Genomic DNA, 72,089 nt, shown 5'->3' on the forward strand with positions numbered 1-72,089 from the left:
GAGTTTATATTTGGAGGTAAGAGGACAACTTTTAGGAGTCTGTTCTTTTCTACTACTACATGGATCCTAAGATCCAAACTCAGCTTGGTAGATTTTGCTGCAAGCTTCTGTACATAGTGAACCATCTCATTAGACCTTGAAATGTGCTGTTTCTAGCAGGCTCTGGAGCTGTTTCTTCCTTTGCGTTTTCCAGTTTCCAGAGGCTTCCACAACTCTTCACTCATGGTCTCTTCTTCCAAATTCAGAGGCACTGACTATAGGTTAGTTCCTTTACAGGCAACTATTTTTCTCAATGTTTCTCAAACTCAGTTTCCCTAAAACCTTTTAAAGGTCTGAGGATCACATGGAGTTTTCCCAGTTAGTGCAAGTTACAATGCAATGACAGCTAATTACAACATTTTATCTACCTTACAACTTTCTTAGGCTTTGCAAGATTAATTTCACTCTTTTGCTTTAACTCAATACTGCAGGTTGAATGATTATTAATGAATAAAATCCACTCAGTTTATAACTGTGGAATTTGGGAAGTTGAGGTCCAAGAGCCAAATTTAATTAGGGTCTTCCCATAGGGTGTGGAAACTGTGTTCTGGAGCATGGGAGACAGGCATAACATTGTATGAAAGAGTTATATAGGGGGCAGGTGCGAACTGGTTTTTATGACAATCTACTTTTAAGATATCTCATTAACCCACTAATATAAAAATGCAATAATATTCTTTTGTTTACCCCGTTCATGATTTAAATAGATTTTAAGACAATTTTTGGTTGAGTATTTATTATATGCTTACATTAGTTCAGTGCTTATAATGTTTTGATTTATTTTCATGGAGTATTACCATAGTTAGCTCCATTTTACAGATGAGGAATTTGTCACATAGAATGGCAAATAATTTGTTTGAAACCACATAGACTATGCCTATATTTCAACCTAAGAAAAGTCACTGCAGTGTTCAGTGGGCAAATATCTTCACCACTGTGTTCCTTTCCTTTCCTTTTGTATTTTTAAAAATTCTCTGCTACCTTTCCCCCTCAATAATTTATTTCTACTCGCTTTATATCACCATCTCCCAAGAGAAAGGGAGCTCCCTTGGATACCACTCTACCCTGGACATCTAGACTCAGCAGAACTAGTCGCATCCTCTCCTATTGAGGCCCATTCACACAGTCCAGGTAGGGTGAAGGAGTTCCAATGGCAGGGAACAGAGACTGACAGACCCTTCTCCACTTGTTAGAAAACCGACATGAAGACCAAGTTGGACATTTGTGACAAATGTGGAAGGAGTCTAGGTCTAGCTCCTGCATGTTCCCAGGTTAATGGCCTGGACTTTGCGAGTCACCATGGTCCCAGGTTAGTTGACTCTGTAGGTCTGGTTGTGGTGTACTTGATCCCTTTGGCTTACTCATTTCTACCCCAACTCCATTCTTCCAGAAGACTCCCAGAACTTCATCTGACATTTTGCTAAGGAGTTGGCATCTGCCTCCATTCACTGCTGGATAAAGCCTCTCCTGAGATAGTTATTTTGGTTTCCTGTCTATGAGCATAGCACAGTATCATTACTAGTGTCGGTGATTGGTTGCCTCTCTTACATGGGATGAGTCTCAAGTTGGGGCAGTCATTGGTTGGCTGTTCCTTCAGTCTCTGCTCCATCTTTATTCCTCCACATCTTATAGACAAGTTAAATTTGGGGTTGAAGGTTTTGTGGGTGGAATTATTGACGTTCCCTTCCCTCCTTGGGAAGACCCGACAGGAGGGAGTCACTTCAGTTTCTATATTACTTAGTAGGAATCTCAGCTATAGTATCCCCATAGATTTCCTGTACCCTCTCTTGTCACAGATTACCAGATAGTCACCACAGATTCCTCCTGGCAATTTCCATTCTCACTCACAGCCCTCCCACTCCCCATCCCACTCCATCTCCCCACAACTGATAGCTATCCCTGTTCTCCTCTTCACTCTTCCCTTCCCAGCTCCCTCTCTCTAGCCTCCTCTGATGAATCTTTAGTTTCCTCTTCTGCTGAGATTCACATGTTCTTGTTACCTCCTTCTTATGCAGATATTTGGGTATATGTACTGAAGCATAGTGGTCCTGTGATTTATGGCTAATGTCCACTTATAAGGAAGTAACATTCTGGGCCTGGACTACCTCACTCAGGGTGATATTCCAAAATCCTATCCATTTGCTTGCAAAATTAATGATGTATTTGTGTTTAATAGTGGAGTAGTATTCTATTATGTAGATGTAACATATTTTCTTTATCCATTCGTGAGTTGAAGAACATCCAGGTTGATTCCAGTTTCATGTTATTATGAATAAAGCTGCTATGAACAACTGAGGTTTGTTTATTAATGTTTCACAGTAGAAATCATTTTCCTGAATCCTTTTTGATGGGGGAAAGTCAAGCTTGTAGCATCAATGTAAACATATTCAAAGGCTATGGGATTTAAGATGTGAGCATCTCTTAGAACCATTATTTTTCTAGCTATTGAAGTATGTGGAATGAATAAACACTCAGAAAAGGAAATGTTAATTATAAGTATAGTTAACCCAAGAATAAAACTCAACTCTATACAAACTTATAAACTTCCCCTGTACATTCTCTTAGCAGAAATTTGCTCATTTTTCACATAGGCAGAAATTTAGATAATCCAGCTAAAGGTTAAATACAACTAAATAGAAGACAGGAAATAATCAAACTCAGAGCTGAAATCAACCAAGTAGAAATGAAAAGTACTATACAAAGAATCAACAAAGGAGGAGCTGGTTCTTCAACAAGATAGATAAACCCTTAGCCAGACTAACCAGAGGTCACAGAGAGTGTATCCAAATTAAGAAAATCAGAAAGGAAAAGGGAGACATAAAAACAGAATATGAAGAAATTAACAAAATCATCAAATCCTACTACAAAATCCTATATTCAACAAAACTGGAAAATCTGGAGGAAATGGACAATTTTCTAGACAGATACCAGGTAACAAAGTTACATCAGGAACAAATAAATCATCTAAACAACCCCATAACTCCTAAAGAACTAGAAGCAGTTATTAAAAGTCTGCCAACCAAAAAGAGCCCAGGTCCAGATGGATTCAGTGCAGAATTCTATCAGACCTTCATAGAAGACCTCATACCAATACTGTCCAAACTGTTCCACAAAATTGAATCAGGTGGAGCACTACCAAATTCCTTCTATGAAGCCACAATTATCCTTATACCAAAACCACACAAAGACCCAACAAAGAAAGAGAACTTCAGACCAATTTCCCTTATGAATATTGACACAAAAATACTCAATAAAATACTTGCAAACCAAATCCAAGAACGCATCAAAACGATCATCCATCATGATCAAGTAGGCTTCATCTCAGGGATTCAGGGATGGTTTAATATATGAAAATCCACCAACATAATCCACTATATAAACAAACTCAAAGATAACAACCATATGGTCATTTCATTAGATGCTGAGAAAGCATTTGACAAAATTCAACACCCCTTCATGATAAAAGTCTTGGAAAGATCAGAATTCAAGGCCTATATCTAAACATAGTAAAATCAATTTACAGCAAACCAGTAGCTAACATCAAACTAAATGGAGAGAAACTTGAAGCAATCCCACCAAAATCAGGGACTACAGGGCTGCCCACTCTCTCCCTAATAATTCAATATAGTACTCGAAGTCCTAGAAAGAGCAATCAGAGAGCAAAAGGAGATCAAAGGGATACAAATTGGAAGGGAAGAAATCAAAATATCACTATTTGCCAATGATATGACAGTGTAATTAAGCAACCCCAAAAGTTCCACCAGAGAACTATTTAACCTGATAAACACCTTCAGCAAAGTGACTGGGTATAAAATTAACTCAAACAAATCAGTAGCCTTCCTCTACTCAAAGGATAAACAGGCTGAGAAAGAAATTAAGGAAATGATGCCCTTCACGATAGTCCCAAATAACATAAAATATGTTGATGTGACTTTTACCAAGCAAGTAAAAGATCTGTATGACAAGAACTTCAAATCTCTGAAGAAAGAAATTGAGGAAGATCTCAGTAGATGGAAAGATCTCCCATGGATTGGCAGGATTAATATAGTAAAGATGGAAATTTTGCCAATAGCAACCTACAGATTCAATGCAATCCCCATCAAAATAAATTCTTTATAGAGATAGATAGAGCAATTTGCAAATTCATTTGGAATAACAAAAAAAACAGGATAGTGAAAACTATACTCAACAATAAAAGAATTTCTGGGGGGAATCACCATCCCTGACTTCAAAAAGTATTACAGAGCAATAATCATAAAAACTGTATGGTATTGGTACAGAGACAGGCAAGTAGATCAGTGGAACAGAATTGAAGACCCAGAAATGAACCCACACACCTAGAGCCACTTGAACTTTGACAAAGGAGCTAAAAACCATTCAATGGAAGAGAAATAGCATTTTCAACAAATGGTGCTGGTTCAACTGGAGGTCAGCATGTAGAAGAATGCCAATCAATCCATTCTTATCACCATGTACAAAGCTTAAGTCCACATGGATCAAGGACCTCCACATCAAACCAGATACACTCAAACTAATAGAAGAAAAAGTGGGGAAGAGTCTTGAACACATAGGCACTGGGGAAAATTTCCTGAACAAAACACCAATGACTTATGCTCTAAGATCAAGAATCGACAAATGGGATCTCATAAAACTGCAAAGCTTTTGTAAAGCAAAAGACACTGTCATTAGGACAAACAGCGACTAACAAATTGGGAAAAGGTGTTTACCAATCCTACATCTGATAGAGGGCTAATATCCAAAATATACAAAGATCTCACGAAGTTAGGCTCCAGAAAGCCAAATCACCCTATTAAAATTGGGGTACAGAGCTAAACAAAACATTCTCAGCTGAGGATTATTGAATGGTCAAAAAGTACCTAAAGAAATGTTCAACATCCTTAGTCATCAGGGAAATGCAAATCAAAACAACCTTGAGATTCCACCTCACACCAGTCAGAATGGCTAAGATAAAATCTCAAGTGACAGCAGATGCTGGCGAGGATGTGGAGAAAGAGGAACACTCCTCCATTGTTGGTGGGATTGCAAACTGGTACAACCACTCTTGAAATCAGTCTGGAGGATCCTCAGAAAATTGGACATTACACGACCTGAGGACCCAGCTATACCTCTCTTAGGCATATACCCAAAAGATGCTCCAATATACAACAAAGACCAATGCTCCACTATGTTCTTAGCAGCCTTATTTATAATAGCCAGAAGCTGGATAGGACCCAGATGCCTTTCAGCAGAGGAACAGATTCAAATTACGTGGTATATCTACACAATGGAATAATTCTCGGCTGTCAAAAACAATGACTTTATGAAATTCATAAGCAAATGGACTGAACTTGAAATATCATCCTGAGTGAGGTTACTCAACCACAGAAAAACATACTTGGTATGCACTCCTTGATAAGTGGATATTAGCCAAAAAGCTCAAATTACCCAAGATGCAATCTACAGACCACAGGAAGGTCAAGAAGGAGGATGACCAAAATGCAGATGCTCCCACTCCTTCTTAAAAGGGGGAAAATATTCATAGGAGGTGATATGGAAGCAAAGTTTAGAGCAGTGACTCAAGGAATGGCCATTCAGAGCCTGACCCACATGTGGTCCATAAATATATAGCCGCGAAAACTAGATAAGATTGATGAAGCTAAAAAATGCATAGTGAAAGGGACTGGATATAGATCTCTCCTGAGAGACACATCCATAGCATGTCCAATACAGAGGTCAATGCTAGCAGCAAACCATTGAACTAAAAATAGGAACCCCTTGGGAGGAATGAGAGGAAGTATTGAAAGAGTTGAAGGAGCTTACAACCCCATAAAAACAGCAAGGCCAACAAACCAGACTCACATGGACTCACCCAGGGATCCAACAGCATATGTAACTGTTGGCGCACCAGTGAAAGTGAAAGCCCTTGGTCTTGCCAAGGTTGGACTCCCAGTGCAGGGGAATATAGAGGGGGCAATGAGGGGGATGTGTAGGGGGAATACCCTTATGGGGGAGGAGGAGGGGAGGGAATGGGGGCTGATGGACAAGGAAACCGGAAAGCAGAATAACCTTTGAAATGTAAGTAAATAAATATATAATAAAAAATTTTAAAAAATTGCAAAATCAGAAAAATAAAATTATAATCACCCTTTGGACAGTTGCTGATTTTTATATGGGGGAATTCTTTTACAAAGAACAATATTTTTAGATTCATCTAATATTTGATATATTAAAGTTCACAATATCTGACTTAATTCTTCTGCATGAGTTCTTATTAGTTACACACTGTGAGAAATAGCAAGGGCAACTAGTACTCTATTTAAAATATATAATACAATCAGCTTATGAAAATAAGTTAGCAGGAAAAAAGTACTTACCCTACATGAGCTTTACAATATTATACATACATATATATATATATATATATATATATATATATATATCTGAGTTTCAAAGCTAATTTGACTGACTTCTTTCTTGTTGGGGAAGTGATATGGATCAATGTCATTTATATAGAATGACCTATGTTACTATAAAAATAGTTATTGAGTACATACTGGATCTTTTGAACACTATATTCTATAGAATTGTTCTCAGTTTTGGCTCCCCCATTAGTTGTTCAACAGTCTTAACTCTTGTAAACTTTAGCTTCTCCATTTATAAAGCAAGATGATCAGAATGTCATCTCTTACTGATGATGAGTACATTATAGTTCCTTGTGTACCTCCAGAAACAATGCAAGTATGAAATCCCTATTGTCAGAGCTTAGCCATTTATTTAGACATAAAATAAACCAGGTTGATTGTAGTCATTACTTTTCCAGCAGCAAAAGCTCTCCTCCAAACTAACATTCTGTAATGGATCATATTCAGCACCTCTTCTTATACAATTCCTTTCTACAGTTAACAAAGGATATGAAAAGAAAATATCAGAGGATGATTATTTTTCATCTTATTTGATGTATCTTGACTTTTCAAGCATAAATCATAAATCCAAGTGAATAACATTTACAAATATTAGATAATGGGAGTTGATTTGTCCTGCTTTAGTGTGGGTGGTAAAGATTGTATTCTGGATGTAGCTTTCACTTTATAACCTATAGCATCCCCTAAGTTGATGGCAATTCCTCAAAGCACATAAAATGATCACATGATTACTGATTATATTTAGTTCTTGGATAGTAAAGAGCACAATGTTCTGGGTAGGATTACTAAATGTTCTGTGAGCATTTGTGGGGATTTCCATATCTATTTAAAGTAATGTTAGTTGCTTTGGGGTATTCAAATTGCGTGCAGATGTATTATGGATTGTCCAAAATATTGTCTAGATAGTAACTTTCTTCACAGCATCACTTCATCAATTGCTTACCTTCTTTCACTGGACTTAGGACACCTGCAGCCAGTACAAACCTGGCTTAGCCTTAGCTATCTTTCTCTCTTAGTTATCAAGGGGAAAAGGAGACAAAAATATTAAAGTAGTTTAAGAGAATGATGGAGAAGAACATATTCCTCTGTCGCTTTTATGTTGTTTGAAAAGGTCCCAAGTGGTAGAACCAAGCTATCTTGTCACTTGTCTGGGACAGACTCTGCTCTTATGAGAACATCTGAGGAACATTTAGTGTTTCATAAAATAGAGGAGGTAAGTCCTCCCACATAAGATGATGAATGATAACAGGAAGGTACACTATACCTGTTCAATCATCTTAAAGAGATGATAGTGGTCTCTATTTCTCTGTCCTCTGTTCTTGTTTCTCAATTAACCTTGAACATGGGAACTACATAGGTATGCGATCAAATATACCACTTTCCATTCATCCATTGGAACAAGTTTTCAATCCTGTTAGTCTTTGTTCAGAAGTATAGAAAGAACTTTCATTATTCTTGGCAGATGTATTTATTCTTAGAAATTTTCACCTTCCTTATGCTTTGTTTCTCCTATAGAGATGTCCCAGTTTTCATGGAAAAAAATCAAAATTTAATTATAAATCATAGTTATTGTTGATTATTTATTAACCATCACCTTCCTGCCTCCCCACCCTGACATTCCTCTACACAAGGGGGTCCATCTTGGTAGGGTCAAGGGCTTCTCCTCCCATTGGTGCCCAACAAGGCCATCTACTGCTACATATGCAGCTGGAGCCATATAGGTCTTTCCATGTTCAGTCTTTGGGTAGTGGTTTAGTCCCTAGAAGTCTGGTTGTTTGATATTGTTGTTCTTATGGGGTTTCAAGCTCCTTCAGTTCCTTCAATCATTTCTCTAACTCCTCCAATGGGGACCCCGTTAGAAATACTTATAAATCCAGGTCAAGTAAGAATACTTACCTGCTTCTCTGTGTGTATTTGTTTGTGTGTGTACACTGATACAGATATAATATAAATATATATGCAAGCATAACTTAATATAATATTATGATATTTTGAATCTATAGCAAGGGAGCAAAGAAATCACCCATTGCCATCCTTTTTTCTTTCTTCCCTATCACTGCAAGGGTTTTCTTGCTTCTATTCAAAAGAAAATATTCATGAAACAGAAGTTATTTTTACTGAATACTGTCAATTTTAGAATTTTTGCACACCTTCCCATAGTCTGCTAGTATTCATATAAAATTAAAAAAAAACATATTAGCAAAAGTACATCCTTTTTACTCTTTGTAATAGCAACTGCATAAAGAAACCAATAGTGACTGCAGCTCTTTTGTAGTTACAATTATTTCTTTTAGTGAAAAATACAATTTTATTGTGTTGGCCTGACAATCCATTCTGTACAGATCTTGACCAGAAAATAATGCTATGTTTATTTACATCTGGAGGTTTCTTAAATAGGCAAGGGAGAAAAAACTCCAGTATGACGGTCATTTTGGAATGTTATTCTCCTGGATACAGTGATCATAAGGAGGTACTTGTTCATCAGTATACAAGCTGACATTTTTCTTTGTTCTTTATTTGTACTGCTTTTCCAAAAGAAAAATGTTCCATATTCCATACCTAACTTGGAGTTATCATTATCTTTCTTTAGACTTCGTTACAGTGGTTTCCTATTTCAAACCAGTTTGTACTTGTTCTTGTGGATATATTTGCAGTTTTTCCAACCTGCATCTCAATTTTAGTCCCAGAAGAGACTGAGAGACAAATCCAGCTACTGAAACATGCAGCTGAGCTGACACCTACTTAACCAAGCAAAGCACCTTTTAAGCCACATATGCAATATAAGAATTTATTATTTCCATAAAAAGACTATTCTTTATACATCTTTGAGTTGGTCTGAAATTTTTAATGCATTGTAATTTTAAATTTAATTTTATTAATATATAATTATATTATTTCCCCTCATCTCTCTTTCTCCCTTCACCCTTTACCATGCCTTCTCTTCATCTCCAAGAATGCCTTCTTTTTCTTTGATTATTAAAGCTGCATACATGTGCACACATGCCCACATGTACACATCTAATATATACACAAAACTTGCTCAGCCAGTTAAATGTGTTTTGTGTTTATGTGACTGCAGGGCTAAAAAAACTTTGTAATGAATATACTGTGAGATGGTTTGTCCCTGGGAAACTCTAATCTCCTCAGTGTTTAGGCAGCCATGTTGTTGAGATATGACTATAACTTCATTGTTATTTCTGGTAGATACCATCTCATAAGATACTTCTTTTGTTCTTAGAATCTATCTGCTCCCTACCATTTTTATAATATACCCTTAGTGTTATTTACAATAGTTGTAGTCAAAGGCTCAGTCCTGCCAAAATGCCCATTTCAGCTGTCAGTTCCATGGCCCAGATTATGATAATGCTACTTCTGACCTACAACCTTGCAAAAAGATAATCCTGGAACACTCTTCTTGTATCTAAATATGCAAGCAAAACTCATGGGTCTGCAAGAAATACATGCTGGTGTATTATGTTGAATATGAGTAAGCATACAGAGAAGCACAAGACCAAAGTGTTGACAGAGGTGAAGGATGTAGGGTGTTTCATACAATATCCAGGACTTCCCTGGGTAGTCTCCATGAAACTTTACATATATCATTACCTAGAAACTTTCAGAACTCACTCAGTATTTCCATGGCAACCTTTTGTACAATCAAATCACTGGTCATAGGTGACCAATCAATACAATATAATGATAAAGTCAATGTGAACCCCTCCCAAAAGTTGAAAGTCTAATCATGTCTTGAATTTTATTGAGGATTAGTCTTAATCTTAAAGGTACATGGTAGATTTCAGTGACCATTTGGCTCATTGATTGTCCATACTATTGGTTTAAAGGATTTTAGGACCTGTGTACTATGATACAAGGGAAGAAATCAAATTGCACTTCTTGGTATGTCACTGCATCCTTGTACTCCATGAAGCACCATTGCAAGTCCTTCTGTTCCTACTTAATATCCTTGCCTATACAATTTGAAACTGTAGTTCTTTGTTTCTGTAAATAGGTGAACTCTTAAAAATAAAATATATGTAGAGTTATATTTACTAGGTTGACTTAAAAATAGTTTTTCCATTTTCTCATTCAGAAAATGCATTAGAGACTGCAGATATTTAAATTTTTTAGCTTGTGAAGTTTTACCTGATGCAATAAATTAATGTATTACTTTCACAGAGGGATTTTAATTCTATTCACTGTTTACCTTGGGATAAATATTTAAATTTAATATAAATATATAAATGAATATGCAATCTTTTTATAACATTACTGATAGTAAACCATATAAGAGACTTTATTATTTATATAATTTTGTTTTTGTAGAATGGATTTAATTTGAAATCCTTTCACAGACCTTACTTCACTCCCTGCGCTGTATAGCCCTGTGGAATGGGGCTAAGATAAATGTTTTTAATTCAGTTTCCAGAACTACTGATTCTGACGGCATTGTAATTTTTATATGACAGGTATCAGATCAAAATTTACCATGCCTATTCCACTTTGTATGACCTCAAGCCATAGGGTTACTATATTTTAATTTGACTGATGCGTGATAAGCTTTTATAATCTCTTTTTTAAGGATGAAAACAAATACTTGCAAATTCTAGTCTGTAAGCATCTCAAATCTTAAAGGTTAAAAGGAACACTCATTTTTTTTAAAAAAATTATTATTCTTTTCTAATTAGTATGGACAGAGGCAGTTCCAAACAATAGATAAGCCACATTATGACAATGGCAATATCAGATTTTAAAACATCAATATTCATGTTTCCTCAGGATGAGAGGACTATTTTCATGTCTTTAGTTGATTTACAGATGACATGTACTGACTAATGTATTAAACATCTTAATAAGGAAAAGGGATTTTATCATGAAAACAGTGCCAAAGTCCTAAGTCCAATAAATATCACAAGGGTATTAAAGTCTTATGTCTTGCACTGTCCTCTAAGTTAAGAAAGCTGTTTAGACTCAATTTCTAGCAGTGTCTGAATGTGATTTTACTGGATATTGAGTGATTAAATACCTTGTTGCTATGTATTTCTGGGCAGATTAACTATACTTAACTGAATTCTTTCTCAATATTTGTTTCATATAATTCCCCAGACTATCTTGGCTTATGTTCAAATAACTCAAAAACGATTTCATGTGGAAAATCAGGAAATTTAACTTCAAATTTCAGTGTTATTAAGCTTTTCTTCTTGAGCAATCTAATGATAGGGTGTCAGTGTGAGATGTTACCAACAATTCGAAGAACACTTAATGAGTGTATGAATATGCACAATGGAAGTACAAGAATCTTTATAACAACCCTGAGCCTCTCACAAATCTACTTTTCCTTAATATAATTCCAGCAACAATATCTACAATGCCATTTTGTAAGATACTCTTATCAAGGATGATATCCAAACATCTCAATGTACTGGATGTGTTTCATTACACAATTGCTCATCTCATCTCATTTGCCCTGTAAAGTGCGGAGAACTAGCCAAGATAGATAAAAGGAAAAGAAACAAATGAGAAATCTGCCTCTTTTTATTGTATATTTTATTTATTTACATTTCAAATGCTATGTCCTTTCTCAGGTTCTTCTCTGCAAACCCCTTTCCCAAGCTGCTTAACCTGGTTCTATAGGGTGCTCCCCACCCACCCACCAAATCCTGCCTTATCACCCTGGCATTTCCCTACACCTGGGCTCTTTTTTTTTTTTTTTTAATTGAGTCAGTCCAGGTTCCATCTTCCCGTGGTTGGACATTTCAGCTAAGTCACCTACATGAGTCCTGGGTACCTCTCACATTCCAGGCCTCTGAAACTTTCTAGACATTTCTTCCACTACCTTCCCCCAGCAGCTGCAGGTTTCCATTCACTCTCCTGGTCTCTTGGGCTTATCCTGTTTCTCCCCTTCACCTGATCTTCTCCCTTTCTCCCTCCCTCTCCTTTCTCTCATCCATGTTTCTCCTTCCCTCACCCTCCCATTTTTATTTAGTTTTCCCTTCTAAGTGGAATTGCAGCATCCTCACTTGGACCTTTCTATTTGTTATACTTCTTATGTTCTACAGGTTGTACCCTGGGTAGTCTACATTTTTGGGCTGATATCCACTTACCAGTGCTTATCAGTGAGTACATACCATGCATTGTGTTTTTGTGTCTTGGTTACCTCATTCTAGAGGAAAGTTACTAGTTTGTCTGTAAAATTCACAATGTCCTCATTCTTAATAGCTGAATAGTATTCCGTTGTGGAAAGGGTACCAGAAAAAAGAGGAGGGGGCACAATATATGGCATGTAAATAAATAAGATAATTATTTTTTTAAGAAAAATGAGTGAACTGAAAGATTTGCAATTTTGTTAACATTGTTCCTATTATTTTTACATTTCTAATGACAATTTGTTTTTTAATTGATATGATTTTAATTCTACAAAAATATGCATAGCATGTAATTACCTGTTTCGGTTTGATCAAATGGACTCAAAAAACATCCTTATTGTTCTACAACTTTTATTATCATGTACACATATCTTCAATTTCTCAGAGTGAAATAACATGCCTCCTTGAGAATAATCCCCTGCGTTCTTAACCCCAGAGCAGGATAATCTGTACTTTACATTGTCTTTATGACTCTACTTACTCTAAAATTGTGTTTAAAATAAGAGAAATTTGCCATAATCATCTACTTTGACTGTTTATGTAACAGCAAATGTATTCAAAACTCAAACATGTTTTAGATTGCCAAAATATATATTTTATTTAAGAGGAACAATAATGAGTTATGTCCACTTGCTACATTTTGATCCATTCATTCACTAATGTGTCTCCAGATTGCTTTTGCCTTTTTATTATTACTGTGTATAATTATTGCTTAGACATAGTATACAGAGTTATGTTCTTGCTTTCAACTTTGTCTATATACCCAGAAGTAGGACTGCTGGGCAATATGCTAACATTGTGGTTGTGCCCACACTCTCATTGCTTGTACATTGTTGCTCTATGTTTTCTTAATAATAGTAGTGTAGTCATATGTGTGTATGTGCATGTTTGAGTGTGTGTGTGTGTGTGTGTGTGTGTGTGTGTTTGAGAGTGTGTGCATGCACGCAAGTGTCTGCTAATATTTCGTATGAAATTGTGCTGGTCTTACACAAAAGGAAAACCTTTTATGGGAAGCAATACTTGGTAAATCTGTATCCTATATAAAAGAAATGGCTATTTTAGTCATTGTCTAGTGTCTGTTGTTAAGAAAACAATTGCAAGATTCTGGATGACACTTAACAGGTCTTCTGATTCTCAGACAATTTCATTCATTCAACAAGTCTCAAAAAGTAGATTTTTACCTCTTCCTTAGCATTATAGAGATGATTGGTACAAGGTACTTACAGAGCTTGACAACATGAAAAGTAACTTAAGGTATCATTGTGCAGAAAGTCCTTGTGCTTATAGAATATGCAGGTAGACCAGTACACTTTATCTGGGAAAGCTTTGCAAACCTGTATTTTTAATCATTTAATTTTTAAAGATTGCAATACATAATTATCCTCTTTCCTTTTCTACCTCTAACCCTGTTATATATAATTCCTTACTCTCTTTCAAATCCATGACTGATGTTTTCACACATCCTGTGTGTGTGTGTGTGTGTGTGTGTGTGTGTGTGTGTGTGTGTGCATGTCTGTAACTAAGTACATATATACAGTCTATACTCTAAGCAGTATTACTTGTATATTTATTTTCAGGGCTGACTACTCAGTATTGGATAACCAGTTCATGTTCTCCTCCCTGAGGACAACTATTTCTCCCACTCTCAGCATTTTTGTTTGCCTGAAGTTCTTTGTATAGAGTTGAGGACTTTCTTTTACCCACATTATCATGTTCATTGTTGTTGTGCTGGTTTATCTCACTTGAGATAGTCTTGTTAGTGACACTTTATGGCTTTGGCTTCTCACATCGCCAAGAGGTCTCTCTCTCTCTCTCTCTCTCTCTCTCTCTCTCTCTCTCTCTCTCTCTCTCTCTCTCTCTCCTGGCTCCTACTATCTTCCATTCCTCTTCTGTAATGATCCTTGAGCCTTAAGGTGTGGGAGTTAATTATAGATGTATCCTTTGTAACTGGGCTTCACAACACTAAATTGTAATTGGTAGTGCTTTTCTGTAATGGTATTTGACTGTTGGAATGAGAGGTTTACTTGATAAGGGGTAAAGACTACTAATTAGAAAGTCTTATGTGGTATGAGGAAAATATTTAGAATGTAGTTAGGGATTATTGTGTTTTAGTAAAATGGTAGTTGCGTGGTTCTTTCCCAACATTCATGACTTCACTAGCCCTGGAGATTTGGCTAGGTTTCCAGTACTAGATGTGGTTTCTCTCATGTTCAGGAGATCTTAAGTATAATTAGAGGATTGTAAGTTATGTGAATGTCACTCAGGTATGACAGTGCCACTTCACTGTTATGGTAATAGTGTCCTGCTGTTTGTTGCTGTGGCTCATAAGTGGCATAGTTGGTTAGGACTGTTGTGTGCTTACCGCCTTTATTGTACCATATACATGTCAGATAAAGTAACATGCAAGCTGGTTCTCAAGGAGACTTTCAAGTGAGTTCTAGCTCAGAGAACTGACCCAAGCATACTGAGTGCACACATTATCTCTTCAGCAATTAGGACTTACTTTCTACCCCTGGGGTACCACCAATGGTATTAGCAATAGCCTTTAATCTCTTAGACAACCCTTTCCAAAAACTTAAAGAAAGGCTCCTCATTCTGGGTGTTAGGGATTAGGTTAGATGATCTTCGGCTCTTTGAGGGAGCATTGTTAGTTCACATGGCAAATTTTCATGCAAACTCTGTATGTCTGTTTATGTGATTTATGGGTAGTTTAAGTATTTTAGTTAGATCATTAAAATAGTAATTACTTATGACTTCTCTTATAATTATTTTGTCTTCTTCCCTGTTTCTATGCTTATATCTCCTCTCCTGCCTAGCTAGAGAACACTGATCAAAACTGTAATTTTCTGTACTGAATATATTGTAGGATTTCAAGGTTTACTGGTTAACTGGGACAATACACCGAGTAGTAAGCTAAGTACTACTGAAACTAATGTTTACAAATAAAGGATATTCAGATAAATGTTCCTTTGATTCATTTACGGTGTAGAGTTGTTTTGGGAGACACAGGGTTTCATTCATCCCAGACAAGTGCCAAATTGCTATGTAGCTGCAGGATTTCTTTAAATATTGATCCTGTGGCCTATACCTCCCAAATGTTAAAATTGCAGGTATAAAACCCCATATCTTGTTTATTCAATGCTAGGAATTGAACACAGGGCATTATGTTTGCTAAGTAAGCAATCTACCAAGTGAAATACCTTCCAAGCCCTGCCTCATTGATTTTTTACATCTATATGCAATTCAATAATTTTGTTTTTTTAAGGATAATATGCTCATATACAGAATCTTTGTTTTCATCTTTTCTTTTTCACGTGAATGGACACTGTTTTCAGTGAAAATTTTCTCCCAGAAAATGTTTTAGGAGAAATAGTATCCTTGTTAACATGTAAAATTGAAACCAGAACCCACTGTCATGTAAGAACACTTAAAAAAACTCTCATATTAAACTTGGTCCATGACTTATGGTACTTTTGGAGAAAATTCTAGCCAAAAAGAGGTACAGTACAAACATACCTGGCTTACAGAGACAGTACCAGATATGTCTTCATAATAAAGACAGATCCTTATACTAGGGTTTGTGAGCAGCTTTCTACTACTGTAATATCTGGAAATAAGTAACTTAAAAGAGCAGTTAATTCTGATTTATGGTCTCAGAGGTTTTAGTCTGCAGTCACTTGGATCTGTTGCTTGTGGCCTGTGATAACAAGTCCATCAAGACAGGGATGGAGACAGAAAGAGAAGGGGGTTGGAATAGGTTGTATCTCAACATACTATTGAATATCTTTCTCCTTTCTGATAATGAGAATTAATTTTCTTGTACTAGAAGCTGTCTCCCACATGTTCCAGAATTATACAGACGCATAGTAATCCAAGTGTAGGTACTTACAGGACCCTGCTAACCTAGAGCACTTAAGTTTCATTTTTTTCATGGTATTTATCTCTCCATTGCTTGGTCAAAGAGAAGACCAATTTGACCTAAAAAAGGAAGTTTATGGTGACTCAGTGTTTTCAAAAGTTCAATCCATAGTTGTTTACCTTTGCTATTTTGGGGCTTGTGGGCAAAAGTGGGTAAGGTATAAGTATATGACCAATAAAATTGTTCATTTGTCCATAGCCAGAAAGCAGAGAGAGGATGGGGTGGAGTTGGGAACAGAGACAAGGAGACAGTAAGAAATACGGAGCATAGAAGAAAAAAGAGGAGGAAAAAACAGAGAAAGATGGGATTCATGGCAGAGAAAAGAGAGAATGCTAGAGACCAAATAGCTCCCCAAATATGCATGCCTCAAATTTCCTATCATATGTCTATGAGGCTCTACTTTCTAAATGTTGAACATTTCCTAGCAATGTCATAAGCTACTAACCAGGCTATTTACAGAGAGACTTTTGGGGGACATTTATGATAATAAGCACAGCAGCATCCCTAAAAGATAAATGCCAGATATAAGACAAGACACAGAAGAAGCAGTGTGTCACAGGTGCTTCAAAACATGAAGGAGACACTGAGGAACTGCTTGAGGAAAACCCTAGAAATAAAAGGTAATCTTACACGTGAAAGAGTTCAGAGGAATCTATATTAGGATTGCAAAACAAAAAGGAGCATGACATCTGTCTTCCCTCAGCAGCCACCAGTTATGGAGCTCAAGGGGATTACCCCTTCATTTCAGCCTTTGGGATCATGGAGAGTAGTTCATGAAACCAAGCTGTGTTTCTGCCTTAAAGAAATTATGAATGAACAACCATATTTTAAGCCTTTCTTCTATATTGTCATTTATTATACAACATGAAAAAACTATACAGTACTTAATGTAGGAAATAAATGAGGCATGGGGTAACTAGTCAAAAGAATTAATGTACTAGAATGTCTTAGAAATTGATCAATAACAGTATTCAATAAGACCATCCAATGTTTATAAAAGATTCTGCTCTGTGTTGAAGAAATCACTGTAGGTCACATACCTATCTTAAGATATTTACCCTCTTGTAGCTTCCATTTTAGGTCCTTGTTCTAAACTGGAAGAGAAATTGTAGACAAAGTTCTCAAAGAAGATGCCTGTTAGGATGTGGACGACCTACCTATAGGATGGAGTTGGCTTAATGTTCTCTAAAAACAACAGAAAAGGAGATGGAGGCATCTGTATTGATTAAGCTCCTCCACTCATGTTGCATTCTGTAAAATAAGGCATTTGATTCCTACAAAGAAATTCTTTCATTTTTTGTAAAGCTAAAGAAAAGAGTAAGGAATGCTGATGGAAATTCCCTGCTGTCAAGCACCATTCAACAGTGGAAGCAGAATGTAAGGCTCACTGGAATAGACTTATTCTTTCTAGATAAAGTGGTACACTTAATCGGTGATCAGAACTCCTACACAGAAAGATCAATAATTAAAAAGGAATTATGATTATTGTATTACTATTTCCATTCCATTAATGACTTTCTTATCTTAAGAGGTAATGTATATTGCATCAAAGGTTAAGTCATTCTCTTGAAGTCCACTCAACTAAAGAACACTTCCCTGTCATAGGCAGCCAACAATTTCTTCCTAGAGACACATCTGGGAGCCATTGAATAAATGGATTTGCTTTGTGTGAGGAAGGTAATAACATATTCAATTTGATAGGAAATGCGAACCCTCTGATTCTTCCTTTGTAGTTAGAAGGCAATGTGGGCAGGTTTCTGATATTTGAGTACATAGTTTGTTGCATTCGTTTTTCTCCTTCGTGACTATCAAGTGCTTTATATTTTATTAACAGTGTGTAATAGTTAAGAAGAATCATGTGTCTTGATCCATTAGTTTCATCTGGCCTAAGGACTTTTGAAATTCATTCAGGTTTTCTTTCTTTTGTCTATAACTCTAGTGTGTTATCCATTGGACCATCCAGCAAGATTCAGGTTTCTAAATTCATGGATATTATAATTTTTAACATGTTTTTCACAACTGAAACTATTATCATTTTGAAGGGTATTTTGAAAAACTAAGATCATCTTACTATATAGAGTTATTTAGGCTTGTATTTAAACAGAAAAAAACTCTAAGAGATAATAACTAAGTATGACAAAACTAAATATAGTAAGATTAAAAAAAATCAGATTGAGGATTCAAAACACAACACAAAAGAAGGAAAACGGCCTTAAAAGCAGGAAGACACTAATTAATCCTCTTATTCAAACTAGTATAGTTATGTGTATAAAAATAAAATAAATAAATAAACTCTAAGAATTAGCTTTATGATGTCTCCATATGTTCACATAAAGTAACTACTTCTTTTTTTTTTATTTATTTATTTTTTATTAACTTGAATATTTCTTATATACATTTCGAGTGTTATTCCCTTTCCCGGTTTCTGGGCAAACATCCCCTTCCTCCCCTTCCTTCATGGTGTTCCCCTCCCCACCTCCCCCCATTGCTGCCCTCCCCGACAGTCTAGTTCACTGGGGTTTCATTCTTAGGGACAGGGCTTCCCCTTCCACTGGTGCTCTTACTAGGATATTCATTGCTACCTATGAGGTCAGGGTCCAGGGTCAGTCCATGTATAGTCTTTAGGTAGTGGCTTAGTCCCTGGAAGCTCTGGTGGCTTGGCATTGTTGTACATATAGGGTCTCGAGCCCCTTCAAGCTCTTCCAGTTCTTTCTCTGATTCCTTCAACGGGGGTCCTATTCTCAGTTCAGAGGTTTGCTGCTGACATTAGCCTCTGTATTTGCTGTATTCTGGCTGTGTCTCTCAGGAGCGATCTACACTTCTGCACTTCTTTGCTTCATCCATCTTGTCTAATTGGGTGGCTGTATATATATGGGCCACATGTGGGGCAGGCTCTGAATGGATGTTCCTTCAGTCTCTGTTTTAATCTTTGCCTCTCTTCCTGCCAAGGGTATTCTTGTTCCCCTTTTAAAGAAGGAGTGAAGCATTCACATTTTTGATCATCCGTCTTGAGTTTCATTTGTTCTAGGCATCTAGGGTAATTCAGGCATTTGGGCTAATAGCCACTTATCAATGAGTGCATACCATGTATGTCTTTCTGTGATTGGGTTAGCTCACTCAGGATGATATTTTCCAGTTCCAACCATTTGCCTACAAATTTCATAAACTCGTTGTTTTTGATAGCTGAGTAATATTCCATTGTGTAGATATACCACATTTTCTGTATCCATTCCTCTGTTGAAGGGCATCTGGGTTCTTTCCAGCTTCTGGCTATTATAAATAAGGCTGCGATGAACACAGTAACTACTTCTTTAAAAACATAGCCTATATTAATTTATAGCTTTCTTTGGCAGACAATTAGAAAACATGTATTCAGTATTTTGTATAGCTTTTGATGAAATATGCAAGTAAGAACATATTCCTTTTATAAAATTGTCCTTTTTAAGGATACAACAGAAGTTACATTTTGCATAGCTCATCTGTTCAGGTGATCAGAAATTGTTTCTAAATGCAAACCTGAGACTTGTCCTGAGTTCAAGGCCTTATTTTTTTTATTATTATTTAACTTGAGTATTTCTTATTTATGTTTGAGTGTTATTCCTTTCCCGGTTTCGGGCAAACATCCCCTAATCCATCCCCCTCCCTTCTTTATAGGTGTTTCCTCCCATCCTCCCCCCTTGCTGGCCTCCCCCAACAATCTAGTTCACTGGGGTTCAGTCTTAGCAGGACCCAGGGCTTCCCTTCCACTGGTGCTCTTACTAGGATATTCATTGCTACCTATGAGGTCAGAGTCCAGGGTCAGTCCATGTATAGTCTTCAGGTAGTGGCTTAGTCCCTGGAAGCTCTGGTTGCTTGGCATTGTTGTACATATGGGGTCTCGAGCCCCTTCAAGCTCTTCTAGTTCTTTCTCTGATTCCTTCAACGGGGGTCCTATTCTCAGTTCAGTGGTTTGCTGCTGGCATTCGCCTCTGTGTTTGCTGTATTCTGGCTGTGTCTCTCAGGAGAGATCTACATCCGGCTGCTGTCGGCCTGCACTTCTTTGCTTCATCCATAGGAGAAGGAACTTAAGGACAATAAATACCTGAGCAATGCCCAAGAAAACAGAAGCATAAGGCTGTTGGAAAGGACAAAGTCAATTTAGGACTTGAGAACACAATTCTATAAAGAGATAGAAAGAATGAAAAGAAGTCAAACTGAAATGAAGATCGAATTGAAACATCCAATAACAATTAAAAAATATCAAATGAAAACCTTACAAGTAGCATTAATCAACAGAAGATAGAATACTAGGATTTGAAGATAAAGTAGAAGATCTAGACCAAATGATACATTAAAGATACATGAATTCTACTAGACTTTCAAAGACATACAGGCAAGCCTTCTTGAACAATTTAAAAATTAGAAACATAAGGTGCGCCGGTTGTGGTGGCGCACAGCGGTAGGATTTGCTGAAGGAGGCAGAGGCAGGAGGATCACGAGTTCGAGGCCAGCCTGGGCTACACAAAAAAAAAAAAAAAAAAAGAAAAAAAAAAAAAAGAAACATAAGGTGCACACAAAGTTTCCTCCCATGAAGCCAGTATCACTCTAATAGCAAAACCAGATAAAGACACAACAAAAATAAAACCATAGGCCAATATCCTTGATGAAAGATGTTCAATAACACTTGATAGACATACATCAAAAGAATTATACACCATAAGCAAGTTGATTTTATCCCTAAAATGCAGCAGTGGTTCAACATGTGAAAGTCAATAAAGGTAATAATGTAAGTAGACCTTTTAAAAACAAAATAAAGTATAATGAGATTTAAAAAATCATAACGTTGTACTTAATCAAGTCAAACCAACAAAAGGAAAAGAACCCCAAGAGAAGGTATAAGAAACAGAGACCCACTCATTCACACATTCAGGGGTCCCATAAAAATACTAAACTGAAAGCTATGATATATAAGCAAAGGACCTGATGCAGACCGGTGCAGGCCCTGTACATGCTGCTTCAGCCTCTAGGGGTTCATATGAACTTTGCTCTGTTGATTTAGAGGCCCTCATTCTTTCTATCCTCCATTCCCTCTGGCTCCCACACCCTCCCACTTCCTTTTCTGTGGAGTTTCCTGAGCTCGGAGGGGAGGAATTTGATGGAGACATCCCATTTAGTGTGTTCTGAGTTCTCTTTCTTTGCTCTTAATCTCTGTCCCTCCCCCCCCACCTCTCCGGTGTGTGTGTGTGTGTGTGTGTGTGTGTGTGTGTGTGTGTGTGTGTGTGTGTGTGTGTATGGGTTTGTGTGATGTTGGGCTATGAGACTCTGTATTTCTTCCCATCTGATGCAGGAGGAAACCTCTGATGATGGCTGAATAAGGCACCCATCTATAAATATAGCAGAATATCGGTAGGAATAATTTTACTGTTACTGTTTTCTTTTAGACCAGTAGTATTTGGATTTGCTCTAAGTCTCTGGGATGTCTAGTGGCCCTGGTTCTTGGTCATACAAGAGGTGTTGGGTATGAGTTCCATCTCATGGAGTAGGCCTTAAGACAGATTAGACTGGTTGGTTACTCCCACATGTTCTGTGCCACCGTTGCCCTCTCATGTTTTTAGGCAAGATGGATTGTAGATCAGAGGTTTTGTGGCTGGCTTATTGTTTATGTTTCTCTTTTTGTAACTAAAGAAGAATACCTTTTCACATAATATTGAAAATGGCTTTGAGATACATAAAAAAATGTTATCTTTATTTATGATTAGAAAACTGCAAATGAAGTCTTCACTCCTCTACCTTATCTAAAGAAATTAGAAATTCTTGATACTAAATTCTTTGGCAAGGTTTGTGGGGATTCTTGGTGAGGTTTAGGAGGTGTATACAGCCTTGCTGGAGTGTTTCTTAGGGATGGCCTTATGTGGCTAAAATCCTATCACCATTTTTAGCTCACTGTCTCTGCTTCATGCTTGCATTTGGAGACGTGAGCTCTCAGCTTTTGTTCGTGCAGTTATGCCTATAGCTGCCATGTTGGACCTCTTTTCCCTCTGGAACCAAATACCCAAATAAGATGCTTTAGCTACAGTATTTTACTCCAGCCACAGAAAATAATACATCTATTAGACGTGTGCCTATCTGTGTTTCTCTTCAAAACTCCCTGCATAACATTATGCCTACAAACTCTAAGATAGAAAAACTATTTTTTATACAAATATCAGTATTTCAATTTGCAAGCTGCTGCCATTCAGGGTCCCCCCCTTCCCCACCCTGTTTGACTGGCCTGCCATTGAGGAACATTCAGTTGAGTCCACTTTAGCCTCCAAAGCCTAACAATGGCCTGTATTTTTCCATCACAATGCAAGTGACCTTGTGCTACCATTCCTGCTGTTAAGGACTAGCTTCCAGGCAAGTCATTTGATTCCCTGCCAAGCAGGTAGATGGGGCTTGTGTTACCTGTGGGGAGACCCTCGGTTTCCAGATTTTCCTTTGTCATCTTGTGAGAGAAAGAGGAGGCCAACTGCATGAGTGTTTGCTTGGAATTAGAATACTTCTAAGAATTCTGCCCAGAATCTGTCTGTAATCTAGATTTCTACCTCTGTTTTCTGCTCTGAATTTAAGCATATTACCTATCCACCCACTCTGCCATTACTTTCATGGTATTTCTCCCCCACAGATATTACAGGAAACACAATTTAGACAGGGTGCCAACTCAAGTAGGGGATTTTTATTATGGTAAAATCCCTTAGGGGCAAATGATCAGAGGCAGCTAGCTGTTTATATCAGAGTACAATCAGAAATAATAATCCCCCATGAAAAGAATCCCACACATGAACAAGTTGATCCAATCTATTTCCACCCTTCATCATCTGTCCTGGACTGACATTTATATATCAGTGCATGCTCATGTTAAGAAAAGGGTCATTAACGAAGGAAGGGAAAAATCGTTCAGACTTCATTTAGGATCCTGGAAACCCCCTATGAATGAACAAGGCAGTGACTACTGTGGTTTAGCCCACTATTACAGAAGCATTTCAACAAAAGTTAAGATGAGGAGCAATAAGTTTTTAATAAGGTACAAGAAATACAACAAATGCCTACTAAAGATCCTTCTTGTCTATTGGAAATGTGTCAGGCTTCTCTGAGATACACAGACTCAGACCACAAGACGCAGGTGCAATTGGCAATGGAGAACAGGCTCATTGATTGTTCTTTAGGACCTCCATGCTATTCATTTTATTTAAACACCAAACTGAGAGAAAAGACACCTATCATCACCTTAGTTATGGAAGCGTCAGAAAAACTCAAAGACAGATTGTGTTTCCCCAGTTGCTTAAATATGAGTTAAGAATATGATTTTAACACACAGTTTTCTGTAGGCACTAGGGTATCGATAACTCCTCCTTTGACTGGGCCTATTTTACAAATTAAATGTCCAGCTAAAAGTAATTCCTCTCGCTACAATTAGAAATGCAACTTATTCTACAATATTCTTTGAAGCTACAGATGCCCCTCTAGGAAATAAAACGAGACATTTCATAGCAGCTTCCTCCCAACAAAGGGTGAGGTGGGAAGACTGTGAAAGGCAGAGCAACAGGAAGTTTGCTGTGGGATTTCATCTAGACGTGTCAGAGAAGCTACACCATGAAGTTTCCTCAGCACGGATACCTAAACAAGACCAGAAAAAAAAGACCAGCCCAATAGATAATGCTGACATTGAAAAGAGAAATCTCATGGGACCTCAACCCTAGACAAAGAATTGCAGGCATACAATTAATGCTGAGAGTGGGAAAAAATAGTCTTCCTTAGGAAGAGCTCCCAAATTGATCATCCAATACCAAGTGGTTGGCACTGAAAATTATATGCATACAAGTAACATTTTAAGTGAAGGGACACTAGCCCACTCGAGCATGTGGCTGTAGTAGTCGCCCTTCTCCTTCATTACCTCTAATGACTAAAAATCATTAGGTTTCATTCCTAAAATGAGCCCCTACGGTCTATTCTCTTATTTGGCCACTACTTCCTCCTGAGTTTGGCTAGCAAGGTCCAGGTATCAAAGTATTGAAGCCCAGTAATCAAAAGCCCACTTTGGCTCACCTGATTAACATGCCCAATTAAAAGTAAAATACCTCATCCTAACACAGGGTTCCCCCTTTATCTTTATAAACTATCATTTGCCTATGGGCCACATCTGTCCCCTCTTTATCCAGAGGCAGTCCTTTGTCCCACTCTGGGACAAATAGCCCCTCCTCTTGCTCCTCCCCCTCCTTTCACTTTCTCTCTATTCTTCTCTCTTTGTCTTTGTCTCTTATCCCTGCCTTTTGTCCCTTTGAGGCAAATAAATCTCGTTGGTGCTGAGGTCTTGGTCTTGTTGTGTCTTCAGTCAACATTGAGTTCCCTCAGTAGGTACTGAAAAAGTTGTGTTTATATATTTAGAAGTGTGTTTGTGTATGTAATAATTTTTTTAAAAAAAAATAGCAGCTATCAACTTGAGAGAGAACAGGTGGTGCATGGGAAGATTGGGGGAGGAGAAATGGAAAATTATGCAATATTTTTTAAAAAAGCAGAGACTGACAAATTGAATTAAAAATTAAGATTCATGTTTTGTGGCCTCTAAGAAAAAACACTTTACCATCAATGACAGATACCATTATTTTAACATAACATACAGGAAAAGATATTCCAGACAAATAGAGCAAAGAAATAAACAAGCTAAGCTATTCTAATATCTGACAAAATAGATCACAAGCCAAAGCGAATTAGGAGAGATGGTGATGAACATTCATACTTACCAAAATAAAAATTCATTGAGATGATATTCTAATTCTAAACACTTATCCACCAAACAAACAAGTACCCTATTTCATAAAATAAATCTTATTAGGTCTTAAACCAGAGATTGACTCAAACACAATGATAGTGGATGTCTATATAAAATCTAAACAGAAACACTGGAGATAAATAACATCATAATCCAATGGATGTGGCAGACATCAACAGAACTTCCCATCCAAACTCTAAAGAATTTACTTTCTTCTCAGCAGTTCATGGAACTTTCTCCAAATTACCACATACTGGGACGCACTGCAAATCTCAAGAAATTTAGGAAAGTTTAAATAACATCCCAAACGCAAAAGTAATACCAACTGATACCAACCGACAGTAGAATGGACAGACAGTACATGAACGAACTTATGAGAGCTAAATGATACGTTACTGAATGAAAGTTGGTTCAAGGGAAAACTCAAGAAAGAAATGTAGAAGTTCGTTGAATTTAATGAAGATGAGAATAAAACATACCAGAATCTATAGGCTATAATGAAGGCAGTCCCAAGAAGAATGTTCATAGCACTACATGCCTATATTAAAAAACAAACAAACAAACAAACAAACAAACACTGGGGAGAATCCATGTTAATACCTAGTGTTGTGCTTGAGGGTCTTAGATAAGCATGGAAGACAACGCCAAACAAAGAGTAGGTAAGAGGAGATACTAGAAGTCAGGGCTGAGCCTGGCTTGAAGGCATGAACCTTTGATCCCAGCACACAGGAGACGCAGGCGGATCTTTCTGAATCTGAGGCCAGCCTAGTCTACACAGTGAGTTCCAAGACAGCCAGAGCGGTTGAAAGAGACTCTGTCTAAAAAAATAAAACCAAACCAAACCAACCAAACAAACAAACAGAATCCTTAGGGCTAGCTAAAATTAATGAGATAGATAAAAAATATAAGCAATAAATTTTTTGTTGATTCTTTGAGTAGATTAACAAGATTGACAAACATTTAGTCAAACTACCTAAAAGATAATTGAGAAGACCAAAATTAATAAAATCAGAGATGAAAAGAGAAACATTGTTACAGATACTTATTCAGTGAACCCTAAGAAGATAATTATTGTCAATAATGTATTTTATTTTCAGAGACAAACCAGAATTCTTCCAATCCTTTAGAGCACGAGTTCCATTTTATATTATCATAAACATACTTTCATGTTTATACAAATATCTCTCAAATACTCTACAAATTAAGTACTCATGACTAACTTAGAAATTTACAATACTAAAAAATACCTGACAGATAACTTCCAATGAACAGCATTAAAATAAATGTGCAGATTTTATTAAATTAATTATTTAGTATGTAGTAATTACTTATGTGATTACTTTCCTTAACCTAATATGATAAATTATAGTAGAACTTTCTAAGATTAACTATCCTTTCATTTAAAAATAATGCCTAGTTATCTGCTCTCTACTATTTTTTAATATCTTGCTAAATTGTATTGATTTAACTATAGCATTTCTCAGGTTTTTAATATAAAATATCATCAGTGGAATTATTTCTTGGCAGAGGCCTGAGTGACTGTTTTGAATGGAATCCACTGAGTCTTTGCCTATTCTCAAAGCCAGAGCCTCATCAAGTGTGAGGAACTACTCTTGCCACAAACACCATGTTGCTTGTAAGGCCAGGAGGACGGGCTGAGGGGAAGAGGGAGGACTATAGGGAGAGAGGAGAGAAGAGGCAAGGTGAGGCCAATCCTGGGGGAAAAATTATACCTGCCAGAATGAGCAAGAATTGAAGCTAATAAGAAATTTGTCAAATTCGACAAATTGAAGTTTAATAGCTTAAGAGTTATAGTTACTGTGCGGAAATGTGGACACACTTCTAAGATTTGGAAGATGTGTGCCTGAACTGGGCCGGATGCACTGACAGCTTTTTGCCATGGACTGAGTAGGAGTCTGCAATCTTGTATCTCTTTCTTGGCTTTGCTAAACATGTTAAAATATGACCATGCTGGGGTTCCAATGGGCAGGTGTTACTGGTGTAACGCTTGGTGAACTTGACGATTTCATGGTGAGAGGGAATGGGGCTATGCCACAGTCAGGAACAGGTGTCAGTATAGAAAGAGTTGGTCCAGCCTTCGCAGTTAAATTTGGTTAAACACACAGGATGGCCGGCAGTGGCTATTGTTTGCTGTCACAGTCACCTTGGCTTTGGTTGGTGGCCGTCTGGTTTGGACATCAACACTCAGCAGAGCTTTCAAGCCTTGCCAGAGAGAATGTGGCAGTGGTTGTGAATCCCATTCCGCATGTAAAAGGAAAAGTTATTATTGGATGTCTTCATGGTTGATCAATGCCAATATGATGGTCTTAGGAGATGAACCAAAACAAACGACTTCAAACCCGGGTCACTTAAGCCGTCTTGACAGGCATTAATTCGTGGATTAAACAAGTTATTATGCCATCATTGTTAATTACTGGAAAAAGAAACTGAAATAGAAGATGCTGTTAAATTTGCATAAAAATAGTTAGATGGAAAGATTGACCCTTCAGGATTATGAACATGGCAAATAGCCTAGAATTCTAATAAGGGGAAGATCAGGTAACACCCGAAGAGCTGACAACAGAGAATGTTAGCATAAGTAGATGCCAAAAGTCCTTTGGAAAAACATGGATACACCTATGCCTTTAAATGTCCGGAGTTTTGCAGTGATGTCGCATTCTGTTATATTTAAATGAAGCAATACAGAAAGCCAGGTGTGAGACTTTCAGAGTAAATTGCTCAGTTATTCCTAATCCCAAAAAACAAGGGGTCCCTGAAGGAGTAGTGTTTGCAGTACTGGGGTCCCTTTAGTCTCAGTTGTAAAATTACATCTCTTTTTTTGAGAAAAGTCATACAAGAATATGCCAAAGTGAGAAAAGTTTGTTAAGATCCCATTTAGTATTTGAAAAAACAAATCAGTTGCACAAATACATGGTGATTGTTGCTTAAAAAAATACATTGACAATCAAAAAATATCATTGGTGCCTAGTGTACATGTTGTGCATAGTATAGTGCATATATTAGAAATTAATAGATTTGAAATACTTTTCATGAATCAAAACATATAACTGCCATCCAGAGGGAGAATTCAAACAGTATGTGTACTCCGGGAACAGCTGTGTTCCGTTTAAATTATTAGCTTCATCTACCTAGATATCCCACTGTTATCTCAAATCAATAATATTCCATATTCTGTAATATAGTTCTATAATAAAACTTCCCTAAAACAGTCCTTGTCTGTCTATAATGGGTTTATAACTTTCAGTATCATAATAGATTCATTGAATACTGCAATACTCTCACACATATATATATATATATATATCTCCATGCTTTCCTTTGACTGAATCTGCCTCGCTGGTGCCCACAGTACTGACTACTCTGTTATCATTCAAATAACTACTTCCTGCTGATAAACATGAGAGACAGCCTCTGAAACTTCTTCCTCAACTTGCTTAAGTAAAACTTAAACAATGTAGGCTATTTTTTTTCACATCTTTTATTAAATTAACACAAAAGTGTTTTTATTTTGGTATTATTAAAATGGAATTACTTTCTTCATTTCTTTGGATGGTTCACTGAATTACTTAGAAATTGAACAAAATTTTATGTCCTCACATGTATATTGATTAGAAATAAATCAACTTTGATTAATTCATTTGTGAGTTTTGATACAGGAGTCTTCATATAAAAGATTATATCATTTACAAATCAAGATTATTTTACATGTATTTTTCCAATGTAAACAGCATTTTAAATCAAGATGCCCTCGTTTATTTTACTTATTTATATTTTCAATTTACTTCTTTTCATTTATTATTCTCTCTGTGTGTGTAGGAGGTTGTGTGTGGAGGTGTGCATGCAGTAGTGTGCATGTGCAGAGGTCAAAGGGCACCGGAAGTGAATCAGCTCTCTCCATCCATCACGTGGGTTGGGGTGTGTTCTGTTCCTGTGTATTGTAATGCTGAATTCTATACCCAAAGGTCTAGCTAGACCTATGAGTGACTTCTCATGTTTACAAGGTTTTGTTGTGCTAACCTTGGCCCTTGATTTAAAACTATTGGTTAAATAAAATTAGCTACAGCCAATTACTGGAAGGATTAGAGGTGGGTGGATTTAGAGTTACCTGGTTAGAGGAGAGCAAGAGATGAAATAGGAAGAACAAGAGGAAAGAGGCCACCATTAGAGGAGGTGGACAATGAGTGTGGCCAGGAGAAACAGCATCGAGGATGCACCACTGAGAAAGTAGCCAGCCCAGCAGTCAGAAGAGTAGATTCGGGGTTACCCCCCAGTGATTATCAAAGATAAATAACATAACCACAGTCTGAGTCTCATTTACTCTTGAGATAGCTGGAGATCAGCTTGTACTACACAAGTGGGTTCCAGTGATTGAATCTGGGTCGTCAGACTTCGTGTCCTTTTGCTTCTGCCTCTTGAAGACTAAAAGGTTCTACATTAAGCAATGTGTGATAAATTGACCCCTTGTGTGAAAAAGAATGAAATATCTCAACAGGGCATATGATGGTAGTGTGTCATATCCATGGGTACCCTTATCAGATGGATGTATTTCACACCTACTCCTAGATTATTAAGCATAGTAATAAATTTATTGTTCAAAGGTGTCAATTTTTGCCTTTTGCTCTTGTACATCTATTGAAATGATAATGCATATATTTAATTATACTGGTAAAATATCAGTCTTGGAATGGTGTGATAAATGCACCCAAGTCTTGTAGAGCAGTTTGTACGTTGCTGGTTTCTACTTGCTTCTGTTTTTGTGATTTTTTCCTATACAAGTGATACAGATTGTTACTTTTCCTTTTAAACAACATTTTAAGCTTAGCATCAAGAAATTCTGATTTTAGAATAGTTTGATAAATATTCCATCATTTATCTTTAAGGTTTATTACTCTTTTAAGTAATTTAATTTTTGAGAAAATATATCTCTGTAGCTCCTAACCCTCTTTCTCCTCCAATCTTACTATAGCCCCACCCCTCCCTCCTGAATTCATATTTCTCCTTTAATTATTATTGTTACAGACCCTGTATATTTTGTTGTTGTTATTGAAATCAGAGGTGAAGCCAGCTGTATTAGTTACTCTTCCTCTGACAAAATACTATGACAAAGAAAGCATATGGTAAGAAGAAGGGTTTATTTGGGCTTATGGTTCACCAGAGTTGAGAGACATAATGACAGGGACAGTATGGCAGAGGACAAGAGATGCTTCATCTGGAGCCGGAAGCTAAGAGCTGAGAGCTCACATCTCATACAGCATGCACAACGCAGAGAGAACAACCTGCGTTTGGTAGGAGTCTCTTACCTCTCACAGCCCACGTCAGTGACTTTCTTCCTATTTCCTGTGGGGTTTGTGACAAGAACTCTTTTCTCCCACTGCTCAGTACTCTCAGCCACTGCTCCCTTTTCCTGGACAATCTCAGGAAAGTTCGTAAGGCTGTTTCTCATTTCAAACAACTAGCTCTTGGCACTATTGCCTGTACGTACTGTCTTTCTATTCTGTTTCATTAACTTCCATGTGCATCATTACTATCCTTTCTCCCACAAGATTTACACTCACTCTTCTCACGTGTCAGTGCCCAATACATCAGGTCACCTTCTAGATTTCAGAACTTTATTCTACCTTTCTCTGGGCTTGCATACTCTGAATCTCCTGGGAAGTATATTTTAGCTACATGTCGAAAGACATTTAGTTTGGCAGCCATTTCACAGGATTTTGTCATTCAAATTATGATGTGTCCTTTAGCTCATCCATTCTTTAGCAGACAATAAAGCAGTAGTAATGATCACGAATCACTATTTTCCTGAATTTCCATACCTGCTGCACTTAGTACCTGACTGTGAATATATATATATATATATATATATATATATATATATATATATATACTGTGAATATATATATATTCACAGTAGTGACTGTGGAGTGTTACATCCATAGGTTTTTAACATTTCTCTAGAAAAATTCCAATATATATTTAGTTTATAAAACTATTAAGGACATAGAGCCTTATTAAATTCAAACATTGGCTCTCCCTTTTCCTGCTCAATTCTCTAGAATAAACCAAGTATCCACATTCCTTATCTATGTTAGGGTCAATGACTGCACTCATATTTCTAGGTACAGGAGATCCTGCAGTAGAATACCTCCTGCTGAGAGATGATCTATTGAGAAGTACTTGGTAGGCATCTCTTACGACCTATTTTATGGCCTCTGGGGAACGAACAAAATACCTCTGTGTCTTGCCTGCCCCGGGCCACCATTTATCCTTATCAAGTTCCTCACTCAAATATCAAGAAACGAGAGTTCCCTTGAAGACTATAGTTGAAGAAGAGTGAACAAGAGAGCCAGAGGTCTCCAGAGGTCTGTCCCTGAGTCCACCATCTTTCTGCATAAGGTAGATGAGGTGTAGCATTAGGAAGACAGCTACAGTGCAAAGCACTGCTGTCAGTATTGTAGAGAAAGACAGCCCCAGTACCCAGTATCGCCAGAGGGAGACAGCAGCCAGGTGCTGCACTCACGGTATTGTTTCAAAGGAAGATAGATAGGCTCATACACATCCTTGACGTCAGAATTGTCTTAGCTACTCTCTTGGTAATAACGGTTCCAATTGTTCAAAGAAATCCCGGTTCAACTGATCATGTCTACTCTTAGTGCAGCCAGGTTCCTTGTAATGAACTTTTTGGTTGGTTTCTCCTACAGATTTGCTCAAATGAATTTATCCTCGCTATGGTCCAAAGCCGTTTTCATCAATGTGGCCATTGCTTTGTACTCCGGTAAGTTTTCAGTCTTGGGTAGAATTCTTGGTGTCTTTTTGTAGCAAGATGGGAACTGAACTTTCGGTTGTTTTGTGGCCTTCTCAATCCTTAAATCGGTGAAATAAGAAAAAGCAGCTTCTGAACAACCTGTCAAAAGGTACCTTACTTATTTTGTACGGTACAGAAAGAGACACGAAATGGTGCTAAGCCACACGCAGTGGAATTTAAAATGGTGCCCATTGCTAAGTCTAGGCTCTTTTGACTAATTTTCATAGTTGGTAGTTTGAAGATATTTTATGGTCATTAAATCCAAAGTACAGGAAGAAATGCTCTTTTCTAGGTCTGGAACGCTTCAACATTCTGAATTGTTACACACTTTTAGCTCCAGTCCTGAAATCAAAGACATGTGTAAGGAAGAGACTCTTTCTGGACACTGACATTTTTTAATCATTTATACTTCATAGAATTGACAAATGTCCCGGTAGAAGAGCGCAATGTTTTGAAGTAACTTTTGGCTCAGCCCTTTCTTCTATTCTAATTAGGTATCTGTACTCTAAATCTTTTAAAAGGTAGTATCATCACAGAGATTACTGACGAATTCAGTAGAAGTTATTGAAAACGATATATAATTTTTCAAGAGATCATTTGCCTGTTTAGTATTAACTGGTTTTGTTAAATATATAGATATATTGGAGAGTTTTATTTTTGTTACTGGCACAGAATCCTCCTCTTGTTGGAGGCAGTCCTTTGAGTAGATTGCTGAAGTTAAGTTTCTGCCACCATTGTATTTGCGATGTGCTTATTTTTAAAATTGTTTTCATTGCTGTAGAAACTGCCTTCACAAACCTATCAGCACACAAACTTCAAGTAAGTCACTAGTTCGTTTGGAATTTGAAATACAATTTTAAATGCTTGTCAATTTAGAATCTCAGTAAGATTGCCTACAGTATACAAGGATTTAAAAAAATGAAAATATGTGCTTCTGTGAGTATCATTATACCAAGGTCAACCAACACAATCTACTAAGAAAGCCTAAAACCATATTGGTGTGATTTAGGGATGATCTCTGTGGTAATGTACATAGGAAAGATATTGGCAATTATTAGTTATTTTTTTTTACAATACTGAGATACAAAAAACATACTTAAAAGTAAAATTACTCATCCTAACAAAGAGAAAGTAGTATACCACTTATTAATTTTAGGAGAATGAGTAGTAATGAAAAGTGTGTGTGTGTGTGTCATATAATGGTAGAAAATGTAATATAAATAATACATACTATACTATATCATTATGATTGGAAATACACTGTGCCTCTTTATGTCATTTTAAATGTCAGCATGCATAATGGTCACCAAGGTTACATAAAAGCAAATATTATAAAAGCACATATTGAATTCCCCCAGTACAAACTATTCTCAAGATTTCTAAAACTACACGAAATATCTAAATGGAGAGAGAGAGAGAGAGAGAGAGAGAGAGAGAGAGAGAGAGAGAGAGAGAGAGTGTCGTTAATTGGTGGAGATTTGAAGAGGACAGAATAGTGAGCAGTGCATTCTGCTTCAAGCTTTGGTCACTGCGGTGGGAGTGAGGAAGAACTGCCCTGGGAAGGGAAGGCTGTTAGCGTAGGGGAGTGAGAGCTGCATTGTAAAAGCACAGGGAAGAAGCTACACCCCCCAACACTGGTAATGAAAACAAAGAGAGCAAGCACTGAAAACAATTGTCTAGTCAATGTGGGACAGGGAACTGGTTCACGAGGTACCACCTTCAGGAAGGCTCTATATTTAAGTGGAAATTCTACAACAAAGTTGACAACGTAAAGAACATCAGTGGACTTCATGTCTCTGACCTTTACAGAAATGTCCACTTAGACGCTCTATGGTCCAGATAATAAGTGCATGTAGTTCCTCTCAATAACTGTAGTATATGACTATAAGCAAATATAATTCAAGATGAAATACAGAACAACAACGGCTTTATACAGCTCGTTAAATTTATGTGCATTTACCTGACACCAGTTTTTTAAAATTTCTGTTCAACTATTTTTTTTTAGAATTTGAGTAGTCTGTGTTCTTTAAAACCTGATAATACTGCCAAGAAAACACAGCTCCTTGCATGTTGTTTTAAAAGTACTGAGAATGATTCATTACTGCATAGGTGTGTAGGTATTTGATTTTTAATCCTAAATACACATTATGTTATCTCACGTTGAACATATATATATGCCGTATTTTAAGATTACTGTAATCAAATGTTCACTATTAAATAATTTCTATTGCCTTTCTCTGTTTTACAGATAGACTGTAAACCATATCTGAATTTCATCGACAAGTGTACCAAAGAGTATTATCCTATGTGTGCAACTAACGGACAAACTTATTGCAATAAATGTATTTTCTGCAATGCACTGAAGTAAGAATGCGATAGTGAATATTTATTTTTCTAGTCATAAATAAGGCAATATTACACAGTGATATAAAAACTCATATCGATGGTAATCTAGACACATGGACTGTAGCAAAGACAGCTATGATGGTTTATAAAAGCTGAGGGAATATACTTCAGGCTCTTTTTAAGAGTCTTACCGTGAACTGTCAGGTTGCTCTGTGTTAACTGTTCTGCAAAAGTGTGAACTGACTCCTTTAACTCAGTGAATTGTGGGTTGCTATTACAGAGCAGCAGCCCCGAGGATGTGATTCTGAGACTGCAATATTAAACAGCATAACTCCGAAATGCTGCGAGGGTCCGCCTTGCAGCCTTCTAGCTACAGGCAAAACAACTGATTGGGAATCAGACTGAATTTTGAGCTTTAAAATCCACCATGGATCATCGGCCAGTTAATGCTAAAAAGAAATGCGTGGAATGTCACTTTGTCTCTGGAAATTATACTGTCTTTCTAACCTCCCTGAGAGCACAGGCACTCCCAACTGACCTCTTGTCCCTGTCTCTGTCTCTGTCTCTGTCTCTCCTTTAGTCTGAAAGACTTTGGTGTCTGAAGGCTCGCCAGCCTTCTTTAGTCCTCATTTCCTTATGTGGCTTTCTAATCTTATAAAATAGTTGCCCATTGGTTCTGAAATGGTACGTGCTTCTTGGAAGAGCTGCTATTATCTATAGCTCTTTGATGGATCTGACTTGAGTTTTCACTGAGAAAGTTGGAAATGCCAAAGACACCCACAGTGGGGAAAGGGTATACAAGGAGCTAAGAAGCAAGTGGACACGGCTGCTTTAAGACTAAAGCATAATCTCTCCAGCATGTTCAAAGTCAAAATCCTCTCCTTTAAGTATGTAAGCATATAAACTATCCAGAAAGTATGATTAATTTTTAATGGTTTTTTTCTTTTGATTCTACAGGAAAAGTGATGTTTCCTTCTCATTTGCTCATTATGGTAAATGCTGACATTTTCTGGAGCTAAACATTCCAATGGCTGTAGTTACGATATGTTTCTGCGGTGAATTCTACAATTAGAGTCTCTTGATCAAAGTCTCTCATTCATAGAAGAGCAGATGAATCACACTGTGTGACAGAAGATTAAATACTGTGCATTTAAGGTTACTCTCAACAATGAGAAACTATAATTTCAGAATGTCTATTGTCAATGTCCAGAAATAAAATGATAGTTTGAAATCTCAGTATTTGGACAAGGTGTGGTCCTTCTACCTACGATCCTAGCACTTAGGAAGCTGGGGCTAGAGGATTGAGGTGAGTGTGAACTTGGGCTATGGAGCAAGTTGATCACAAACAACAAAACCCTTATCTTAATGTCATGTTCCATAATGTAAGCCCCCACTCATTGTAAAGCTCCGAGTATCTAAATATTTTGCTCAATAAAATATCAAACAGTGTTATTAAATGTATTAGAGTCCTTTTTTTAATTTGAGTAGGTAATGGTTTCAGAAATATTTCAGTCCCTGTGATCTGAGATATTTCCTGAAGTTATCCAAATATCATATTACATGAGAAATTTTTAAATAAATTAGATGTGTTAGGTTCTATTTGCTCTCAAGTTTCCATACATTCAGAGAAGGGTTTTGAGCAGTTGAAAGTCTAAGAGGTTGCTTGGGTTAGTGTTCTCATGGGCTAGGGGAATCATGATGATATCAGACATAATTTCAATCTCAGTCAAGGTAGAAAAGAAAGAAGCAAATAACATGAATTCACAGGCAAAAGATATATTAATTAGTGAGGGAGGGAGGGAGGGAGAGTAGGAGGGAGGAAGGAAGAGAGGGAGGGAGAGAAAGAGAGAGAAAGGGAAAGAAAGAGGGAGGGAAGGAAGTAGAGAAGGAGGAGGGAGGTTTAGAAATAGGTCCTTTATCTGAACGTTTATGTTGGCTGGAATCTGACAGTTTTCCACTTATCAACATAACTTTTTAAATATCAATAAAAGCAAGTCCTTCATATTTTAAGGCAGTTCTTCCTTGAATAAGATAAGGACCAGTGCCTGTTTGTCCTAGAGACACGATGGGGCTATGCCGATCTGCATGGTTTCGTCCCTTGTATCAGAGCGGAGAATAATGAAAGATTTCATAGACTGCAAACAAAGTTGATTAGAGAGCTGTATAGTTAGTGACTGGTAGGTGACAGGAGAGTAGATAAGTGCCTGGAAATTGTCCGTTGTCCTTGTGAGGGTTTCTGTTTAAACCATTGACTTAGGCTTTAAACCTTAGGACATGTCTAAATGTGAAGCAGCCGCATATTCTAAGAGTCTTGGTAGATAAATGTTAACTCCATGTTTTAGAGACAAGAAATTTTAATCATATTTTATTCTTGACATTCTGGTAATAAGAATAGAAAATTTGATCCTTTATTCATTCTGTAAGACTTCTCCAGAGAATTTTTGTATACCCCAAATTAGTGGTTAAGATATAATGTAATGAACAAAACAAAAACAAACGGGAAAGTAGGCAGCGCCAACCATTCAACTGAAGGATGATTACTTTGGAAAGGAGGTCTGTCGTTCTACCAGTGGAGTGCGTAGTTCATCAGGTGATTGAATGTTCGACTTTTAAGGGACTCAGAAAACAGATTTCTGATATAGCCACATCAACCATGGTTCCTATGAGAAACAAAACCGAGAGAACGCATAGATTTATACATCAAGGCTGAAAATCCCGCAATAGCCATGTGCATGCTGAGAAGCCGGGGGCATTAGTGCAAGATACATCAGTGACAGGGAGACCAAGGCTGCAGCGCCAATCCAAGCAGACTGTCTGAGGCTCCTCCATGCTGCTCTCTACGAGAGTAACTAAAGCAGGTCTTCAAAAGCAGTCAGATTCTCCTGGGTGTCAATGACATGTTGGGGGGGGCATCTGCCATAGGGGAGAATGTCGGTAAGTGCTCCTCCTCCTCTTTTTTTCCACTCCATCAAGACCTTTAGCCCAGTGGATGATAGCGTTTACATTCAGAATGAATTTTAACCACTTAGTTCATTGACCTGTAAAAGGTTCTCCCAAAATCTCATCACAGACTTAACTTGAAGTGTGGTTTACTAACTCTCTAGGCATCCCTTTATCCAGTCAAATTGGCAACCAGATCTAGATCTAGTCATCACAGCTGCCGTACCTTCTAACATTCAAACACAGCACAGCCTGGGTTTCTTACACAATCAATACATTTACTGTTTTGGTTGTGGAAATGGATATAGGTTAAAAAGTGTCCAATAGACACTTTGTCTATTCCTGGCTGTAAATTTGTGCTATGGGCTTGCAAATGATCTGGTGTGACTCTGGTATGTACCTTAAAACAAAACACACAATAAAAATAAGATTTCTGGTGAAGTTAGCCAGGCATTAGCATATTAGTTTTATTTTAGTATTCGATCTAATTTTTCTGACTAAACCACAAGGTAAAATTGTTGAGTCACAAGTCACTAAATTTGTTTTTCTTGTTTTTATTCTCTTGTTCTTTCTTACCCAATAGTTTGAAATACTCCTCCCTCTCTCTCTCTGTCTCTCTGTCTCTCTCTGTCTCTGTCTCTCTCTGTCTCTCTGTCTCTGTCTCTGTGTCTCTGTCTCTGTGTCTCTGTCTCTGTCTCTCTCTCTCTCTCTCTCTCTCTCTGTGTGTGTGTGTGTGTGTGTGTGTGTGTGTGTGTGTTTGTGTGTGTGAATTGACTTCTCATTCTCTTTACCTCTGGATAAATCAGGTCAAGCTGTTCCTAACTTTCTACTGAGAGAACCACGAAGAGCAAGTGAGGTGGATCTTGTGAGCTATTTTGCAGCCTCCAGAGGGAACACAGACTTCTGCTCTGATTGATCGGTGCTAGGCTTTTGATCTCGTTTCCTCACAAGGTTCTCAAAGACAGAGCAATCAGAACTGCAGCTGAGGGGAAGTGACTGAGAGGAGAAGGCAAGCCAAACTTTATCAATGTCTAGAGCTTTTGGTGCCTCCGTGTTCCAGAAAAGGGGCACAGAGACATCTGGAGACTGTCCAAGAGCTTAGGGTTGCTATAACAACTTTTCAAGGTCCTTCCTTAAAGAAGAATTATTTCTGAAAAACAGAAATCCCAATATAGGCATTTCGTGAAGTGCAGCGAATCTCTTAGCTTAGCCAGCTGCTGGGAGAATAAATAACTCTTTATAGGTACAGCGAAGGCTCTGGGAGGACTCAGGACTTCTGCTGCCTGCGTCTTATTGATTCTGAAGATTAGCAAAAGAATAGAGGGAAGGTAGTGTTAGCCATAATTAAGCAACTAAGGAAAGGAATACGTGTGGTACCTTCTTGGTCTGTAAGAAATTTTCACTTAGAAATATGTTATAGAAGCTCTTAAATGATTGTTCCACAGACTTGATAAAATGCCTTCTTCTTCATTATGGATCAAAATAATTTTCATTCTGGCCTTGGTGGGTCTGTTTTATTATGGTAAGTAAAGCTTCTGCTATCCCCCTCCCAGGCATATAATGCTGTAAGCACCCATTGAGTTCAGAGCTAGATGAAGCATCAAATGATGACAGGGAAAGCATTACGTTCTTTAGGACTTGGATTAATGATTCGTGTTTTACTCATGTCGTGTTTTGGAGAACTGGAGCATAGAAACTGAATTATATCAATAGTGGAAGCGGGGCACAACACTGTGTACCCAGAAAGCCAGTTACTGAAAATGTAAATCTTAAAAACAGTACTTTGGATTTTTATGTTGTTCTCATTGATCTTTGGTTAGAGATTTACCTTCATCCCATTTTCCAGGATTTCAGTGTTGTTGAACGTAATGTATGAGATACACACATACAGCGTCTTCCAGATCTGGTGCTCCTTGACATTATCATTTGTGATTTGTCAGCGAGGTCTGTCTCAAGCTGAGGTCTGTGCTTGGAGAGAAAATACATTGTTCTTCCACTAACAAATCCCAAATTCAGAATAAGTAAAGGGACTGTGAAAGATTAGACCTAAGATACTAAATCTTAGTTATTCAATGCTAGTGAGTGCTTCTGCACGTCTTTTATACAAGGCAAACTAAGTGACTTTGCTACAAGGCATTGCTCCTTACACCGTTTCACATAGAAAGGAAAACTATGGTATCTTTAAAAGGAGAGTTTTAGAAATTAGCAAACAACAAGGAACATTTCCAGATTTGAAATCACTCTACCAGTGCAATATTCCATTACTTCCTCAACTCCTTACTTAGAAGGTCACGAATAAGCAGTTTTCACAGGCTACCCTCGCGGAGTACTGTGAGCAGTTCACACTGTAGACTGTGTTTCCCCGTTTGAATTCTTAACTTTTCTTCTGTTCCCTGGTTTCAGAAATTACGTTTACATTTTCCAAACAAGTCCGTCATAAGGTGAGTTAACACTGATTAATTTGGCAGCTTCATAGGAGCCAGAGGTGTTGAGGACACCATGAGGACACGGTCGACAGCATCAACTAAGCAGGGCTCACAGGGGCTCACAGAGACTGAGGAGGCCATCGCTGAGCCTGTAAGGGCCTGCGCTAGGTCCTCTGCATGGGTATTATGGTTGTTAGCTTGGCGTTTTGTGGGACTCCTAATGGTGGGAGTGGCGTGTCTCTGACTTTTGTATCTGCCCTTGGGACCTTTTCCTCCTCCTGGGTTTCCTTGCATGGCTTTGCTATGAAGACTTTTATACCCAGCCTTTTTGGTACTTGTTGTGCTGTGTTCAGTTGATGTCCTCAGGGGGTTTCTCTTTTCTGAAGGGGAAATGGGGGAGGAGTGGATCCGGGGAAGAGGAAACTGGGGAACTGAGAGTACATGGAAGGGAAACTGCAAATATAATATTTTAATAAAAGAACAAATAAATGGTAAACTTCTATTTTATAGGTAATTTTTAATGTCAAATACCAACAGGACATCTATCTATAATAGAACAAACCTGGAAAACATTAAGACCAAACAAATGCACACATGTCATTGTCATTACGTGAAGGTCAAGAGTGTCTTGCAGAGGTTGGAGAGATGACTCAGAGGTTAAGAGCATTTACAACCACTCTTGCAGACAAACCACATTTGGTGCCCAGCATCCACGTGACAGCTTAAAACTATCTGTAACTCTAGTTGCATGGTATTAACCACCTTTTCTCACCTCCATGGGCTCTTGCACATCTGAGAGACAACATATATGCCCAGGTACACACACATGCACATACATTCACACTTGCACATAAACAATAATAGCATTATTCAAAATTTTCATTAATGGACTGAGGCCTTTTAATAGATATTAAAAACCATTTAAAATAGAATTGTTTGTTCTAGAAAGGAAGATTGAAAATAATTGATTAATCTCTTTTTTTAATTAATCTCTTTGTTCTTTTTTTTTTTTTTTTTTTTTCCGAGCTGGGGACCGAACCCCAGGACCTTGCGCTTCCTAGGCAAGCGCCTACCACTGAGCTAAATCCCCAACCCTTTTATTAATCTCTTTTTTTTTCTTTTTTTTTTTTTTTCCCCGGGGCTGGGACCGAACCCAGGACCTTGCGCTTCCTAGGCAAGCGCTCTACCACTGAGCTAAATCCCCAACCCCTTTTATTAATCTCTTAAAGGGTGGATTAATCATGATTTTTTAAAAGTATCAACACACTATAATGTTACATAGATGTGAAGAACTGGAGTCTAATACAGCTGAATGGATAACAATTACAGAGAAGTTTAAAAGGCAAATTCATCAGGAAATATACACTATTGTCTATTTCTGTAAGTCGCCAATATTCTCCTTACCTCTATCTGCGTACAACCTTACACATCTATATAAACACTCACATATATGAGTGTTATGTGTCTGTCATGGATGGTTCAGAAAGACAAGAGACTGAAGGGTAAGTAATTAGGCGGCTTTAAAAAAATCAGGTTAATGAAACATGTATCAATAGTGCAACAAATTTGGTCTGGCAAGATTGCTCAGAGGATAAATGGACCTGCCACCGAGCCTGATGACCGGAGTTCAATCTCCAGGGCTGGTATGGTAGAAAGACTCCTGCAAGTTGTTCTCTGACCCCCACATGTGCATGAAAGAACACACACACACACACACACACACAGACACATACACACATGCCTGTGCACACATACACACACATACAGCAAAGTAAATAGGTGTGATTAAATAGATATATCACATTTATGTTTGGGTACCTCGATGTTTATATTTAAACCTTAATATTGAACCATTCTGCTGGATGCCTTTACCCCCCCTGCCCCCAAAGATCAGTATATGATTAAACCTTATATCGTCTCTTTATGTCTGACAGCCAGACTGCGACAAGTACAAAGAATTCCCAAATATGTGTACCAAAGAAATTAATCCAGTCTGTGGGACCAATGGACACACTTACGACAACGAGTGCATTTTCTGCAACGCGTTGATGTAAGTGCGCATGACTCAAGGCTGGCTTTTCCTAGAAGGCCATGAAAACCCTTCTGATAACCCAGACATAGCATACATGGAGAGTAAGTAGTAAATGGTAACTTCGTTACTACTAAAGCCATAGAAACTCACTCGCACCTTTCCTTAATTGCTCATTTGTAAAACCTGCTAAATGTATCTCCCGGTTAATTTAAATGAATCATTATGAGCTGCTGGCAGCACAGTGGTAAACAAGATAATGTAATTCCAACTTTGGATGCTCAATAGTAAGGAACCTGCTGTGTGAGCAGAATACTCAAGTATAGAACTCAGGAATCCAGCACAGTTGAATCCAATACTAAGGAGCGAGGTCTCTCGTGGTCTGCTTTGTCTACTCAGATTGTTGACGGCTTTCTAATATTCCTGCCGGCCAGGGCAGTCTGGGAGCACTTCCACTCCCCCTCTTCCCTGCCCTACCATTCTCATCACATTCTCTCACTGCATGAGGAGTGTGTAAAAAACTGCCTAATGAATGCTAATCAGTGTATACTTGTATTCTTTTTATTTTAATCCAGCTGCATCCCTACCTTATACCACATTTTCTCTCTCTCCAATGTTCCCTTCCATAAACATTTCTGTGTACTTAATCCTCAAAACATACAATGCTTCTAGAGAACCACTAGGATGGTTTCTAGTCCAAAGCGGAGCCAGCACTGGGCTTCTAGGAAAAAGCCATTGTCCCCAGATGAGCGATAGGATTTGTGAAAGGCGGGTAAGTGGGGAGAAGTAGCTGCTTGTGGGTAGAGGGAGACTCTCTGCATCAATATGTGTGAGCCCCTTCTCATGGTAAAGCAATGAGTGCAACGTGATTTACAAATTAGTGCATGTTAACTGGAAATGGTGGCTCAATTCTGTATTTTTTCCTTCTGATTTCTTTCTTTTTTTCTTTCTTTTTTTTAACAGAGCTTCTAAAGGAAAAATTGATTACTGGCATTATGGTCCTTGCTGAGTCTTGCAGGGGTTACACAGTGTTCAGGGTCCTGGGCTTAGCCTTTTTCACGGTAGATCCTGCAATCAAGTAGAATGTTCTCAATCAATGCTCAAACTTCCCACACAGCAAGTGAACCCTTTTGTGAGTCGTAAAGTGGAATACCGGATATTGAAAGAATTTCTTCAACCTGTGATTGAAGGGCTTTACGTTCAATCGTTTTATTATAGTGTTAAAAATTGCTGTCTTAATTTTTTTGTTTGATAAAATTCAGTGTGGTTTTATAACTATAAATGTTTCATTCAATAAAATGTTACATAAATTTTATCTTAAGGTATCCTTTATCTTAGAAGCAGATGGTTAAGTCTTAGAGGCAGATGGTTAAGGTAAGTGTACACTTTTAGTAATTATAATTTGTTGATGCAAAAAAAAAAAAAAAACAGAAAAACAGAGCTCTCACCTTGAAGGGAATAGGAGATATGGGGGGACATTTTGGGTAATTGTGAGCACAGATTTAGATTACCCCGAAGTCTATGTTCCAACACGGGAGCAGCTTTATAAAGTTTTTAGTCTTACAGAATGAAGAAAGTCATAAATCGAGGCAAGTTCGGAATACATTAGTGGGTACATCAGAGAGGGGCCTACAGCAAGATGGGAGACGCTTTTCCATAGCCCTTTGTGGTGGTTTAAGTGCAAAAGGCCTCAGAGGCTCATATGTTTGAATTATTGATTCCTAATTGGTAGAACATTGGAGGAAGGATTGGGAGCTGTGGCCTTCTTAGAGGAGGTGTGTCCCTTAGGGTGGGCTTTAAGATTTCGAAAGCCCACACCCTTCCATTCTCATTAGCTTCCTCCCCACCTCTGTCTTTTCCTCTCTACCTAAATCTTGTATATCAGATTAAGCTCGCAGATACTGCTCCACCACCACGTCTGCCTGCTGCAGGCTCCCCAGCCCCCGTATTGGTCATACACTCTTCCTCTGAAACTATAAGCAAGGCTCCAAGTTAAATGCTTCCTTTTACCTTGGCCATGGTGTTTTGTCACTGCCACAGAAAGGGTAACTAAGAAAGCCTCAGATTCTGTCTAGTGACATTCTTAGTTTTTGTACTGGTGGAGGCTGGTAGTTGGTTAAGTTAGCAGACTTAGAAAGGGGTTCTATCCACTAGTCACAGCGCATTACTTCTGGAACAGAGGTGGGCAAGGAATGGATAGATATTCCGGAGACTAAAGCTGGCCCAATATAAGGTAACTAGCCCATGGACCTATAGGGGTTCAGTCTCTCCACACCACTGTTTCAGTCAGTTAATCAGTATTGTAGAAACAGTTTCCTTCCAGGAAGTGTTGCTCACACATTCAGGAAGCATTTTCACAGATGAATGAATAAAGCACAATGTGAGTATTCATCACAAGGGCAGACCGAGAACTTTCTTTATATCTAATCTGAGCAGCTAGTGAGATGCCTGAAAACTTGAATTCTAGTAATACCACTTGGTGAGTTATAGTGAGAGCCTAGGAGTTGAGTAGATTCCTGATAGACAAACAGACAGGGAAGGGAGGCTGTGCATACCATGCGCTTGGACTATTCTCTTAAACATTTAAGATGGTCATCTTCCTGATTCTCTTCCCTTTCCAAGGCAAAGACTTGGTGAGCTTTATCTCCCACTGGAAGAAACTTTGTAAGCCTTTCTTGAAGGTAGTTTCTGTGGTAAGAACCAATCAGCGTCCCTTTCTTTGTCTGATTACCCAAGCTCCCCAACACACCCTATGGCAACCCAAATCAGCCAATTCTGAGGGATTAAAGGAACCCACTGCGTCACCAGACAAATAATGGAATTTTCAAAAACACTCAAACACCAGGTCCCCTCTCCACCTGGTGGAATATGCGTTTTCATGTGCTGTGCTGTACACTCATATTTCTGCTTTCATTAAAATCTGGCTAGGTGCCGAAACCTTTCTTTTCCTGCCTTTTCAGTCTTTAAATCAATAAAGAAAAAGGCTCTGTTCCTAGGCATCTCACCATGACATGGTCAGTTTGGAGCCCATTCTGGGATGGATACAAGGTCAGTCCTTGCCAAGAGAAACCAAGGTTTTTGGAGAGTGCCCTTGCAAACTTCCAGGGCCTTCCAATATCTTGGAGTGTGGGGAAAGGAGGTGGTGATGGGTGAACGCTAGGTTAATGTTTTTGTTTCTTCTCCCTGTGAAAGGCTAGCATTCCTTCTAGTTCTAATACCTGTGGAGTGCAAAAGAATTCCTTCAGATAGTCCCTGATGGCAGCCCAGTCCTCTGGGCTGAAATTGATGTCTTCATGCAGTCAGTTCCTGAACTCTGGCTTCAAGGAGACGACATAAATTTACCCCAAAGTTGATAGAATTTTACTTATCTAGCCTAGGAAATGTAATCTTTCTGGAGTATTTCAATATCCCTTCTCTATTTTTACCTCAGTAGTTTGAATCAAAATGAAAGGGATCACTAACGAGTGAGCTAAGAAAAGTTCTTTAAGCAAGTTAAAATGTTAGGTGGTGTTCATGTGGTTTAATATCACTACCCAAGACTTGTGAACACAGACCTCTGGATCATGCTGGGGTTCAATCGCACTGGGAAACCTGACCCAGATGATGGCAGGAGGCACACCTCAGATCAAGGGGCAAGGGTTGGAGGGGCCAGAAAAGGCTTGCCTGCACCTAAAGGAGTGTGTGTGTGGGGGGTGGCAGATCCTTTTCTCAGAAGGCTAGTGGGAGGTAACATTGCCTAACAGGACATTCAGTCAACATTCTCTAAGGACTTCTGGGAAGTTACTGTCAACTCTGAAACAGAGAACACTGACAAGTTCACAGAGCATGTGGCTAGGCATCCCTTCACTGGTATTAGGGCCTATACATCTTTGAAATTCCAACATAAACTGAAGACCAAATGAGATATCCAGGCTTGTGCATTGAACTACTGGATTCTCAGACTTTTAGTCAGGAAACAGCCATTGTTAGACTATCCAGACCACAACCTGTGATTCATTGTAATACATCATATCTGTCTGTCTGTCTATCTATCTATCTATCTATCTATCTATCTATCTATCTATCTATCTATCTCTTTCTATATCTATCTCTATATTTATATATTCATTCTATCAGTTCTGTGCCTCTAGAGAATTCTGACTAATAGGACGTAAAAGAAGCAACTAATATATTTGCATTAAAATGTTCATGGTTTCAATCCATTAAGAAGAGAAACACTTTTTTTTTTGTTTAAAACTTGCATTATTGTGTGGTAGGGACAATCTCGATTCGTTCCAAGAGTCATTGTACTTTTAAGGTTTGTGATAATGTAGAAACAGACTTACTTCATGGATAAAGGTTACCATATGGACATGTTAAAATAGTTCTTAAGGTTATGCGTGATGTTAGTAAAATTTTAGATGTAGAAACATAAAATTCCAACTTAACCAACTTAAGCAAAAGAAAATATATCCCTTGTTCCACGAGGTTTCAAAAGAAGCAGGCAAACCGGCAGGCATGGTGCTTTTTAAACTTCAAAGCCTACGTCCCAGTGACACGCTGCCTCCAACAAGAACACACCTCCTAGTCCTTCCTAAATTGTCCACCAGTTGGAAACTAAACGTTCAAATATATGAGCCCACAGGGACTATTATTATTCAAACCACTATATTCCTCTCTCTGACGCCCATAGACTTCTAGCCATATCATAATACAAAATTAATTTAGTCTGACTTCCAAAGTCCCTATAGTCTTTCATAGTCTCAACAGTATTTAAAGTTCAAAGTCTCTTCTGTGACTCATAGCATTTTCTTGAGCCACAATTCCTGTAAAATTCAAAGTGCAGCAACAAACAGCAGCCCAGAATATATGCTAATTTTGCAAAAGGGAGGAAAGGGGCAAGTATCACATAACTCTGACGTCTTCTAAACCGTCTTGGGGTCTCCAACATAATCCAGACTTCACCTCCCCAGCCTCCACTCCAGGACACCCCTGCCACACGCTGGGCCTCACTGCCTATCCTTGACTGTGGAGCGAGATTCCACAACCCCTTCTCTTCTTTGTCCTTCTTTCTTTATTATTGAATATACATTTTTTCCATACAATATATTCCAAATATGCTTCTGAATGAAAAAGGAACTAAAAAGAGGAGGACATGCTACTCCTAAAGCTTGGAGAAGATTTTCATTGTAGGTATAAGGGAGACAGCAGGCAGAGGAAAGAGTCCAGGATGAACATGGCCTGCTGACTAAACGGGACCATGAGAGGAGAGAGCAGGACAGAGAGCAAGAAGTGTAGCCTACCAACAGGCAGTCCTGGCCAAGATGCTCAGAGACCAGCACAGCCCAAGTGGCTGAGTTATATAGGGATCACCCTGAAGTCTGCTCTGTCTGCGCCCCTAGGCTTGAACTTGGCCCATTGGTTTCCTTTTCTTTGACAGGAGAGATACAATTAAGACCTGGAATCTTTCCCATGAAGGAAGATGTTTTGATTCCTACTCAGAACAAGAAAGTGGTTCTGGTTTCTCCTTAAAAAGGGGAGAGGAGGTCATTTGGCCTGTTATTAGCATCTTACAGGCCTCAACCCTGTAAGACAAGGTTCTAGCCAGGACATCATGAGGGCTCAGGAGCTCCATGGCAGCCACCAGAGCAAGAGCTGCAGCTTGAACAGTAGTGCCGTCCCCTCCGTAAACCTTCTGAGACATCAGACATCCCTTCAGTCGCACAGTTGGTTAGACTGGGGATCACTTCAGGCTGGTCTTGGGGTGCTTGGACAGTTTTTCTGTGGGAGAGTCCCCTACTGTGCTGCCTGGGAGGGAGACTGGAGATGGGAGCTCTGCTGGGTCCTAATGCCCTCCTTTTCCTGCGTCTCTAAGCCCTTCCTCTACTATAGGACGTTTCTTGAATTCTTCGGACTCTTTGACTTATGCCTGTGGTCTGCCTTTGTTTCTGCTCTGCCAAGACTGGCCACTTTAGCTTTTTTTCCCCACTTTTCAGTTATAGACACATAGACAAACTCAGAAAAAAAGAGTAACTTATGCCGCCAGTTTCTGACTCTGATCATAATACCTTTTGGGTCTCTTAATATTTTATAGTGGCATAAATACCAGTTTTATCATAGCAACTCGGTTTCTAATGCATCTGACATACTGTATAATAGGGGGGTTGTGCCTGCATATGTGTATAGCACTGTTCTATATGAAGTGTGCAAACAAAATATACAAATCTTCCAGAAACTTTATTGATTTTCTTCCCATTCATTTATTTATTCACTTTACATCTTGATCGATGCCCTCCCCTTCTCCTGGTCTCTACCTCACACAGTCACTCTCCCAACTCCCTGCCCCTTTCTCCTCTTAGAGGATGGAGGCCCCACTCCCCCCATGTCCTCCTCAACCTGGCAGATCAAGTCTCTGCAGGGTTAGGCACATCCTCTCCTTCTGATTCCAGAAAAGGCAGCATAGTTAGGGGAACAGGATCCACAGGCAGGCAACAGATTTAGAGACAGCCCTCACTCCCGTCGGTGGGTGACCTGCATGACGACTGAACTGCATATCTGTTAAATACATGCAGAGGGGTGGGGGTGGTCTGGGTGGATCCCATGTATGCTCGATGGTTGGTGTTTCAGTCTCTGAGAGCTCCCAAGGGATCATGTCAGTCTGATGGTTTCTTTGTGGAGTTCCTATCCCTTCCTGGTCTCTCAATCCTTCCCTTAACTCTTCCATAAGACTCCTGAGCTCAGTCCAATGTTTGACCGGGGGTCTCTGCATCTGTTTCAGTCAGCTGCTGGCTGGAGCCTCCCAGGGAACAGTTATACTAGGTTCCTGTCTGTAAGCATAACAGAGAATCATTAATAGGGCCATGGATTGGTGCTTGCCCATGGGATGGGTCTCAATTTGGAACAGCTATTGGTTGGCTGTTCCCTCAGTTTCTGCTCCCTCTTTTTCCCCTGCATTTCTTGTAGACAGGACAGAAAAATACTGAGAAAGAAACCAGGGAAACAACACCCTTTACAATTGCCACAGATTATGCAAAATATCTTGGGAGTAACCCTAACCAAGCAAGTGAAAGACCCATATGACAACTTCAAGTCTCTGAAGAAAGAAACTGAAGAAGATCTCAGAAGATAGAAAGATCTCCCAAGGTCATGGATTGGTAGGATTAACCTAGTGGAAATGGCCGATACTACTAAAAGGAATCTACAGATTCAATGCAATGCCCATCAAAATCCCAACACGATTCTTTACAGAACTTGAAAGATCAATTCTCAACTTCATATGAAAAACAAACAAAAAACAAGATACGTAAAAACAATCCTGTACAATAAAAGAACTCACCTCAGGCTGTACGATAGAGCAATGGTACTAAAACCTCCATTGTCTTGGTACAGAGACAGGCAGGTTGATCAGTGAAATCCAATTGAAGACTCAGAAATAAACCCACACACCTACAGACACGAGATTATTGTCAAAGAAGCCAAAAACCATGCAATAGGGGGGACAAAGCATCTTCAACAAATGGCGCTGGTCTAACTGGATGTCTGCATGTAGAAGAATGCAAATAGATCTGTATCTATGACCCTGCACAAAACTCAAGTCCTAGAGGATCAAAGACCTCGACCTAAACCAGATACACTAAATCTAATAGAAGAGAAAGTCAGAACTGGCTTTTAAAGCCAAGCACAATGACACACACCTGTAAGCACTCTGTGTACTGAAGACGATGCAAATTTGGGAAGAGTTTGGACTACATTGTCAAACAAACACTGCAGAGCAGTAAAGCATATACATACATATATACACACACACATATGTACACACACATATATATACACACACATTTGTGTATGTATGTATGTATGTATGTATACAAGATTCATGGCCTAAAAGTTATTAGAAGGGCTGAATAAATTGCAGATATAATACAAGTGTTGGAAAAGCATTATGCTACACTTACTGAGATTATATTTGTAGATTAGAAAGCTATATAATTTAGCAGGAGAATTACAAAGTTTCCCCTTGTAGTGTAATTAAACCCAAAAAGATTTTAAGAAAATTTTTTTTGTTTTTTTTTTGTTTGTTTGTTTTTGTTTGCCATAGTTGCTTCCTATGTGGAAATCGAGAGGAATATTCAAAGGAATTTTCCAGGAGGCTTTGAATAACCTCTGTAAGGTCACGGGTGCAAATGGTGGAGCTTATCGAAGAGCGCCATCTGCCGGCAGGACTTTGTTTCACACTCAGTCTCATATCTGATAAGGGATTAAAATTAAACGAAGTCCAAATGACAGAAAAAATCATGGAAGTCAGAAACAGTTGCCTGTTACTTCCCTCTCTTTAAGTCCCTGTCTATTTTTATTCTCTGCTCATACAGCACGTTATGGATGTGGAAACTCTGAATGTAAGGATCGTAGGGATTGTGGGGGCGGGGGAGTGGTACTTGCCACAGGAATGGTTAAGAAGTAACTCCCCATGGTAGGAAGGGCTTTGAAATCTGTATTTAGTATACACATTGCTGTTTAAAGAACTTATATAACACACTACTGCTCCCGCTCCCTCTCTCGCTCTCTTTCCACCCTCGTACATGAGTGAATGCGTGCGTGTAATGATTTAAACCTAAAATTACTTTGAAAGAACATCTGAGAATCCCAGGGAAAGAAATGCTTCATTTCAGTAGTATCCAAAGTTTTTGTTGTGGAAGCTCAGACAGTTAAGTAAAGTTATCTTCCTCTGTATCAAGTTAAATGAAAGCACAGGGCTATTATTATAATTGATTTGTTCAAGTAAAATATTTCTTGAAGTAATGATGTGAAAAGTTGCTAAAACTTTACTTGCCAGTGTAGTGGAGCACATCTTTAATTCCAGCTCTCAGAGGGCAGAGGCAGGTGGATCTCTGTGAGTTCAAGGCCAGCCTGGTCTACAGAGTGAGAGCCTGTTTCTAAAAAACAGCAATAAAAACTCAACCCAATTAGCCTTTTTTACTACAACTTTATATAACTACCTTTATTCTGTGTATAAAATATGGCTGCTTCTTCTTTACCAACTTTACTGAATCTGTGATAAACTATCATTATTTACAAATCATTTGTCTTTAGATAAAAAGAATATTAAACCTCTGATGTTCCAGACTTGGTGTATTTCCTCGTTCTTCATTATAGAACAATGTATTTCGATGAAAATATGGTAAGGAGATGGGCTCTGGACTTCTGGGTTTTGGATGCTCTTGTGGGCATTGTTACTTATTTAATTATTTTTATATCTGAATGGCCACAGTTACGGTTTCTGAGAGTGTGTTTTCATTCCCTAAATAGGTACTGTACTGGCTGGCTTTGTGTGTCAACTTGACACAAGCTGGAGTTATCACAGAGAGAGGAACCTCCCTTGAGAAAATGCCTCTATGAGATCCAGCTGTAAGGCATTTTCTCAATTAGTGATCAAGGAGGGAGGGCCCCTTGGTGGTGGTGCCATCCCTGAGCTGGTAGTCCTGGGTTCTGTAAGAAAGCAAGCTGAGCAAGCCAGGGGAAGCAAGCCAGTAAGTAACATCCCTCCATGGCCTCTGCATCAGCTCCTGCTTCCTGACCTGCTTGAATTCCAGTCCTGCCTTCCTTTGGTGATGAACAGCAATGTGGAAGTGTAAGCTGAATAAACCTTTCCTCCACGATATGCCTCTTGGTCATGATGTTTTTTGCAGGAATAGAAACCCTAAGACAGGTACTTACTAAGGAATATGTATAATTTTTATTTTTATTAATTCTTTTTAGAATTTTAATCTTCTGGATTTAATATTTATAGTTTCGACACTATTTAGCTCTTTAAGTGAAGAAACCTTTCTCTTTAATGCAGTCAGCTGAATGGCTTCTGTTACTGTAAAGCAACACTTGTCTGAGCAGCTTGGAAAGGAAAGGTATGCCTTTCTCTTAGATGCACACATAGAAGATTGTGAGAATAAAAATGATCCAAAGTAGATGGAATCTAGAAGCCTGAGCATTTTATTATCTTTGACCTCAAAGGACAATTTTTCAGTGTAAAGAAAAGTAGTAAAATGTAATTTTCTTAAAGTGGAAGTCTTTTAAAATATAGTAAATTCTCAGCTATCAATGTGTAGAAGGCACCAGTTGTCTGGCATAGGATTCCCCACCACTTATTTGGTGTTACTACTGTTAGCTCTCCTTACTGAGCGGATAGTCACTTTCTGTCTGTCTGACTCCAACTTCCGAACTACACCTGACATCCTTGAGACTCTGATCAATAACAGCCCTAAACACATGCTTGAGTCAATGAAGATATTTTTAGATCTAAGAACTTGGGAAACACCCTGAACTGGAAGAAACTTGTGCAAATTTTGAAGTGTTCTTTTGGAAGATGCCACTAGGAGTATAGGATCTTGCTTTAAATGACTAAGGAGTCTGAAAAATCATAGAGGCAGATAACACCATATATAGATACCAAATAAGATAACACCATATATATGTATATATATATACACACACACACACATATATATGTATACACACACACACACACACACACACACACATATATATATATATATATATATATATATATATATATATATATATATACCAAATATATATATTCCTAAAACACTCTGTGTTGAAGTGATTGTATTTATCTTGCAGGTTATGGTATGTTAGATATCTACCACAGAAGGGTTTTAATTTTTCTCCATGTAAGTCAAGCATCCACATTCATGAAAGAAGACATGGGTTCTTGGGAAAGCTATTTGAATGGGAACATAAAGGAGTAACCAGGTAAAGGCTGGCTTTACTTTCCTGGTGTATTTCCCACCCTCTGATGTCAACAGTTTTGTCATTTGTTTCCGGAGAGAAAAAAGCAAATAAAACCAAAATTATATTAGGATAAAAGACCCCTGGCCTCTTGTTCTCAGGTGAGACAGCTCATCGGAATGAAGAATGTGCTTTGGTTGTAGAGGTCACCTCACTGTGCACTACAAAAGTGTGCATCCTAGGTAGAAAGTGTAGCAAGTATAAGCGAAAAGCAAAATTACTCACAATTACTATATTGGCTGCATCTTGCTGGGGAAAGCTTAGAATTTCTGTTCATTTTGTTTAATCTGGGGCAGGCTAATCATCTCTTTTTCTCTAGCTTCTCTTTTGCCTCCACTGTCTTAAAAGAACTAATAGGAACTCATGTTCTATGTGACTTAAATGCCACACTGACAGACACTGGTTTTCACTGAAATGTTACTAATTCCACGGCGCCTTAGTCCTCCCAGTCATATTTAGTTGAGATTAACTTTAAAATATCTTTAGGTATCCCAATATGCAGTTAGCTATGGTAACGCATGGACCAGTGGTAGGTTGATTTATATCTGTCTGATATAAAAACAAAGGAATCACATCTCATTCTTCTTACGAAGGCAGAGATTGAAGTGCTAATGTGCAGTATCTGTGAAGTGACCCAGTAAGAGTTGTGTCAACCAGCTGAGAGCAGATTCTGAGATTGTCACAGTTTCTTTTAATTGGGCTCAATATCTTTTCCTTTAATTTAATTAATTTATAATTCACCTAAAGCAAAACCATTATTTTTTAGTGGCTACCTCTACAGTCTTGTAGTCAACATTACCATCGGTGTATAGAGTACTTAATTATGGCAAAATTTGTGCCCCAGCAATTTTGCCCATTTAGCCTAGCCATAATCTGATTTTAAGCCTTGCATTATTGTTTTAATGTCTTGAATAACTGATTAAAGGTGGAATGAGCTCAAGGCAGTTTGAAGTTAGAGCTAAGGAAGTCTTTGTATGGATTTGTTAGATGTAACTGGAGAAGGATGAAGCATGAAACAGAGTACCTTGGCTTACATAGCAACCATGTTTCTTCAGATGTGTGTGCTTTGTTACTCTGATCACTGAACAGTTAAACTATTTTATTATTGATTATATTATATATTATATATATTATATATTATATATATTATATTATATAGTATTTATATATATATATATATATATATATATATATATATATATTAAAGCCCTTAAACCCACTTATCCTCTTAGGTATAAGCCAATGAGATGTCTGTAAGAAAAATTTTAAGGAAAATCAACTCTGAAAATGACCTCTCACACACATTCAAGTAAAGCTTTAAAAAAAGATAGTTTATAAATATTTTTGTAAACCTAAAAGTAAAGCACTCACAAACACACATGGTTAAAAATAAATCATTTAGAAAGTAAGAACCCCACTAGTCTTTGCCTGACATCTTAAGACTACTGCCATGTTCTGTCCCTGCCAAGACTGTTGCAGCCTCTGTCTCCTTGTGACATGCTGACCTGAGGAGATCCAGGGGAAGAAGTGCGGTGCCCCAAAATCTGGAAATGGGGTTGGTGTCATTTAAGTTTTAGATGTGGACTTAGGCTGGCAGGAAGGGCAGACGTCAGATGCTGCTGAGAGGGGTCTGTATAGGAGTGTGATGCTGGAGACCTACAAGAGCCTGGAATTCCTGGGACCCTGAATGATCAGACCTGACCTAAACTCAAGATGGAGCATGGGTTTGGGCTGTGGAAGGTGGTAGAATCCTCAGTAGCAGGGAGAACCAGCTAGATGCAGGGAGAACCAGCTAGATGCTCACAAAGGGAGTGCTCTGCTTGGAACCTACCAGAAATATCAAGAAAGATGCCTGTGGCAAGTGGGAGTGAGCACAGCAACCTTTGTATGGAGAGCTGGCAAACAAATTGGTGTGTAAATTTCTTGGGAAGCCAGACCTCAGTCCAATGATCCAAGCAAGGAGTGCCAGAGGCCCATGCAGTCAGAGATCCTGCAGAGAGCACTCCTTCATTGCCATCTTCTTCCCACTGGCCACCCAGATCTCTCAGGTGGTGAGCATGGTCTATGCAGTCATCTGTTACTTTGGTTAGGGCTTGGATAAACTTGCTACCTCCATTGAGAGCCCATGATCGCTTGTTAGAACAATGTTATGCCACCTCCATACACAGCATGACATCGCTGTGCCAGTCCTGGCCTCTGACTGGTCCTCACCAAAGTAAGAAATAGTAAGGCAACCATGACCCTGAAAGTCACCTCTCCCTTTATACCATTTAGCATTAGGTATTTCTTTATACTTTTTATCTCCTTGAGCCCAGGACATAGCTCCATTACACTTCTTGGTGCTCCCTTTCTCCTCAAACTGTATATTTTCTATTTTTCCTTGCATAACTTGCTCCTCTTCGTTACGGACATGCTTAAGAACGGTGACTAATAACCACACAACACAGTTAATGCTAGCCTTTCTTGAAATCTCCTCTGCTGATGCTAATTGATCCAAAAACACTTCAATTTAGCCTAAGGCAGGTTTCGGTTTTTTGGGGGGAAGGGATTTTTTGTTTCTTTGTTTTGTTTTGATTTGGACAAAGGCAGAGAACAACCACATTCTTTGCCAAAATATCACAAAAACAATTTTTCAGGCCACTTACTACTATTTTTCGCCTCTTAAACCTCTTGAACTGGACTGAGCCATCATATTCTACATTGCTTTCAGAACCATGGTCTTCCACATTTGTACTAGTACTGCCCATTAGGTTTTGCTTAAAGTGTTCAACTTTTTTCCTAACTTAAAATCCCAAAGTCCCTATTCCACCAATAAGCAACATGATAAGGTATTTTACAGAAATATCCCACTCCCCGGTACCAACTTCCTGGACAGGGTTCTATTGCTGTGAAGAGATACCATGACCAAAGCAAGTCTTACAAAAGAAAGCATGTAATTGGGGTTTGCCTACAGTTTCAGAGGTTTAGTCCATCATCATCAGGGTGGGGAGCATGGTGGCATGCAGACAGACATGGTGCTAGAGAAGTAGCTGAACATTCTTCATCCAGATCCACAGGCAACAGGAAGAGAGAAACTGGGCTTGGCACGTGATTTTTGATACCTCAAAGCTACCCTCAGTGACACAGTTTTTCCAACAGGGCCAAACCTCCTAAATCCTTTCAAATAGTTCCACTAGACAGTGACCAAGCATTCAAATCTGTGAGCTTCTGAGGGCCATTCTTATTCAAATCACCATACCCAATGAACCATCTGGCCAACTTCTCCCAGTACATTTCAAACAAATAGTATTATGTTTATGACTATTTCACATTCAAAGAAATCTGTAAAGAAACCACATTACAACACTTCAACAATCTTTGTGCCTTTTCTATCATTCCTGGGTACATACATCCTATCAGAATATACAGACAGACTATCAGAATGCATGGGGGGGAGCTTGCCTAACTCTTACAAACTTTACAGAGTTATGACCTCTCTTCATCACAGTCTCTGCTCTTCCTGTCCTCAGTGCATCAGAATGGTCTGACTATAAATCAGACCCAGCAGCTATTCCTCTGATCCACTGTAGTATCTAGTGACTATGAACCCTTAGACCCTCTCTTTGACAGCAGCCTCAGGTAGGATATGCAACTTCTCCAAGTATTGGCTGGAGCCCTGCAGCTTGGAAGAATGCCCTTCTGCACCCTCATCTAAGAGGGGTTTTGTTTCCATATCTGGGGTGTGAATGACTGCAGACACTGTTGGCACGTGAATTTTCATTTCTGTTCCTTTCAACACATACCAATGATGGTCACTGGAAAAATTTGAGGTTTTGAAGAACATGCATACTACTTTCTAAAGTATGTATTAATTTTGCATTCTTAACAGACTGCTTATGCCTTTGTCATCTCCTGTTGGTCACTAACAATCTGTTATTGTTTTGACATAGCTATTCTCACAGCTGTGTTGAGACTGCAGGAGGTCTTCTGTTTTGTTCATCCAATTCCTTGTGTAAATTTAGAATCTAAGCCGTCAAAGTTATGTGGGCTCATATGTGAGTATTGTGGAAGTAAATGATGTCTCTTTTCCACTCATCTTTACAACACTGCTGGGAATTGTAGATGTGTTTTTCTTTCTCCAATTTGTGGAGATGCTTATGCTCAGATCTTGCTAGGCTAGAACTTGAAGTATTTATTGTCTTGTATTCACTCAGATGGCCCATGTTAAAGCAGAAGTATGTGGTGTCGCGCGCCCAATGTCCCGCCAGCAAGAACGACGCGCGGCAACAGGATTCTTCTGCGAACAAGCCTTTACTGTGTTACAGCTCTTCTTAGTGTTACAGCTCTTCTTAGTGTTACAGCTCTCTTGAACAGGGACCACGAGCGGCAAAGTCGCTCGCCTTATATACACAACAGTATGCTAATTATCTCTCAGGGATTGGTGGGGCACGGATCATCCCACTATCACCCCACTACTTGTCCTCCAGGGATTGGCGGAGAATGAATCACCCCACTAGCATGGTACCGCCCCTCATTAGCATATTAACGGCCAACTGACACCAGGTGCAAAACCTGCGCATGCGCAGTACCGTTGTTCACCACTGGAGGGCGCCCTACAATGTGGTATGGGCAAACACTTTCCAAGAAGATTTGGTGGAACTGGTGATTTTAGTAGGATCAGAAGAGAGGATGTTCTCAGCAAGTGTTGACTTCATAGCCAGGTTGCCAACAGGCCACTGTGTTTTGTGCTATTAATTCTCTGGAGCAAGTTGAATAAAACTCAAAGTACCAGCAACTACTACTAGCAAACTAAGTAGAAGTCCCTCCAGGAATCAATGACTTTTTAATTTTAAGCCCTTTTCTGTCCTTATCCTTGTATATTGAGGCAGTTGAAATGCTTATAATAGCATATAAAACTGCAGGTTGGTTCTGATTTCTGGAGACTCTTGCATGGAATGATACAGTTAGACTGCCATCTATGTTTCCTCTCTGCCTCTCCTTCAGGATGCCTTAGTTTCCAGTCATTGCACTATGACAAAACATCCTGATCTTGGAAACTTATAGAAGAAAGAATTTAATTTGGGGTTCATGTTTCCAGTGGGTTAGAGTCCATAACCATCATATCATATTAGGGAGCACGGCAACAGGGAGGAAGACATTGTCCTGGAGCAGTAGCTTGGAGCTTACCTCCTGATTTATATGAGATAGAAAGAGCTAACTGAGAATTGTGTGGGAGACTTTTGAAACCTCAAAGCCCACCTCTAGTGGCACACCACCTTTGACAGGCCATACCCCCAAATTTTTCCTAAACAGTTTCACCAACTGGAGATCGAGGTTTCAAACATTTAAGCCTATAGGAACCATTCTTATTCAAACTAAAACAGAGGTTTAGAATAATTTTCTAGTTATATGGCAAATTGACCCAAACACAGTTTATTGCCAAGTATAATTAAATATTCTGAACTTATATAGGTGACTGCTGAGGTCCAGTGTAGAGAAGTCTTTCTGCTCATTTTTGCTTTTTGAGAGTCTTGGAAAATGTGTATATGATTTTTAAGCTTGTTGTTCATGTGTAGATGAAGGGAGACACGGGAGACTTCTCTATCAGGGAGTCTTAAGTAAGTTCTACTGGTGACCTTCTTGCTTACACTTTTTTCATAGTCAGGTATGTAGGTATATAAAATAGTTGTACCAAAAAATTGCTGATAATAAGTCATGTAGAAATTTGTTTAAAAGTAATTATGTGAGCATACAAATTTCCTATTTGTTAAAGATAAAAGCAACTTCGTATACTAACAGATGAATGTGCTTATTTTTCTAACACAATGCAAGCCAAATATATATCATTTTGATACTTAAATGCTCTGCTGGATAGCTTTATGTCAACTTGACACAAGCTAAAGTTTGTTTGGTAAAGGGAATCAAAACAAAGAAAATGCTCCCACTAGATTTGCCTATGCATAAGAGTGCAATACATTTTCATGTTTTATGATTGATGTGTGAGGGCCCCATCTCACTGTCATTGGTGTCACACCTGGGCTGGTGCTATAAGGAAGCTGGCTGAGCAAGCCACGAGGATCGAGCAGTAAAGAGCGGTCCTTCATGGTCTCCTGCCTCCAGATTCCTGCTATAAGATGAAAGAAATAATTTCCTTGCCAAGGTGCTTTGATCATGATGTTTTATCATAGCAATAGGAACCCAAATTAAGACAGAAGTTGGTATCAGAGATTGGGGTGTTGTTGTAGAAGACTTGACCGTGCTTTGGGGAGGATCGTGACAGAACTTTGGACTTTGGGCTGGAAAACCACTGAATGCTCAGCGCTCCATGGACTTTTCTGTGGAGCTTGGAAGATAATAATGTTGAGAGCAGTGCAGATGATGGCTGTCTTGTTTGTGACGTTTCAGAGGGAAGTTTGAGGGTCTTTTAAAGACTCTATAAGGGCCATTTGTGTGTTGTTTTGTGTTAAGAGTTTATAGTGTCTGGTCAGTTGCAGCCAAAGAATTGGCTGTGATCAATAAGAGACAAGTACCACTGGAGAAGAAAACAACAACTTCGCTTTTCTGGGACAATGAACTTTGGTCAGCTGGGGCTGGAATATCAGCTGTGCTTAAGAAGAGACCAGCTCCATTAAGGCAGAATCTTCTTGGAAGTGTTGAAAGGGTGTGATCTAGAGGTGGCCAAGGGTGTACCTTAAACTGGCAGTCAAACTTGGCAGTGTAAATGTCACCAGCTTGTATTGGCTTTGAAGACATGGCAAAGACATGGGGATCAGCAGAGTTGAAGTCCCTGAAGAGGGGCAATTGGTGAAGGTGAAGCCTCACTTACAGCAAAAGACCCAGGACCGAAGGGGTCATCAGGTGAGGCTGATGCATGGCTCCATGGGACAGAATTATAGTCCCTGAAGAGGGTCCAGAAGAGGCTATTGCTAAAAACATAGCCAAGTTACAATGGAGACTCAAGAATTTGGGAGATAGCAATACCATGTACCAGCACGCACAAGGTCTGTACAGGTGGAGTCCCAGTGCCAAGGGGAAGTAGACTCCATTCCGAATCTACAAGTTATCTACAGTTTATGACTGCTTGCAAAAAGACCCTCTGATGGGAGTCTCACTGGGCATACAAACCACTTGTAGGGGGAGGCCCCACACAATAATAGATCAGGCAAATTCAGTGTTACTGGGTAGGGGGTGGTAGAGTGTTTTGTTTTGTGTTTTTATCCTACAACACTTTGTCTGTCTTTTGTGATAGCCTTGCAGATCTTATTATGGCTTCTGAATGTTTTATGTGTGTTCTGTGTCTGCAAATGTGTGTGCCTCAGTGTTTGTATGCATTTCTTATTCTGTTAGTTTTGTTTTCTTTTTCCCGTTTTTTTTCCTTCTTATTGTCTTGTCCTATTTTGTTTTTTTCTTATCTGAGTTTATTATTAGTAGTATTAGTATTGGTGTTACTACTACTACTACTACTACTATTATTATTATTATTATTATTATTATTATTATTATTATTATCTGCTTGTTTGTACTCCAATGAGCAAGACAGAAAAAGAAGGGGTGACTTGGGTGGGTGAGGATATGGTGTGGGCAAAACTGGGGGAGAAGCAACTGTAATCAGAATATAGTGTATGAGAGAAAAACTATTTTCATTGGAAAATAGTAATTAGGCATATATCATGACATATTAACTGGAATTGACAAAGTACCGGATTTCTCAAGCTCGGTTGAATTATTTTCTCAAAGAGCTCTAGTTAAGCAGTAACCAGCTACTTTTTTATTCGTGTGATCAATGTGTCAGTGTAGATGCACAACACATAGATAAGTCGGACATTTTTAAAGAAAAAAGGATAGGGAGCTATTAATACATAGCTTGAAATACTTTTAAAAGCATCAATATTTTCAGACATAGGGTTCATTTTTAAATCATTAAAGGGAATTGTTTTCTATCTTTAATTGATACTTTCAGCTGTAGGCAAATGAATGAGTTCACCTTTCTTGTGCTAAAATATTTACTCAAATTTGAACAATTCATGTCTCACTCCATGTGTTTGCAAGAATAGACTTGCCAATCACTTTTGCCTTCAGGATAACCCCTCCCCCCTTCAACTTTGGATTTACTTGTTTTCCCTTCCCAATTTAGAATTTATTTTTAAAAAAAGGAATAAGGATTTCATATAAGTTTGAATATTTGACAAAAATAAATCTTTTTACCCCAACTTGAAGGAGATAATTGTATAGTTTTAGTCAGAGCTAAAAACAAACATTTGATATTTTATTAATTAGCATTCACCAAATTTTCTATATTGAAATCCTAAAGTGCTATTTGATACACAAACGGTTTGATACGGATGCAGTTTCTTGTCTATGGCACCAGTAGGCTTCTCGATTGTTCTTCGAAATGCTCTTACTCGACGGAAATAGATCTTGATGAATTTGCATATTTAATAAAGTCAGCCAATTTGACCCACTTCTTTGGTAGACTTAAGTTGAGCCACACGTGCATAAACCAAATGCGCTTTTGTTGAAACATTCACATTAATTTATAAATACCACAAGATTGGAAGCAATTTGGAAGGAAATAAAATATTAGTTGCAACTGATTTTTTAATTTACTTTAAAAATAAACTACAAAAATTTAAGGTCAGGTTACATTTAATGAGCATTTTAAAAATGAGTTTCCATTGCTAAAATATACTTTAGAAATTGATCGTGTAGTTCCTTTGTAAAAATGTTGACCTTGCAACAAAAGTGGCTCACGAGAGGGACGTGGCAATATGTGAAAGAATATTCCACATACCAAGTTAGAGACATCTTGGCATTGGAAATGAGTAATTGCTTTCATATTCTTCTCAAAATCCTGAACTCAAGACTCAGGAAGGATTTCTATGCTGTTGTCTCAGGAAGCAACCCTGATTTTTGCATCGCCTTCCTGTCCCTATGGAACGTGGGTGCCTCTCTACACATTACCTGTGGCTTGTGAAGGAAAGACGGTGGCTTCTCTATGCCCCACCTCTCCAGATTCAACAAGCAGACGTTCTTGGGATGCATTCCTCCAGGAGGCAAGAAACCCTTGACAATTAGCTTGGGTCACATGTTGCTGTTTGCTTATTAGAAAGAATTAATTTTTGCAAGTAGAAGGAGAATATTTAATTTGAAACAGGGGCTTGGGCTGTAGTAGTAGTGAATTCTTTCCTCTTTCCTCCAAACAAAGACCAAGGATGGGCAACTTTGGGATTTTATTTTTTTTAATGTCTTCCAGCTTTGAAACTGTGATGACGAGGACAGCCGAAACTGGAGCGGCAAGCTGAAATACCCATTAAAGTTTGAAAAGAAAGAAGCATTTAAAAGTTGCATTCACATAAGTCCTGGTTCATCACACGGCAGGTAACTGCAGAAGAGCAAACCTTCCTTCCTGTGGTACAGGAGGAAGAAGGTCAGATGCGGAGACTGGCTTCATTCATGTGTAAATGAACTGTCGCAGATTGTGTGCAAACAGATATTTTTACCATATAAATCCACTTCAACTTTGAATGAAAGGTTTTTTTCCTTCTTGGAAAACGAAGTTGCTTTTTTACTTTTTTAGAAGAAGTTGAAAATTTTGGTATTTTAAAAACTCCTTTTTTTTTTTCAGTTTTCTAAGGAGGCTCCAGTAAGCCCTGTTGTAAGCTTGTATTTTCTCTTACCACAATTAGATGATAGATAGATGATAGATGGATGGATAGATAGATAGATAGATAGATAGATAGATAGATAGATAGATAGATAGATAGGCAGGCAGGCAGGCAGGCAGGCAGATAAACTAAAATGAAGACAGGGAGGAAACACAACTCTGACCATAGTTTCACAGCTTCTCACACAGTGGTGCATGTGTAGTAATACAATAATGATGTAGCACTGTTACCAACTTGCTACACCCTTTCAATGGAGCCACTTCTAGTGCTTGAGAACTCACCATTCCTTATGGCCAAGGCTGGTAGGAGAGAGGTATATGCGGTTTTCTAGTTAAGCAGTGGTGAACTCCCTAGTATAAACTGCCTTCCTCTTAGGACATAGAGCATGAAGGAAAAAATATGAACACTTTCCTCATAAATCTTTCCTTTAGTAAAAAGGAAAAAAATTGTGTCGTATATCCTGACATTTTAGCATTTTACAGATGCTTTTATTGTATGTTTGTTTGTTTGTTTGTTTGTTTGTTTTGAGACTAGGTTCTTCTATGTAGATTAAGCTGGCCTTGCACTCACAGAGATCCACCTGCCTCTGCGTGCTGAGGGCTGGAGTTAAAAGTGTGGGGCACCATGCTCAGCAGATACAGTAGCATTTTTAATAACAGCAAAATTGCTTTCCACTCCCAAAAGAACGTGTATGATTAATTTATAATTAGTACATATCACACCAATTTTTCTATGTTAGGCTCAAACTAAGTTTGAAAGCACCTTCTCCTTGAAATAATATGGGGTGTTATGAATCCTCCATTCTTTGACTAAAATCTGTAATAGTTTTGTTAAGCCTAGAAGAACATTTTTTCCTATCATCCCCAGGATTAGAAAACATGTATCTCCCCAAACAACACAGTCCATGGTTCAGCACACACTTAATTAGTAATTAGTTCATTTTAGTAATTCTAGGCTGTGGTCGAGTATTTGACAGTAAGATTAAAATAGGGATTTGACTGAAAATCTTCCCTGCAAAGGACAGTGTCATTTGGACAAAGCAGCATCCTGCAGAATGGAAAAAGATTCTCACTAACTGCATACTCAATAGAGGACTAATGTCTAAACCGTATAAATGACTCTGAAAACTGAGTATCAAGAAAACAAATAGCCAAACCAAAAAAAAGTGGGGAATAGATCTGAACAGTGAGTTCTTAATAGAGGAAACTTGAATGTCTGAGAAACAAAGAAATGTTCATCCTCCTTAGTCATCAGGAAAATGCAAATCAAAATTACTTTAAAATTTCATTTTATATCTGTCAGAATGGCTAAGATCAATAAAATAAGTGGAAGCACATGCTGGCGAGAATTTGGACTAAGGGAACATCCATCCATTGCAAACTTCTACAACCCTATGTAAATCAGTATGGTGATTCCTCAGAAAGTTGGGAGCTGATCTGTCTTAAGACCCAGTTATACTGCTCTTGGGTGCACACCCAAATGCTGCTTCATCTTACCACAAGGCCGTTTGCTCAACCAGGCTCATTGCTGCTTTATTCATAATATCCAGAAGTTGCAAACAATCTAGATGTCCCTCAGCAGAAGAATGGATAGAATGGATAAAGAAAATGTGGTACATTTACAATCTGGAGTATTACTCAACTGTTAAAAAAAAACGAATCATCAAATAAAAAAAAACAAAAACAAACAAACAAAAAAAAACACTACCCTGAGTTAGGTAACACAGACCCAGGAAGATAAATATGGTATGTATTCACTTATATGTGGATATTCACTATTAAATAAATAATAACCAACCTACAACCCATAGACTCAGATTGCTTAGGTGTAGAGGAAGGGACTGGGGGGTAGAGCAATGGATCTCCCTGGGAGAGGAAAATAGAATGGATTTTACTGTGTGGACTAGAGAAAGGTCAGGATGCACAGGGGAGGGGATCAGGTCAGGAGGGGGAGGGGACATAGGGTTGAGAGAGAAAATGCAGGGAGAGGCAGCTAGAATTGAGGGGCATTTTAGAGACATTCTGAAAACCTTGTGCAGTAGAAGATCCCCGAAAATATATGAAGATGATCTTAATGAGGTCTCACTGGCTTCTCCAGCATTATGCCTGCCCACCCGCCTACTGTCTGTCTGCTGTCCTTCCCACCATGATGGTAATGAACTGACCCCCCTGAAACTGTAAGGCAGCCCCCAATTATATGCTTTCTTCTCTAAGAGTTTCCTTAACTACAGTGTCCCTTCACAGCAATAGAACAGTAATTAGGACAGGCCATCTCTGTTTCTAGGGGCATCTGGCTCATTTGGAAGTCAGTAAAATACCCATGCAATCAAGCGGTAAAATACAGTATTTAAAGAGCTTGTAGGGTACAGGTCCCAGTTGCCACTGAGGTCTGAAAAGCACTCCCTAGGAAGAAGAGCTAGGGAAGCACAGAATGGGGAAGGTGGGTGCTCCCCTCTGCCCAAAGTGAGGCATAGAATGGACGAATTATGCAGCCAATTCGAATTACTTGCAACCCCAAAACCTCATTTCTGCGGCTAGAATTGCTTGCTGGAAACTTACATGCGATGTCACTTACTCTACCTGTATGAATGGCTACGGATCCTGCAATATTGGAAGTAGATCTTTTTTATTACCATCTTAGCCCTTCCCATGTGCAGTGTTCTTTATGATCAGGAACAATGAATGCCATTCTTTAAATAAGTTAAGTGAGCCTACCCATGCCCATAGGATACATTTTAAGCATATATATCAGGTTCTCTATTGATTCCCATTTCTTCCTACATTGTTATAAATTTAGTGGATGAAGCTTAGAAAAGATTGCATGCAATTTTTTTTTCAGCATCATTGTCCTGACTAGCCCTGAATTCACAGAGATTCACCAGCCTCTGCCTGATAAGTGCTGGGACTAAATACCGGAGCTGCTAAGTCTTTACAGGGGATAGAACTGGCATCCAAAGCGGCAGATTTCTATTTCTGCCTACAGTATGGTAGGTTTCTGGATTTGTCACAAATGTTCATTCTCTCTGCCTACATATGCACACGGTCCCTTTTCATACTATCCGCATGACAAGTTCACCTGTCACTTTCTGAGTAATACATCTTGGAATGGAATGAGTTGTTTGTTTGTTTGTTTTGTTTTGATTCTTTTCAAAACTGGTCCAGCACTTGTTTTGTAGATCAAGCTGGCCTTATACACTAAGAGATGAGCCTGCCCTGCCCTGCCCTGCCCTCCTCCCTAAGTGCAGGACTAAAGGTTTGCACCTCCATGTCTGCAGAGAGTTTCTTCTTAGTGTCCCCAACCACATATGATTAAGGGCATTGGCTTAAAGGCAAACTTGGATCAAATTTATGAAAATACCTTTTGAGATGATTTGGTGCTTATCTGCTATTATCTTCTGTGCATGGTGAATTTTAAGAAATAGGAAGCATGTAAGCCTGCACTGTAACATGTTATAAAATATGTCATCCATTTATGGGATTCGGGATAAGTGATTTTGTACCAAATTCCACTATGACTTCAGGCACGGCTTCTAGAAGTAAAAAGATCTAGCTGGATATTTGGAGGTCAATGTCCCATTGGGCTCGACAGATGACACTGCCCTGATTTCTCCAATGACACCAGAGCCCTGAGACTTCCTAGCCATATCTTTGGACTTTTGCCAGGCTGAAGGGCAAGCATAGATCTCACTGGGGAGCAAGGGTGTCTGTACCTCTTGGCTAGTGTTGGGTTTCTGTGTGCGAGAGAAGATATGCCCCCATGGTGAGGGTGACCCCGGGTTCATCTCCTCTCTCGGCTTTAGAACAAAGCTACTGTGGCAGAGGACACTGCTCAGGTGCGCTAAATTCTTATTTCCACAAGGTGGCAAGACAGGCCTGCTATGCAAGTCCTCATGTATTCATGAAAACCTTTGCCAAAAGAGGTCGTACAGACACCACTCTTAGTGCCCCCCTCCTGTTATGTGGTGATTATCTTTACGCAAGGCTGTGGTCAGAAAGAAAGATAAAAACTTTAAAACCTCGTGACTAGCAGAAATTAGATGTTGGGATGGTTCCCTGTTCTGTCACATTATGAAACATTGTAAGTTTTAGCAAATATCCCCCGATACAAAGACACGAATAGAGAAAAGGAAGAAGTGACTTGTTTCCATCTACAGGAAGTATGACGTCACTTCTGGAAAGCACGAAGGCATTAATGAAAAGGTCACTGTCAAGGATAAGGAAATGTCAGGAGCTCACTGGACATTATTGTGTATGAATTAGTTCCCGGGTTTTGTTATTGTTGTTTATTTAAGCGAAACCACATCATAACAGATATAGAACTAAAGACTCTATGTATTTCTGTTTTTAAAAATTACTTTTGTTATTGCTGTGTGTATGGTACATGCCCAGGTGCAAGTGCACAAGGTGGCGTGTGAACCTGTCCCCAAAACGTACTGCTACCTGCATGCAGAACTGTGTCCTTCCCAGATGGTATCCCCCGCACCTTGCCATGGAGGCTACTACTACCTCCAAGTGGAGAAGTTGCTTCAGGTTGACAATGTTACATGGAACATGCGGGTTGTCTTTTTATGTTTGTGTCTAATTCTAAAGCACACATATGCGTGTGTGCACACGCACATGCACGGTATATCCTGCAACTTTTCTTTTCCTTACCAAGCCTTTCCCTTCCACCCCTCTCTGCTCCATGGATCATTTTGGACTTTCCTAGAAACTCCTGCCATTATTTCCCGGAACCAAGCAAACCTGCAACTACACACATCCCAACCTCTCTCCACAAATGACAGTGCCCTATGGACACTGCTCTGCTCCTTGCTTTGTCACTGACCCTGTCTCAGAACAGCCCTCTTTGCTGCTTCTGCTTTGACAGTGCATGGGATGCGGGTCTTTGCCACTAGAGGGCAAAGGAGCATCGCTTTCAGAGGAAGGGGTTGGGTGAGCCTCTGTACAGCACTTAGCCTGATGAGACCCGACATGGAGTATTTTTCCTTCAGACAGTAGTAACCAGCAGTACCCCATCCTGTACATCGGTGTGGTTTTAGAGCAAGCCAGAATCATCCCTTGGTTCCATGCCTCCCATTTATCTCTTGGAGCATGTACAGAAATGACAAAGATGATATTCCGGGTAGATGGAAAATCACTGAGAACTCATTCTTTTTAAAGTGGTCAAAGAGGTCATTACTTTAGAGTACTCCAAATCCTCACAAGCAATGACTGTCAGATAGTTTCACAAGGAAGCTGATGGCTTTGGATGTACATGAAATCATTCATGAGAAAAGCTCAGAAGAAAGAAGCTTGGGCACGTAGACCAAAGGAAATAGAATAGAATAGAGGCTAGAATAGAAATATCCAACTACAGATACGTCTAAATGCCACCACCTGATTATTGATAAAAACAAAAAAGGAAAAAAAATACATATTGGAAAAAATACACCGTGTAGGTATGTAGTTGGTAGAACTGTTTGGGGAAGGATTATGAGGCATGGTCTTGTTGACGGAAGTGTGTCACTAGAGATGGACTTTGAGATTTCAAATGCACACACCACTCCAAGTTAGTTATCTCTGCCTCATGCCTGCAAGGCACGCCTCAGTCACGGCTCCAACACTTGGCTTGTCTGTCTGACACCACGTACCTATGGTGATGGCCACGGACTCTAACCCTCTGCAACCATAAGCCCCAAATTAAACATGTTCTTTTATGAGTTGCCTTGGTCATGGTGACTTATCACTACAGGAGGGTAACTAAGACACAGTCTCTTCAACAAGTGGGAAGACTCGATAGTCAATTGTGGAAGAGTGAAATTGAATCCTTGTCTCTCAGGCTGAATGAAAATCAACTCAAAATGCACAGGGGTTAACTTAAGACCAGCTACTCTGAGACTGTTAGAGGCGGGAAAAGGAAAACACTTCATAGTCATTGGCTAGAACCGTCCTCTGGGGTCGCTTCATATTTAACACCTTGTCTACATGGTGGTCTTGGGGGTCTCCTGAAGCAGATGCTATCATGTTAGGAGTGAGCTTATCATTTAACCAGTTACAATTAGCCATGTTAGGACAGATATAGGGAAGGACAATAATGCCTTACAAATGTTCCTAAAGGGCTGGCTTCAAGTGGCCCTCTGGGCTGCTGTGACTGGCCCAGAGATTGGTCCTTGGTCCTGTCTAACTTGGCTATCTCATAATCAGCTAGAAGCCCTATCGTTTGTCTTCTTCAGCACTGCAGATTTTGAGATTTAAACCCTTGATCTTTCTTTAAACTGTGGCCTTGATCTTCACTGTAACATCTGTGAGCTGCTTTTAATTTTCACCCTATACACTTTTCCCTTAATACCTACCGACAGCTCGCTCCTGCTTCAATATAAGCCAAGTACACTGCCCCTGAGTATCTGCCCTAAGGATTTCCAGTCAACATTCGTGTTCATTGCACAACTATTCACAACAGCTAAGTCATGAAAGCAGTCCAGGTATCTCACAACAGGGGAACGGAAAAAGAAAACATGGGTTACATGCACAATGAGATTTTTCTCTAACCATAAAGAAGAATGAACTTATATATTTGCAAGGAAAGTGAATACAACTGGAGATAAAGGAATTAAACCCTTCTCCGAAAAACAAATAGCATGTGTTCGTTTTGGTTCTGTTTTATATGTGCATGGATGTCTTCCTGTATTCAAGTGTACCGGTGCAGAAGGAGGCTAACAGAGGATGTTGGGTGCGCTGGGACTGGAGTTACAGATGGTTGTTAGCCATCATGTTGGTGCTGGGAGTCAAACCTAGGTCATCAGCAAGAATAGCAAGTGCTTAACCACTGAGTCATCTCAGCAACACTAATGTTACATGCTTATCTCATATATGGTTGCTAGATTTTGTAGTGGTGTGTAAAAGCATACGTATGTGTGTGTATGTATATATGTATAAATATATATATGTGAGTGTATGTGTGTGTGTGTGTGTAAAAACATATATATACACACACATGTATGAAACTGTGTAGAGGGAAAAGAAGACTAACAAGAGAGGCAAGAAAATGGAGCATATACATATATAATTTACACACACATTTGAGTGGACACTCACACACACACACACACACACACACATTTATGGGATATGGGCAAGATGACTTAGCAGGTAAAAGAACTTCCTACACAAGTCTGATGACCTGAGTTCAATCCTTGGAACCCAAGGTGAAAAGTAAAGGCTGAAAAACCATGGCGTATTCACCTAACACAGTAATAATTAAAAAATCATCCAATTAATAAGCATTGGGAGGGCACAGGTATCTGGAATTTGAGAAAAACCCCTCCAATTTCCATTTTTCTCCAATAGCCCCAGAACCCAGTCTAGGCAACATGAGCTCCTATTAAAAACAATGACTCCTGCATCGTATTAAAGTGTTTAGATTGGAAATTGAACTTTTTAAAAGTGTGGTCAGGCAGAGGCCACAACAAATATTAAGTTAAATGACATCAAATTATTGGTTCTTTAGTTTAATAATATTTACATATCCTTTCAAAGAAAACCCTATTAATGAGTTTAAAAAGAAAAACAGAACCCTGTAAATATGGAAATTTGGTCCATAAAAATATGAGAAGTTAGTCTGTAATTTAAAATGTATTTCCTCTTGTTCAGGGGGGGATGATGGGGGTGAGTTGCTGGGGAGTTTCCTCCGGAGTCTGTCTTTCCTGACTGTTTGCTTTCTCCCTCTCTGATCCTCTCTGCCTTGGTATGAGCTACTCTGCTCTCTCCTCCTGTGCCCTGCACATCAGGATGGAACAGAATTCCCAAAACCATGAGCTCAAGTTAATTCTTGCTCTCTAGATTCCTCAAGTATTCTGATAACAGAGACAACAAAAGTAACATAGTATATAGTGAACCATTAAGTTGTATATCTTGAATATATAAACTTTAAAGCAATGGAGATCAGGGATGGGCTTGGGAGATAGATCAGTTGGTATTGTGTTTGCTGTGTGAGTACCAAGACCCAAGAAGCCACAGAACTCATGAACAATAACATGATAATGTGCTTTTGGAATCTCTGGGGAATGTAGAGACAGGTAGATCACTTGGAGCAGGCTAGTGAGCTACCCAGCCAAATCTTTAAGCCTAGGCCAAGGATGGCTTTGGACTCAGAAAGGGAAACAGATGGCACTTGGGTAATAGCACCGGGATTTGACCTCTGTCCTCGATATATGTGTACCCATTGGCACCTACTCCCACATGAACACCAACACACATAAATAATCTTGTACATACACAGAAAACATAAAAAAGAAAGTCCAGTCTCTTAATTAAAGCCAATCTTTTATTGCAGAGCATACTTGAAAAACTTCAAAACATTGCCAGAAAAAGAGAAGGCAATGTTCGGAGTCCTGGAAAAGGTGATGTGCATTAATAAATACTCTTATAAAGAGTTCAGAGGTGATGGGGCCCAGTGCTGTGGCTGAGTGGGTAAAGGCTCTGTGTGGGAAGCTCCAAGAACATCTCTGTTTGCTTTCCAAAGCAACCCTAACTGAGCACTAAGGCCCATGCTCACTGGACACCAAAGTACTTGCCTCTCATTCCAACGCTCTAAGACGCTAGAACCGCTTAGACTCCAGGCCAACCAGCAGATTCCAAACACAACTCCCTCTCATTCCTCAGCCAGCCTCCCTGAGATACAGTCTGCCAATTCTGTTCCTTTAGGAACCATGCAAAACGAAGACCTGTGGCGGCTGCAGAGATAGCACAGCCTGTAAGAGCTCTCACCGCTCTGGCTGCAAACCTGAGTTTGGTTTCCAGCACCCATGTCAGATGACTCACAATAGGCTCTGTAATTCAAGCTCCAGTGTGATCCAAAGCCTCGGGCTTCCTTGGGCACCTACACTCACATGCTTATTCACACACACAAACACACACACACACACACACACACACACACACACACACACCACTATCATCACCATACAAAACAGCATCATCACCATCACCATCACCATCATCATCATCATCATCAACATCAACAACAACAACAACTGAAAAGTGACCAAGGAAGAACAGCATCATTGGATTATTAAGGGCATCTATTGTGTTGCCCCTGGGGCAGGCTCTCCACAACGTGGGCATAGTTTGGTGCCATAGAAGAAAACCGTTATCTCTGTTTGCCCCATCAACCTACAAAAGCCAACAAGAAGATGAGCTCAAAAGTCCAATGACCTGGCTTTCTTTTAGGATTCTGACTTATATTGTTTGGAGAGCGTAGTGATGAAGCTGCCATTAGATTATGTAGGTGAATGAGTGAGTATTAAACAGAGAAAAAGGACTTAAAGACAAACACAGAAGGCCACACAAATGCATGCATGCATGCATATACATACATATGCACACACACCCCACTCACACTCACACATACCACATACAGACACACACATCCACATACCACACCTATATATACACATCACATACAGGCTGACAGATACAAATCTTTAGTGATGAATGAACAGATAACTACTTTCCACACATTAAAGGGCTGAGAATGTGGTCAGACCACATCTAAGGTCCATGGCAGTTTTCTCCGTTTCGCTATAACTGCCAATCTAATGTAGCCACCAATATATTTTAGAAGATTTGTGGCTTTCTTTGTCCTGTTATCATAAAACCACCAGAAAACTGCATTCACAGTGGGACATAGAATTCTAGGTACCCTAAATCTGTGGTTTGGGGCTATAGTCTCTCATATTTGGCTCCAGAATGAAGTGTCTGTTGCTGGTTTTAGATGATGGTCATGTTTCTGTGTTGCCAATCTCTTGTGCA

At 38.9% G+C, this 72,089-nt stretch overlaps 1 protein-coding gene and 1 pseudogene across 1 annotated transcript; both read left to right on the forward strand.

Moving 5' to 3' along the window:
- Positions 1–1,241: 1,241 nt before the first annotated feature.
- LOC116884408 lies at positions 1,242–27,742 on the forward strand (annotated as a pseudogene).
- A 4,298-nt stretch (positions 27,743–32,040) lies between these two features.
- Positions 32,041–42,884, forward strand: LOC116884314 (serine protease inhibitor Kazal-type 10-like). Its single transcript, XM_032885423.1, has 7 exons — positions 32,041–32,104; positions 32,916–32,953; positions 34,383–34,498; positions 38,866–38,942; positions 39,824–39,861; positions 41,781–41,896; positions 42,839–42,884. Exons 1-7 carry the CDS (start codon positions 32,041–32,043, stop codon positions 42,882–42,884), a joined length of 495 nt encoding a protein of 164 aa, XP_032741314.1.
- The last annotated feature ends 29,205 nt before the right edge of the window (positions 42,885–72,089 follow it).

Source organism: Rattus rattus, chromosome 15, assembly GCF_011064425.1.
Source record: "Rattus rattus isolate New Zealand chromosome 15, Rrattus_CSIRO_v1, whole genome shotgun sequence".
NCBI classification, from domain to species: Eukaryota; Metazoa; Chordata; class Mammalia; order Rodentia; family Muridae; genus Rattus; species Rattus rattus.

What these genes read in the sequence shown, in the direction of transcription:
- LOC116884314 (XM_032885423.1), top strand. Translation starts at nt 32,041, where the DNA reads ATGAATTTATCCTCGCTATGGTCCAAAGCCGTTTTCATCAATGTGGCC. An exon ending in TATCAGCACACAAACTTCAA is followed by an intron (nt 32,954 to 34,382) that starts GTAAGTCACTAG and finishes TCTGTTTTACAG; the next exon opens with ATAGACTGTAAACCATATCT. An exon ending in GGTGGGTCTGTTTTATTATG is followed by an intron (nt 38,943 to 39,823) that starts GTAAGTAAAGCT and finishes CCCTGGTTTCAG; the next exon opens with AAATTACGTTTACATTTTCC.